The 66695-nt window shown below is 49.2% G+C and overlaps 1 protein-coding gene across 3 annotated transcripts; it reads left to right on the forward strand.

The window, feature by feature from the left end:
- The first annotated feature begins 22007 nt into the window (after positions 1-22007).
- Positions 22008-53755, forward strand: ECHDC3 (enoyl-CoA hydratase domain containing 3). Of its 3 annotated transcripts, none has more exons than XM_078450435.2 (6): positions 22008-22302; positions 26518-26639; positions 28368-28465; positions 33180-33380; positions 42848-43155; positions 53088-53755. In XM_078450435.2, the coding sequence occupies exons 1-6, from the start codon at positions 22160-22162 to the stop codon at positions 53131-53133; spliced, it is 918 nt and encodes a 305-aa protein (XP_078306561.1). In that variant the 5' UTR covers positions 22008-22159; the 3' UTR covers positions 53134-53755. The 3 variants fall into 3 exon arrangements, with proteins under 3 accessions (XP_078306561.1, XP_078306562.1, XP_060515311.2); XM_078450436.2 differs by lacking the exon at positions 53088-53755 and adding an exon at positions 49725-50139; XM_060659328.3 differs by lacking the exon at positions 53088-53755 and adding an exon at positions 49644-49756.
- Positions 53756-66695: the final 12940 nt, after the last annotated feature.

A 66695-nucleotide genomic window follows, 5' to 3' on the forward strand; every position in this document is an offset into this window, starting at 1 on the left:
TCAGAGCCTGGAGCCTGCTTCGGATTCTGTGTCTCCCTCTCTTTCTGACCCTCCCCCGTTCAGACTCTGCCTCTCTCTGTCTCAAAAATAAATAAATATTTAAAAAAAATGTTTATTTATTTTGAGATAGAGGGTGTGGGTGGGGGAGGGGCAGAGAGAGGGAGAGAGAATCCCAAGTAGGCTCCATGCCATCAGCACAGAGCCTGATGTGGGGCTTGAACCCACAAACCGTGAGATCATGACCTGAGCTGAAACCAAGAGTTGGACACTTAACCGAATGAGCCACCTAGGTGCCCCAACTGGAACGTTTTTTTATTCCTTCCCCAGCCCCCCTCAGTAAGTTCTACACCCGATGTGGGCTTGAACTCACAACCCCCAGGTCAAGAGTTGCATGCTGTATCAGCTGACCCAGCCAGGCACCCCTCCCTCATCTGGAACTTTTGTGAGAGTCACAGAATGGACTGTACATCTATCATTGGAGGTGGTGGAGAAACAATTTATGATCGCCTTTGAAAGACTTTCAGCTCTTGTTTGGAAAACCTTCCCGTTGAGGTTTAAGTGGGGGCAGCTTGGGAGGGGGAGTTTGAGAAGCAAAGAGACAGGAGTGTTGCCACAAGTGTGGCCTGTGTCCCAGCATCCGACCGATATGCACTGATGCTTTCCTCTGACGTTACAACGTGACAGCCTTCTCGGGTATCCCGGGGGGCGGCCCGTGTGCAACACGCAGCCGCAGGCCCCGAGGGGCAATGTCAGCCAAGCAGAAACCTGGGCTCTGTCCCTCGTCTCCCCGGCACATTTGCCTTAGATTTCATCGCCGACCACAGAGGTGATTACTTTGCACCACAGACGGGCCCCGGACCCAGAAGCACAGCTGAGGATGGGTGGAGTGGAAGCTGCATTTGGCCCCAAGGAAAGAACGGTGCTTTCATAGACGGAGCTGGCATGGCGGGATGTGAGAGAAGGAAGGCCCAGCTGGCGGCCGGGGAACAAGGAGGGAATGTCTGTGCTCCGGGCACCACCCACCAGAAGCCTGAAGTGCTGCCTTTGTGTTGCACCCCCCCCCCCGGGGGCCCCCAACTCCAGTCAGAGCAGGACTGACCTCGTGCCAGATGGCATAGGAGCCAAAGGGAAAAGACTGTCCAGGACCTTGACCCAACCAAACGCCCTCTTTTCGCTCTGACACAAAGATGAATCAAGTCCTCTGCCTGACGCAGCGTGTCCAATCTCACAGAGAGAAAGGAGGCCAGAAAGAATGGACAGAGAAGGGAAAATACACTGAGTCACTTTTTTTTCTCCAACTGGCGTAGAAAGAGGGTGTTTGGAAGCAATAAACGATGAGTGGAGAGGGAGGCAATGCTAATGGGTGACCACTGGCACCTGAGCCAGGGACGGACCCGCTGAGACCAAGGTGGGTCTCACTACAGAGGACACTGCAGAGGTCCCATGAGGGTGGAGAAGCCAGGCGGAGGGGTGAAGGGTCAGGTCCAGACCAGCCTGGGCAGCTGAGCTGACCCGAGCTGACCCGGGGGCCCAGCAGGGGCCTGGGGGACGAGGCCACCAGCTCAGAACAAACAGCAGGATCCAGGATGGGGCTGGGCTTCTCTCTCAGCAGCGTGCCGGTGACCCATCCCACAAAAACCAGGAAAGCACCTCTGGAGGGGGGAGAGGGAGGGGAGCAGCCTGTATCAGACACTGGAATTCACCCACCGGGCAGATTTTCCTGTTTAGGGAAAGCCACCCCGGGCCCCTGGAGTGCGCAGTGCCGATATGTGACTCCTTGCTCTCGCGAGGCTGCACAGTCACCTGAACGGGATGCTGTCCACTGAGAAGCTGACTCTAAGGTTCGGTGGCAAAAAATGTGTGTACAGAGTCATCTACGTTGTGGCAAACGGCAGGAGTTCCTTCTTTTACGGCTGAACAATATGCTAAGTGAAATAAGCCAGACACGGAAGGACGAATACGGCACCACGCCGCTTGTAGGAGGAATCTAAAATAGTCCAACGCAGAAGCAGAAGCGGAACGGAGGTTGCCAGGGGCTGGCGGGGGAGGGGATGAAAACGTAAGGCTCAAAGGTAGAAAGCTTCAGGAAGCTTCACATGCAGGAGGGACAAGTCCTGGAGAGCCGCGATCCAGCAGAGCACTGACAGCTGATGACATTGTATTGGGTACTTAAAATTTTGCTATGAGGGTAGAGATCTTATGTTAAGTGTTTTTATCACCAAAAAAAAGAAAGAAAAAAGAGGGTAGGAGAGAATTTTGGAGATAGGGCCATGTTTACAGCATTGATTGTGGTGACAGTTTCACGGGTATATACTTATCTCCAAACTCAGCACGTTCTAGGCATTAAAAACGTTTACGTGTGGGGGCACCTGGGTACCTCAGTCCGTGAAGTGTCTTGACTCTTGGTTTCGGCTCAAGTCATGATCTCACAGTTCGTGGGTTCAAGCCCCGCGTCGAGCTCTGTGCTGACAGTGTGGAGCCTGCTTGGGATTCTCTCTCCCTCTCTCTCTGCCTCCCCTTCTCTCTTTTCTCTCTCTCTCTCTCTCAAAGTAAATAAACATCTAAAAACAATGCTTACATTTGTGTGTACAACTTTTTGTATGTGAACCGTACCTTGATAAAGTGACTTTTCAAGAAATATGTATACACTTCAGGGAAAGGCTTCAAGACCCTGAGACACCGCACGTCTTTGAGAGAAATGCTCCTTTTCTCTGCCTGGATTTAGAGGATGCTTTGCAGGAACTGTTGCTTATTCTTTTGGTTTGAACGTGGGGTGTCCTGTTGTTACCATGTTCTGTGAGTTGTCCCCCTCCTCGTAGATGAGTATGATGAGTAGAGATGTAGTTGTCCCCCATCCTTCGTAGATGTCCCCCTCCTATCTGAGAAGAGGCTGTGAAAGCCACCAGATTGTCCAAGATTGAAGGATCTGGAAAGGCCTGGTTTGGACCACTGAGTCCCGGTGGAGACCGCTGGGCAAGACCACGCCCCCATGAGGGAGGGGTGGGCGTTCCCATCGTCCATCTCCCTGGAAGGGGTCCATCCTGGAGTGAGGAAACAAGGAGCAAGGAGAGGGCTGGGGTTACAGCTGTTGGTTCTGTTCTGTTGGTCCCCTGTTCTGTTCTGTTGGTCCCCTCAAGGCTGAAGTTGGGCTCAGCCTGCAAGGCTGGGATTACTTCAAGTGTAAGTTGGTTCCCGCCTCATGGAACCTCACAGGCAAGGAGTCAACACGGTATAGGCCTGCGGGCCGTGGGCGAAGTTCATTTCTTCACGGGATACCTATTCGGCACCTACCCTGGGCCCGCCACCACCGTGGTATTATTCTGTTTTGTATCCTCCTGAAAATAGAGTCTGGCCAAATTTACAACCTGACCTGAGCTGTCACACTGGGGGAGGGGAGCAAGGGAAGAGTCTGTGCCCACCTTGGGTGAAGGTGCCAGAACTAGGGGAGGTACCCCCACAGAAAGGGGAGGGAGCCACAGAAAGGGGAACGACGGTGGCTAAGATCCCCCCTGAGGGTGCTGGCCAAGGCCCCGGGAGGTGGGGGGGAAGCAACAGCCAGCGTGGGTTGCAACAGCCAGCCCACTGGCCCCCATGGGAAAGCCCCGGAAATGCTCAGGATGAGACCCTAGCAAAGAAGCTGTTCTAGGAAAGCAAGATGAAAACGCGCCCATATTGCAGGGTAGGTATGAGCATATATATATATGTAGGAGACCTCGCCCAGGGGTGATGTTTGGGGCGTACAGGTTACAACAGGAAAAGGGCAGTCTGTTTCAGAAGGAATGTGAAAGAACAGCAGCGCGCACACACACACACACACACACACACACACTCATTATGCCCTGACAAAGTTCACAAAATCTAAAACCTCCTATGAGGACGGATCACAGAGACGTCTGCTGCTCTCGAACCCGTGAAAATGGGAAAGGGTTCTTCCCCGTGAGTGACGCAGATTCTAATGTGCACTGGGTCCCTTTCTGCCAGTCACCTCTGCTGAGGAAGTGAGTCTGGGAAAGACCACGTGAAGAGAAGGAAGTGACAGCACCGTTACACTTGCAGGCAGATGGCTGAGCGCTCGGGGGCAACCCAGCAGCGGCACTATTTCGTTCTGGCAACATGTTCCCCTGTTTTCCTCTGGAGTGGGAGTCGTATGGCCACCACCTCCAGTGTGCAGGTGGGGGTTGGCTACATTTTTCTATAACATCCTTTCTGTCTCCATAGCAGAAATTAATCTAGTCACTTCCACGTCCATTCATTGATTTCCCAGTCATTCTGAGTCAGTCGGATGGGGCTTTCCTTGCCCTGTGCCTCTCCAGAGGGGAAGTCCACTGGCCAAGAGAGGTAGGAGGGGGAGGGACGGGGCCACGTCCTCTCTGCAGGCTTTGTAGAGATGTCACATGCTCTAGCAGAGGTGAAATCTCTCCACAAGGCTTGATGCCTCCTGGGGCTTTTCTAGAAAATCAAGATGCAAGTCCTTTCTTGCCCGAGAACCTTCCAAACCTATCTTTAGTTTTGTTTTACCTACTTGCCGAATTTTTTTAAATTGTCGTGAGATACAGGTAACATCAAAAAAACCATCTTAACCATTTATTTTAGTAACTTCACTCTTTTTTAAATTTGTTTTTAATGTTTTTTTTTTGTTTGTTTGTTTTTTGTTTTGAGAAAGAGAGAGAGACAGAGCACAAGTGGAGGAGGGGCAGAGAGAGAGAAACACAGAATCTGAAGCAGGCTCCAGGCTCTGAGGTGTCAGCACAGGGCCCGACATGGGGCTCGAACTCACAAACCGTGAGATCACGACCTGAGCCGAAGTCGGACGCTTCACCGACTGAGCCACCCAGGCACCCCAGAATTCTTCTCATCTTGCAAAAATGAAACTCTGTTCCCATGAAACAACAATTCTCCATTCTCTCTCCCCCCAGAGGCCCTGGCCATTCTACTCTCCACACGTATGAATTTCATTATTCTTGGTTACCGCACACAAGTGAAATCATGTGGTATTTGTCTTTTTGTGACTGGTTTATTTCACTTAGCAGAAGGTCCTCAGAATTCACCCATGGTGTAGCCGGTATCAGCATTTCCTTCCTTTTTAAGGCTGAATAATATTCCATTGTATGGATAGACCACATTTTGTTTACCCACTCATCTGCTGACGGACGCCTGGCTTATTACCACCTTTTGGCTACTGCAAATCGTGCTGCTGTGAACATGGGCACACAAATATCTTTTCAAGTCCCTGCTTGCGATTCTTTTGGGCACACACCCAGAAGGACAATTGTTGGGTTATATGGTAACTCAGTGTACAATTCATTGCTTCCTGTATGCGCTGTCCCATTTTTACAGTCCCACCCATAGCACACGGTTTCCAGTACATCCGATCCTCGCCAGCTCTGGACGGTAGCCATCCTAATGGGTATGCAGTGGTGTCTCGCTGTGGTATTGCCTTGAATTTTTAATTTTTTTTAATGTTTATTTATTTTTGAGAGAGACAGGGCACGAGCAATCAGGACAGGGGCAGAGAGAGAGGGCTCCGGGCTGTGAGCTGTCCGCCCAGGGCCTGATTCGGGACTTGAACTCGTGAACCGCAAGAGATCATGACCTGAGCCCAAGTCGGGTGCTTAACCGACTGAGCCACCCGGGGCCTCTTGAATTTTTAAATCTGCGCTTCCAATCCCCTCAAGACTCCACCAGGGGAAGTCAGGGTGTCCATATCAGAGTCACGGTCTCTTCTCCGATGTTGACACATGATTCTTGTCTCTTTCTGGGAAATTCACTCTGGCGTCATCGGGCTCCGTCCCAGCTCTCGTTTACTTGGCAGATCTGCCTGATGTCAGGCAGCAGCCAGAATGAGCGGGGGTAAGAACGCCGATCCCTTCACCCCTCAGGTGGCCGGGGCGGCTGAGGCAGTCACCCTGGGTTGTTGGCGGTGGTATTGCCAATACTAATCCAGCTTTATCGTTTTCTGTGAAGGCCACGAGATGGATGGGCGGGAGAGCTCCGCCTTACGATGTAACCTCTGTTTGTTGTTCTTTGAGCTTTGCCTCCTAGTGTTCAACGTTACACTTTTGGAACTCTAGAATCCTTTCCCTTTCAAAAAAAATCTCAGTCCTTGCAGATGAAGTGAGCCTGGGCTTCAAGTCCTGAACTACCGTGTTGAGTTGAAATGTTATTTGAAACTCAATTGACTGCTTCCTCGTCTCTGGGTTATTCTGTGAGGTCCCTTTTCAACGAAAGGCATTAGACTCTGTCAGGCGCTGTGGGTCAATAAGGGCAACCCTCCCTGACTTGCTCACCCTCCTGGGAGCCTGAGAAGGTGTGTCTTTTGACTGAGGCTCCGCCTTTCCAAGCCCAGAGGCTGCCTCCGCTGGGCCCTGCAGCCAAACTGTACTGGCTGGTTTCCCAGAAGATAAAAAGAGAGAAGCTCTCCGGGTGCCATCAAGAGATCAGAAAAGAGAAATGAGTCCCCTCACAGCAGGGTAGCGTTTAGCAAAAAGGGAACTGTTTTTAGGAAGCTCTGGTCCTTATTCACTCCCTCTGCTACACAGTGCGTGCTATTTGAGGTCAGTTGCTTATGCCTTCTGTGTTCCAGTTTCCTCTGCGGCAGAACAGGCACTAATCATACTACAGCATGTGTTGTGGAAATGGATGAATAATCAGGGCCTCCCACAGAGGATGAATGCCCTAAAATGCGAAGTCAGGAGCGGGGATGAATACTTATCCCTGCGAAGTTCGAGAGACGCGCTCAAATCCGCATCAATTTCAGCGTTGGCTATGAAAATGTGCTGAAAGGAAGGGTCTGTCCTTGAAGGGTATGCCTCTCACGAAAGGCAGACTGAGCATAGCAAGTTTCTGTAATTCATAAAAAGCCTCTGTCCCTCATGCAGAGTTCCTGAGACATCGGTTAGGAAGAAAATTAAGCCCTTAGATTGCTGTAGGCTGGCTCAAAATCCTAAAATGTGTCTGGAACTGTCTTCACACGTTTTCTGGTGTAATAGTCTTCATAGGTTGGGAAAAAAAGGTGCTTTTAAGTTTTTTAATTTATTTTTGGGAGCGTGCAAGAGGGGAAGGGGCAGAGCGAGGGGGACAGAGGACCCAAAGCAGCCTCTGCACTGACAGCAGTGAGCCTGATGCTGGGCTTGAACTCACGGACCGTGAGATCATGACCTGAGCCGAAGTCCGATGCTTAACCGACTGAGCCATCCAGGTGCCCCAGAACAAGAGGGTTCTACTGATTTAAAACAAACCAACAAATTTTGGATAGAACCCAATATATCAGGCAGATAAGAGTGCAACTGTTAGGCTGGTGGTCAGGTTGGGGCCATTCTGAGCACCACGCCCTGGCCATCTGCAGTCCTAAGTCCCCTCCTTGAACCCCCAGGGCTTCTCACGACACAGTGTGAAAACATCCTGACAAATAGTCTCTCCTCAACCCCTCTCCCACCTGTCTTTAACTTTTGGAACCTTGTGTTTGTCTCTGCATTGTCCAGTTTTAACAAGCATCCTGCTAATTTGGTTCAGCCAGCATCCCTGTCCTTCATATGTAATCCCCCTCAGTGTCAGATCAGGTTCTGCATCCTCCAGCATGCCCCAGGTGACATCTGATCACCCTGGCCTGCCTTCAGCAAGAATCCAGTTAGGCCAGTTCACCCCTGATGTCTCCTCGTAATTTTCCACCCACTGACTCTCACCCTGCTCCTTGGCTATCCCCCCCCACTTGTGCACGCTGTAGTCAGAATTGAGCACGGCCCCAAACTGAGGTCTCTCCCCCTATTGCAGTAGCCCCAAATGAAATGTGTTCTTCTTGCTTTAACAACGGTCCAGCTCTGACTATTCTTGAACAACCTCAATTAACTTACCTCTTCCATTTGATAGATGAGTAGACAAGTCTACAGAGGTTAGGTTCCTAGAACCTGGATGTCTTTTTTTTTTTTTTTTTAATTTTTAAAAAGTGCTTATTTATTTCTGAAGGAGAGTGAGACAGAATGTGAGCAGGGGAGGGGCAGAGAGAGAGGGAGACAGAATCCAAAGCAGGCTCCAGGCTCTGAGCTGTCAGCACAGAGCCTGATGTGGGGCTCAAACTCATGAACGGTGAGACCATGACCTGAGCCAAAGTCGGATGCTTAACCAACTGAGCCACCCAGGCACCCCAAGAACCTAGATGTCTTGATTTCAGGCCCAGTTCGTGTCCCTTTATGCCACGCTGAGAATGGTGGAAGCCATTGCTAATGGTGTAATGGCATTGGTGATGGCGGCCGCCAACTCATAGCAGAAAGGCAGAGGGAAGGGAGACAAAATGCAAAAGACAGATATGAGCAACATTTTTGCAACAACAGCGACAACAAAAATCAAGACAGCATATCTGATTGAAGGAGGTCAAAAGCAGTATCTTCATATGTAAAAGACAATGCCAAAAAAAAAAAAAAAAAAAAAGAAAAGAAAAGAAAAGGAAAAGAGACCGCTTGCCCATGAAGTGGGGAGAGGGGAGATGATGATGCTTTGCTGTTTGTATCTGTCCCTTGGGCAAGACCATATCTCATATGACAAAGGGGCACAAATGACAGAAACTGCCAAATGACTGAAATAAGCATTTTGCAAAACACCGTTTCTTAAATCACTGATAATCTAATCTCAAAGTTACAACATTTGAGTCTTTTCCTGGAGTTTTTGCTAATCACTCTGTGAACTGTCTGGGATGGTCAAACAATACGGCAAAGTTGTAGTGGTTCTTGATTTACCTGTTTGCCCTCTGCCCATCCCATCATCTGTCCACTAAGCCATAATTCTCTGAGTTGTTATCAATGCGGAGGAAGTCTTTAAAATACCTACAAAACTGTTCATTCTGCAAAGCCATATATACACGTCAGTGGGAGGCAAGTTGGTATTTTATCATTGTGGACCCAATTCAACCAATAGATAGGTGATTTCTAAGTCTAACCCAAGATCACACCCTTTCTTTATAAAAACACCCAAGAGAAGAAGAACAATGTTTCTGGAGAGACCATTAAATATGTTCATATCCTTTGATCCAACAAGTCAGCTTCTAGGAACTCATTCTAGAGAAATATCAGAGATGTGCAGAGAGAATATGCAAAAAAGTCTTCACTGTGGTGTTACTTATAATATTAAAAATTGGGAACAATTTAAACGCAGGTCAAGACAGATTGGTTCAATAAATTATAGTAAAACTACATGATAAAGTAGCATGGTGTTACTTTAGTCATTTCTAGGAGGATATTGTGCCACAGAAGTATTTATAATTTATTCAAGAAAAAAGTAAGTGGTAAAACACCACCCCGTTTTATGCCAAGTTTATGTTCTATGTTACAGAATATACACATTTTTTTTATTTTTTAGTATTTTAAATTCTTTTATTTTTTAAGTTTATTTTATTTATTCTGAGAGAGATAGAGACAGCATGAGCGGGGTGGGGGTGGGGTCAGAGAGAAAGAGAGAGAGAGAAGGAGAGAATCCCAAGCAGGCTCCACACTGTCAGCACAAAGCCTGCTGCCGGGCTCGAACTCATGAAGCCGTGAGATCATGACCTGAGCCGAAACCAACAGTCGGACATATATATATATTTTTTTATTTTAGAGGGGGTGGGGAACAGAGAAAAAGGGAGAGAGAGAATCCCAAGCAGGCTCCGCCCTATCAGCTCCACCCTATCAGGCTCCGCCCTATCAGACAGAGTCTGATAAGGGGGGCTCCATCTCACAAACCATGAGATCATGACCTGAGCTGAAATCAAGAGTCGGATGCTTAACCACCTGAGCCATGCAGGTGCCCCTAGAATATACACATTAAGGAAAAACGTGTAACTTAGACGTTCCACTGGGACTTCTCTACTTCTCAGGATGCAGGTATAATTGGTTTGGTGCCTCCTCGTGAATTCTGTGGATTGTGAATGTTTGAAGCCTTCCCCGAGATCCCTGCAGTTTCCAAGTAGGAGGTGAGGGAGAAGACACGTGCTCTCATGGCTACATCATGTTGACCCAGATGCGAAACTCAGCCCTATCCTTAATGTATGTACATGTACAATTCCACCCAGACACCCCCACGCACACAGATATGCACACAGTAGCATGAAGCATGTGTGTGGGTGGAGGGAGGGAGGGAGGAAGAATGAAGGACAGGAAAGGAGAGGTTTCTGTTTCGGCTTGTAAACGCTTTAAATTCCACCTGAGACTTTTTTTTTTTCTTAAGAGAACACGAGCTGGGGAGGAGCAGAGGAAGAGAGAGAGAATCGTAAGCAGGCTCCATGCCCAGCACAGAGCCTGACCTGGGGCTTGATCCCACAACCCTGGGATCATGACCTGCGCTGAAATCAAGAGTCAGACGTTCAACCGACTGAGCCACCCATGCCCCCTTGCACCTGAGACTTCTGTTCACTACATGCCTCTGAATTCTGCCAATGTTTTCAGCTTAGTCAATTCAGTTTATCTAAATAAATAAACATGTAAATTTTAAAATGTAAAGGTCTTGGGGCACCGGGATGGCTCAGTCAGTTAAGCATTCAACTTTGGCTCAGGTTATGATCTCGCGGTCCATGGGTTTGAGCCCCGCATCGGGCTCTGTGCTGACAGCTCAGAGCCTGGAGCCTGCTTCAGATTCTGTGTCTCCCTCTCTCTCTGCCCCTCCCCTGCTCGCTTTCTGTCTCTTTTAAAAATGAATAAACGTTAAAAAAAATTTTTTTTAAATAATAAAAATGTAAAGGTCTTTTTTTTTTAACATTTTTTTAACGTTTATTTATTTTTGAGACAGAGAGAGACAGAGCATGAATGGGGGAGGGTCAGAGAGAGGGAGACACAGAATCTGAAACGGGCTCCAGGCTCTGAGCTGTCAGCACAGAGCCCGACGCAGGGCTCGAACTCACGGACGATGAGATAGATCATGACCTGAGCCAAAGTCAGACGCTTAACCGACTGAGCCATTAGGTGCCCCAAAAATGTAAAGGTCTTACAGTAGAGGATAGTGATGAGAAATCGGGAAGACAATAGCTTGACACTTGTAAATCCAGGCATGACAAAGTGGCCCAGGTAGCAGTGAGGTGCTATTGAACTGACATTCCTGGATTAATTACGGTTGACCTTCCTACAGTATAGAAGTCAGGGGCACCGAGGCATTGTGCAGTCAAAAATCCACCTACTATTTTTGACTCCCCCCAAAACTTCGCTACTAATAGCCCACTGTTGACCGGAAGACTTACCAGTACCATAAATGGTTGATGGACATATTTTGTATGCTATATGTATTACCTACTGTATTCTCACAGTAAAGTAAGCTAGAGAAGAGAAAACGGTATTAAGAAAATCATAAGGAAGAGAAAATACGTTTATTTACAGTCCGGTGCTGTAAAAACTCCACACTCAAGTGGAGCCACACAATTCAAACTCGCATCGTTCAAGGGTCAACGGCATACTTAATGCTTTGCACATTTAGACCAACAGTGAGAGTGGGGAGCCAATTAGCCTGGGTGACGGAGCTCCCACCACCTATTTGCAATATAACATTCTGACATTAAGAATGAAAAAGATTACATTCAAAAATGGAAATAAAAGTCTGGTCCAAACAATCTAACAAAAGCGATCGGCCGCTGACCTACTGTTATGAAAGAAGAGAAGACTGGTCCTTCTTTATAACATGGAAAATAGTTTTCAAAGCATCACATATACAGTAAGGGAACAAAATCAGAGGCTCTGATAGGGGATTGAAAGCCTGTTGTCTGTTCCTAACAAATGTTTCAGCATTTTCTTTTTATTTCCTTTTTTTTTTTTTTAAGATTATTTATTTTGAGAGAGAGAGAGAGAGAGAGCATGAGCAGGGGAGGGGCAGAGGGAGAGTGAGAGAAAGAGAATCCCCAGCAGACTCTGTGCTGTCTGCACAGAGCCCAACATGGGGCTCGAACTAACAAACTGAGATCATGACCTGAGCTGAAATCAAGAGTCTGATGCTTCACCGACTGAACCATCCAGGTGCCCCAGGATATACACATTTTTCTAAAACTTTTTATTTTTTATTTTAGAGGGGGTGGGAACAGAGAGAAAGGGAGAGAGAATCCCAAGCAGACTCCACGATATCAGCCCATCACTAGGCTCAAACTCACAAACCATGAGATAATGACCTGAGCCGAAACCAACAGTCCAATGCTTAACACCTGAGCCACGCAGACACCGCTCAGCATTTCCTTACCTAAATACCAACCTCTTGGTTGAAAAGGTAAAGGGCATGGAAGTCAGCCCCTTCTGTACATGGCCTCTGATAAACTGCACAGGTTGTCATAACGACCCGCCCCAGACTGGATGGCTTCAACCACAGAGATACATTTCTCACGATCTGGAAGCTGGAAGTTGGAGACCAGGGTGCCAGCAGGGCCAGGCTCTTGGTAAGAGTTTCCCACCCCCCTCCAGTTTGCAGATGGCCACCTTCTCACTGTATTTATTGCACATGGCACAGACCAGGTGCTGGTCTCTCTTCTTCTTGTAAGGACACTAATTCCAACATGCCTCATCTAAACCTAGTATCTCCTGGGGCGCCTGGGGGGGTTCAGTCGGTTAAGCCTCCGACTTCAGCTCAGGTCATGATCTCGCCATTCGTGAGTTCTAGCCCTGAGTTGGGCTCTGTGCTGACAGCTCAGAGCCTGGAGCCTGCTTCGGATTCTGTGTCTCCCTCTCTCTCTGCCCCTCCCCTGTTCTTGCTCTGTCTCTGTCTCTGTCTCTCTCTCTTAAAAATAAACAAACAAACATTAAAAAAAAATTTAAACCTAGTATCTCCCAAAGTCTCCAAATACCACCACACTTTGGGGTCAGGGCTTCAACTTATCTATTTTGAGGGGACACAGCACAACCCTCAGCCATTCCTTATTTGGAGGACAACCATACAATGTTATGTCCATAGTCTGTGATCATAGGACCCTTCACTCAGAGAAAGCAGATGTGTCCTGCCTTGTCTCTCTGACCAGATGTGGTCTTTGGATTTGATTTACTAACTCTTACTTGGCCCACTAAGTTGTCCGTTACCTTTCCTTCCTGTCCTCCACAGCTGATCAATATGACCCGTGAGACAAAATTCAAAAGAAGCCCCATTATCTTTAAAATAATTTAGAAATGAATCTGTCTTGAGCAGCATATAGTTTTGCTTGGCTAGGGCACCCCCACGTGTCTCCATAAGGAACTACCTGTAGAAGAATCTACCTTAGAAAAACTACCCTAGGAAAATCATCCTCCTTTGACTCAATAATCCATAATAATTTTTTGTCTTCACTTACACTGAGCCCCTGCCACAGGCGAAGCATGACGGTGGCAGGTGCGAAAATGATTAGAACATGGACCTTGCCCTCAAGAAACTCACCGTGTAGTAGAAAATCAGACACGCAGAAAGAACCCGAAAGGAGAGGTGCAATGTGACCAATTTCTTTAATGGCCACAGAGAAAGTGCCGTGGAGGGCTGGAAGAAGGAAAACTTCATTCCAGCGGGGGGTGTCTGAAAGGCTTTACGGCAGATGTGACATTTGATACCCTTGAAGACTGGGTATGATTTGGGGCCAGTCATTCATTCGTTCACTCATGAAATATTTTAAGTGGTGGTGAAATAAAGCCCCCAAGGCAGAAACGTGCAGGACCCGTGGAAGGAATAGCAAGGAGTTTTATGTTCCTGGCATATGGACTTGTGAAGGGTAATGATGTGAATTAGGACTAAACCAACTTGGGCTTCTCTGGGTGGTGTAGTGGGAGCCAGAGAAGGTTTTTGAGCAGAGGAGAGACGCTCAGTTATTCTTTGATTTATGCGGTGGTCTCATTCAACAAATATTAGTGTGCCTATCTGTGCCAGGCACGAGGCGTTCGGTACCCGGAGGTAAAAAAAAAGCACACATGGGCTCTGCTCTCACAGAGCTTAGAGCAGACAGGTGACAAGGAGTATTCCCACAAGACACCCCTGATTCAAGATCATGATAAGGCAGATAAAGAAGAACAAGCCCTTATTAGAGAATAATGAGGGGCTGGGGACTTAACTGAGATTGGGTGTCCGAGGAGTCCTCTTTGGGACAATGACTTTAGAACTGAGACATGAAGGATGTTCAGGTGCCGGCCAGGTGAAGACTCAGGAAATGAACCTTCCAGACTCACGTAAAGGCCCTGAAGAAGTAAGGAGCCTGCTGAGCTCAGGAGACTGGGAACAGGCTGATGTGAGTGGAGGGTCACAGCATACGAGGAGGGTGGCCTCAGGTGGCAGAGGAAAATGGGCGTTAGTCTGTGCTGACCTTGTAAGTCATGGCAATGAGCCTGGATTTTAAGTGCCATGGACAGCTGAGGAGGACTCAAGCACATCTGCATTTATAAACATCACTCTGGTACAGTGCGAAGAACACACCAGAAGGGGGGTGTGGTCGGCTCTGGGACGCCAGCTGTAAGGCTTCTGCAGTTGCCCGTGTGTTGGCTGTGTCCAAGCGGCTGTCAATGGGGATGGGGAGAAGGGCTCCCGGAAGGCTGATCTGGCCCCAGGATGGATGTCGAGTGAAAGGCAAGAGGCAGGGAGGCCATCACGGTTGTCTTACTGGGGAATAGGAGTGAGGCATGAGAGGGAGGATGGTCAGTGTGTGGTTTGGGAAAACCTCACCCAAACTTCCAGGGTGAGGAAGCCCCGGCCTAGGGGGAGAGCAAGGTACGAAAGGCCTTCAAGGAGATGTGAAAGCTTTGAGTCTGCACAGGAACAAAAGGAAGAAGTGGGGTCGGATGGGGGCAGAGGATGAGTTTGACCTGGCCTCCCAGCTTGGGGGCAAGGATGACACCCAGTGGAGGTATCCAAGAAGCGGTGACAGATGAGGCAGAAGTGGTGGTTTAAAGGACTGTGATTCTCTAACTTCTGAGCCAGCTAAGTTTCCCTTGGGGACTAGGAGAGAAAATACCCGTTTGGGGGTTGGGAGGGTGCAGTGGAAGGACTGTGAGGGCATCACTGTGGGGAGCGTCAGGGGGCTCAGAGAAAGACCATGTAAAGGCACCTGCAACCGAGAGAGAGACAGAAATACTAGTGGAAGTTGCCTAAAATAATTCCCACCTATTGTGAAATTGTATTACCTTGTTACATAAAAGCAATAGCAGCTAACCATCTACTGAGTTTCCCAAGCTCATACTACATCTACATGTACGTAAACCCATGACCTATGTATCACTTCACATAAAAATAGCAAACATTTAATATAGAGCTTGCCATGTGCCTGACACCGGTCCAAACATTTTACCTGTATTCACTCCCGGGTGAGGCAGGGGGTATTGTCAGCACCGGGCTGCAGGCGGAGACACTGAGGCACAGAGGTTCAGCAAAATGCTCCAGGTCACCTAGCAAGTAGTGGCGAAGCCAGGATCTGAACCCAGGCCGTGTGGCTCCGAGTCCAGGCTCATCGACAATACTCCACACCACTTTTCATGTTGTGGGACACTCATGGCAACTTTTGGCATAAGGTGAGTTGTCCAGGGCAACACACTCAGAGCCGTCCCTGACGTCTCTCTTTCTCTCACACCCACACTGACGCATCGGCAAATCCTGTCCACTCCACCTTCAAAATACATCCAGACGCCACTGCTTACTTTCCCCACCACCGGCGCCCTGTCCAGGACCATCACTTCCTGTGTGGATTAGCGCCATTTCCTTCCAGCCTGTGGCTTTCCACCTTGCTCAGAGTGAGAAAGCCAAGGGTTCACTGCCACCTAAATCAAAGGCCACTACGACCTGGTCCCGCCAGAGGTCCCACCTCTGCCTCTGCTTCCCTCCAAGCACCCCTGCCCCTGCCCCCAGCCTCTATGCTTGTCTCCCTCTTTGACACCTGCATAACTCACTCCCTCACTTCCTTCTGGGGTCTCTGCTCCAACATCATCTTGTCAAATGCTCCCTGACACACACACCCTCTTATAATGAACTAGCACCCCCTCTCTCTGCCTTCGCCCTGCTTTATCTTGCCTCGTGGCATTCATCACCACCTGCCACGCTACCCACTAATCTGCTTATCTTCTGCTCGCCTGCACTGGAATTCAAGCCCTCTAGGAGTAAGGACTTAGATTTGTTCACTGCCCTCTCCCTGGAGCCCAGATCAATACCTGGCACACAATAGGCTCAACGAATATCCTTTGAAAAGGATGAAAATTTTGTTTCCCCCGTTTTACAGACGAGGACGCAGGCTCCGTGGTGATTTGCCAAACGTCATCCAACTAGTAATCTAGTAACTACCAAAAAGCAGAACCTGCCCCATCCCTCCCTTCCAGCAACCAGATAGGAAATCATCCCTCTTCTTCCGGCCAAGCAAACCCCCTCCTCCTCCCTGATCCCCCTCACCACCGCCCTGACTCTCTGCTGGGGCTATCTGGAGTATTCAAACCATAGATCACTCCATACAGTGCCGTGTTCCCTTTGGCTGGAGGTTACCCTGTTTAATGCCAGGATGTCCACCGCTTTTCCTTTCCCCTTAAAGAACCGAGACATAAGGGCGCCTGGGTGGTGCAGTCGGTTGAGCTTCTGACTCTTGATTTCGGCTCTCTGAGTTCTTGAGTTGGAGCCCCGAGTCAGGCTCTGCCCTGACAGTGCAGAGCCTGCTTGGGATCCTCTCTCCCCCTCTCTCTCTCTGCCCCACCCCTCTCTCTCTCAAAAATAAGTAAATAAACTTAAAAAAAAAATCCTGAAACATAATGAAATGCAGGAGGTGCAGAAGACAGGAACCAAGGGTTCTCTCTAGCGATGGTTCGGTCTCCACATGGCTGTCTTTCTCTAGCACCATTTAATGAATCCAATGTTGAACATTCCTCTCCCAAATGACCTTGTGCCCTCCAGAAAGGTGCTATTTATGTGCTACCAGGATCCTTCAACTTAGCAAGCTCATTCAAAATGTTACCTCTAGCTCGGAGGCCATGAAACATACGTGTCTCCAGCAATCCATCCCAAGCTTCCATATCCCTCACCAGAAGTTACTGAGCTCGTCTGGTTTAAGGCACGTGAGCAAACTCAAGAATTTGTGCTGAGTGGGGATAAAAGGAACTTAATTTCATCCACGCACTCCTCCTCACCTCCTATTTAGTTTCTTTTTTTTTTAATTTTTTTTAACGTTTTTTTATTTATTTTTGAGACAGAGAGAGACAGAGCATGAACGGGGGAGGGGCAGAGAGAGAGGGAGACACAGAATCGGAAGCAGGCTCCAGGCTCTGAGCCATCAGCCCAGAGCCCGATGCGGGGCTCGAACTCATGGACCGCGAGATCGTGACCTGAGCTGAAGTCGGACGCTTAACCGACTGAGCCACCCAGGCGCCCCTCCTATTTAGTTTCTAAATTAATTCTCACCCAACTTGTCTGGGTTTTTCACAAAGAAGTTTCAGGTTTGCAAAAGGCATTAGGATAATGACCGGTGGATTTTAAATGAAGTACAAAATAATAAAAAGCTGAGGCGTTTTGGAAAGCATCTGTAGCTGTGTGAAACAAGGGAAGTCTGAGACATTTCTGGTTTGTGGGGGACTGGCCCCCCTATGGCTTCTGCAGGGGTGCAGGTGTGTGGAGAATTGGTGGGGGAGGGAGTTGGGCCTGGGGAATCAGCCGGGTGCCAGAGGGACCTTCACTGAAACTCAGCCCCGCTCTCGCATCATACCTCTGAACTGTGTCATTACATGCCTGCCTTAGAAGGGCCTGAAATCAATAAAAAGAAGTTCAAAAACCACTCCATAAGCAGCAGAAAATCTGCCCTTCACTTTTCTTTCTCTGCACCCGGAGGAGTTCTAAATCTTCCTTCATTCCGACATCAAGTCTGAGACACCAGGCTCCCTAGAACTGTCTTTTATTCTGCATTATTTCTGCAGCATTCTGCCAAGCATCTGCGGACCTTTAAAGGAAATGTGAAAAGGTAGCAAAGACACATCTGTGCGGCAAAGACATGTGGCGCGGAGAAGGAGCACACAAAGCAAAGCCAGAGCTCTCTCTGCTAGCAACCTGGAAATCAAATCGTGTCAGGGAGAAGTCCCGTGTGGAAAATAGATTAGAAGGGCGCCGAACAAGAGAGAAGAAAGACAAGCAGGCCCTACCAAAATTAATGAGAGGCAGAGGAGGTCTGGAGAAACAGCCTGAGCCAAAAGACGCTCGCGCTGCTTAAGGACGGGTGAACGGTTCGGCAACCGTTCGAGTCCCACTTGGATAATGCGATGGCCGTTCATCTCCCCTTCCCTGGGAGTGCCTCGCCATTCTCAACCTGGGGCTGCAGGGCTGCGGGGCTGCAGGAAATGGGAGGGCAGGGGGAAAGACACGTGGAAAGGATGGGAGACCAGGCAGAGGAATTTAGATGAGCAGCACCACCCTTCAGGTGACCTCCAGCTTCCAGCCCCAACTTTGCAACCACTGCACTGAGTGAGAGTGCAGCCAGCGAAACCCCTCTGACCTGGGATGGTGATACCTGCCCTCACAAGTTATCCTGAGATGGTAGAAGGAGAGCAACAAGGGTAGGCATAGGCACCAAGTGGGAGGCTTCTCGAAGAGCCACTATTATTATTAAGTAAAATCTAGAAGATCGGATGTTGGCTCTGGAAACTCCCATTTGCAGCTGTGACTCGTAGGCTCTGGGTGCCTTCCCAGTTCCTTCTTTTTCTCAGAACCCTAAACTCCAGATTGCTTCCTCTATTCCAACTCCTATGTTAGGATACAGCCATCTCTTTGTCTCCCAACCAAACCTCCCATCCTGCCAGCAAAACCAACCTCAGGAAGGTGAGAAATGTCCTCCAGGGGTGGAATATGGTTTGTGGTGGTGACCATTCTGAGCTGGCTTTTTGATCCTGCGTGACCCACAGCCTCAGATAGCATTGCTCTGCCTTTTCTCCAGGACTTGGCAAGACTAAGGTGATAGGTACAAACCCCAGGGCACAAACTCAGTGTTCTAGAAATTTAACTTCACTTTATAGCAGAGCTTAATTTCTATTTCAAACCTCCATTCTGCCTTGAGGGCAGAAATCTAATCTAAGCCAATTTGAATTCTATCACGAATCCCTGAATAATAAGCATAAGTTAGGTTGTTTTTCTTAACGTTTATTAATTTTTCAGAGAGACAGAATGCAAGTGGGGGAGGGGCAGAGAGAGGGAGGCACAGAATCTGAAGCAGGCTCCAGGCTCTGAGCTGTCAGCACAGAGCCCGATGCAGGGTTCAAACTCACAAACTGCGAGATCGTGACCGGAGCTAAAGTCAGACACTTAACCAACTGAGCCACCCAGGTGCCCCATGCATAAGTTAGTTTATAACACCAAAGCTCTGTGCTTGGGCAGTCATTAGGCAGCTGGTGCTGGAGAAGATTCCAGCTCCTTTCTTTTCCCCTTAAGGGTGGCCATGTGACTTGCTTTGGCAAATGAAACACGAGAGCAAGTGTCATTTCCAGAAGGAAGTCTGAAGTGCCAGTTCATGCTTCTCTCTATACACCCCCCCCCCCCCCCGCCACCTCCCGCCACAGAAACTGGCAACTTTCCCCATAAAGACTGCTCCAGGAGATCCTGGGGTGAGGACAGTGCTGACCCAGCACCGAGCTTTCACCTGATCTTCCTTGGTCCTGTAGTGTGAGAAATGAGTCTTTGTGGTTTGAGCCACTTAGACTCGTTTTCATTGTTGCTGTTTTTATTAACCTGGGCCTACCCTAGCCTACCTGAAGGGTACAGGTAGGGCATCCATCTGAGATGTCCTCATTCCCACCTTCAACTTGGCAGTCCCGCTTCCTGAACACCCTCCATCCCCCACTCAGGGCCTCCTGGGGTCCAGACCTCTGTCAGCTGTTTCTGAGCCTTTCTCCGAGGGCAGGGACCCATCTGTTGTCACAGCATCAAACTGGGACGTGGGAAATTCCGTGAGTTGTTCAGGCCCATCTGCCCAGACATTCAGTGCCGCGTGGAATCTCAGGACTCCCCGGGGGGGGGGGGGGGGGTGTTCTACCAGGGAAATAGAGCAAGCCCACCTCTGCCCCTGCTGGGGCTTCCGGCCATTGCCACTTCTTCTCCAGGAGGCTTCCGCCCAACCCAACCCCGTCCCCAAATTCCATAAAAGTTGCTTCTTCTGGCTTTGCTTACAAGTCCTGTGATCTAATCCAGCCTCGGGCTAGGGCTAGCGGCCTTATCTTACTCACCAGCGCCACCCTCCCAAATCTATCAGGCCAATTTGGTGTTCTTTCCACCCCCCAAGTGCTGGCGTTTTATGACGCCGGAGCCAAAAATTGCTCCCTGTTTGTCTCTTGAGTTCTGCCAGGCCCCCTCTTCCTTCGAGACAATGAATGAGGAATACGCCAGCTGCCTCAGTGGATCAAGGACCAAGGAAATGGGGTGAGTGGGGGTACTGGAAATCTCAACTGATACTTCAGAATATTGTTCTGCACGTAAGAGTCCTGTGCAATTATGAGGCTGAGAGGTAAACCCAGTGTGTGACTAGTTGAAGCCACTGTACAGTCTCCAGGGCCTCATTTAAATATGCCTTCGTATAATTGTTATTCTTGCAAAACTTTCCGCTGCAAAGGGTGTGGATGGTCCCGAGCAGAGCACGGTGTCTCCCCTAGAGACTGTAAGATCCTCGAGGCTAAGACCATTTCTCTCGTGTGTCCTGCAAATCTCCAGACTTTGATCTATTGTGTGCCTGGAGCGCGGAGAACAGCACGAGACAGGCTGAAGGAGCAGGGGCCCATGTTGCAGCAGGATGCAGGGAAGCGGCATGATCAGATGTATTTTGAAAAGATGATTTGGTTGACTAAAATACTTGAACTGAACAATAATGGAAGACAGAAGGTTGTGTCCTAAGACCAGAGCAATCCCTGCAGAGGGTACCTACTGCTGAGAATGAGCATGTAGTCAATAAAAATAAAGTGTGTGAGAACATTTCTTAAAACCTCCAGACCTTGCGGGGTGCATGGGTAGCTCAGAAAGCCCTTGATTTCAGCTCAGGTCATAGCTGGCAGCGGTGGGTGGGTGGGTACAAGCCCCGCATCCCAGAGCCTGCTTGGGATTCTCTCTCTGCCCCTCCCCTGCTCTTGTAGGCATTCTCTCTCTCTCTCTCTCTCTCTCTCTCTCAAAAATAAACTTAAAAAATTAAAAAAGAAAACCCTCCAGACTTTGAGAATTTAACTAACAAATGACAGTGAGGATATTCTCATTATACTAAAGCTTTCGGCGACAGGATAAGCTGTCTCCTTTAGTGCCACTCATTTAGACCCTGAGAAGGATCTCCCTTTCCCTCCCGGGTGCATTGGAAAATCCCAAGAGACAAATGTAAGGTTTTTGAGGAGAGGACACAGAGTCCTTCAAAAGTCAGTGCCTGTGCGGAATACACCTCAGGTTGTGGCCAGAGCGGGTTTGCAGTGGGTGGGGTGAAGTAACAAAGTGGCGTCCGTAGCTCGTAGCTCGTACCACTCGCCACCTGTTGACACTCATTTTTCTAATCTAGGCAAACCAACACACTGGTGTCGGTGCAGAAGGGAACAAGCCAACCCTCTCCTTGCTTCCCCTGAACTCTTTATCTGGCCTTGCTAAAACAAACAATCCGCTGAATCCGCCTGTAGGGTTAGCGCACTACACCTCAGACACCACTGCTTGGCCCGTCGGCGGAGGGGAGGAGGGAGCGGGAAACGGTGGCGGCGGGGGCGGGGCGGCGGCGGAGGGGAGGAGCCGGTGGTGGAGGGGCGGGGCGACGGCGCAGGGGCGGGGTCGGTGGCGGCGGTGGCGGGGCTGTGGCGGGGGGCGGGGTAGGTGGTGGAGGGGCGGGGCGGTGGCGGCGGTGGCGGGGCTGCGGCGGTGGGGCGGGGCCGGTGGTGGAGGGGAGGAGCGGGGTGGGTGGTGGAGGGGAGGGGCGGGGTCGATGGTGGAGGGGCGGGGCGGGGTCGGTGGTGGAGGGGCGGGTCGGTGGTGGAGGGGCGGGGCGGGTCGGTGGTGGAGGGGCGGGGCGGGGCGGTGGTGGAGGGGCGGGGCGGGGCGGTGGTGGAGGGGCGGGGCGGGGCGGTGGTGGAGGGGCGGGGCGGGGCGGTGGTGGAGGGGCGGGGTGGGGCGGGCCTGCGAGAGGAGGCAGATCTGGGCCCAGGCCTGAGGGTCCGATCCAGTTTTGCCCGCGGCCGGGGGCGGTCGAGGCGCCGCACAGCGGCTCGCACAGCGGCTCTCAGGGCGTCCGGCCCTCCGGGGTGTATTTCTGGCTGCCATGGCCGCCCTCGGCTTGCGGGCCTTCGGGACAAAGGGGCTCTGCTGGCTCCGGCGCAACCCGTGGGCCCCGCTCTCCGCCGGCTTCTGCAGCAGGGGGCCCGGGCCGCGACCCACCAGCGCGCGGCAGCGGGAAGGCATCAGGTCAGCGGCGGGGCCACCGGGCGCCCAAGCCCTCCCGGACCGGCCCGCGGGCCGAGCGGGGCGGTTCCCAGGTGGGGGTGGGCGGCAGGGACACTGGCGTGGGCAGTCACCCACACGGAGGCCAACGAGGGCTCGGCCTGGGGTCAGCTCCGCCCGCTAGGGACCGCAGTTTCTCCGTTACGGCTACATCTGGCCGGCGGTCCCGAAGGAACCCGCGGACACGGTGTTTCCTGAAGTCCCTTGCCTGGGCACGGTAGCATTTGGGACCCTGCAGGACACCGGAGAATTTCAAGTGCGACAGCCTCCAAAGGTCCCAGCGCTCAAACTCCCTAAACCGCCATGGCCACGGAGCCCAGTCCTCGTTGGACTTAAGGCGCGGGGTGGGCCGCTCGCCAGGTGGCCTTTGAGAAAGAGGGTTTTGTGCTTCTCACAAACTTGACCTAGTTCCAAGGCCACGTTAGGCTTAGCGGAGCTGCTCCTTGGCCCTCCCCCAGAAGTGCCCGCGGCGGGGCAGGTAAATATGTAGGATGAAGGACACACTGTACTGAGCTCTGCCCTTTGGCTAAACAAACCTAAAACCGGTGCACAAACTGGAACCGGATGAAGTAGCAGCAGTAAAAGGTGAAGGGCCCCTAGCCCCATCCAGGCCTCACCCTGATGTTTGCCTGGCCAGGGCAAGGGTGCAAAGAGAGGCCTACCCAGCATGCTAAGCAGTTAGAAGTTACAAATCAAACTAACAGCTAAATGTTTTTTTTCCTACCCTGACAAGTGTTATCTTTGTAAGACCTGGAAGACCATGCTTGAATTTGTAATCCTCCGGCTCCTAGGAGTTCCCCTGAAGCAGTGGAGAGCCAGCTGGTGCTTTTTCTTTTCTTCCCACCGGGTGCTTACCCCCTCTCACCTGTCCACCCTTCCTTCCTGCTGCTCTGCCGGGAGCTTGGTGCCCAGGTCTGCAGACACCCACCCAGCATGCCTGTATTCTCTCTTTCCCCTCACCCCCTGTAAATAATTGCTCTTGGCCACCCGATGGGCTTAAGGGTGCCCACTGCAAAGCCAGAGAATTTCAGAGTCTCAGATAACTGCAGCAGGGTTTGGAAGGGGGTGGTGATTTCCAGGCTGGCACATCATACTGACTCCTTGCTCACCTGGCGGGCCACAGCTGGAAGAGGGCCAGAACAGGGTGCTCTAAAGGGCAGGGCCCAGGCAGGGGTCCTTCCTGCCCATTTTCAAGGGTGGTTCTGCTTCTGCAAATCTGGTTCCACCTGATCAGCAGCCTAACTTCTGGCATGGCAGCCAGTTGACCAAAGAAGGTCTGAGTTCCCCGGAGCCAAACATGAATCTGAAAGGGAGATAATGGGGAGAACCAATCTATCATAAAATGCCTGACATTGTTTGGTAATTAGGAACCTCCAGATCCAGCCCTAAAGCAGTAGTATGTTAAGCACTAAGTAGGTGAGATTGAACAACTCAAGTCACACTAAGCATTCCTTTTCAAAGCTGTTTCCCTCAGCAGTAGTACTGTCATGGAGTGAAACCAGCCAGGCACCGGGTATTGTGCTAGGTACTGTACGATCCTTACCCCTAATACCTAACAGCCTGTGAGGCAGATTATGTCGTCCCCACCCTACAGTGAGGACACAATTTCAGAGAGGTGGCAGCCTGTTCAAGGCCACACAGCCAGGAGGAAAGAAAGCTAAGGAGGCAGGAAAAGGTCCATGTGCCTCCAGAGTTGTTTCCACTCTGCTGTGTAGCCCAGTGTACTCGCCACTGAGGTTTAAAAGAGGTGACAAGGGGCGTCTGGGTGGCTCTGTTGGTTAAGTGTGTGACTGTTGAATTTGGCACAGGTCATGATCCCCAGGTCGTGCGAGCCTGCTTAAGAGTCTCTCTCTCTCTCTCTCTCTCTCTCTCTCTCCCCGCCCCCCTTTAAAAAAAAAAAAAAAGGTAGCCAAACACTAGGTGAGGTGAAAATATACAGGAATTTGGTGCAATTGGCTGTGAGAAATCGAAGTGCTACTTGGGGTCATTAATTCAGTGAGCAGGTACCTGTAGAGTGTCTCCTCTGTGTGTGAACATGACCATGCCTCATCTCATGGACCTTCTGTTGGTTTACAATGATGTGATGGTCTCTAGACAGTTGCCGGGGGCATCTGCAAGGCCCATCACTTGCCTTGCACACACAAATATTACACTTTTTGTCACATGCTGTGGTGGTGACCTCACTCTTAGTGATTCCCTCCCTCTTTCGAGGGGCAGCGTTGGTGAAGCCGTAGGTGCAAGGCATCACGCGTTTTGACCCAAGAGAGCCATTGGGAGAATTCAGACTGGTGAAATTTTTAGGAGGGATTATCAAGTAGGTGTGATGACCAGTTGAATAGGGAAGCAACAGCACGGCTATCAGTTTCTGGCTTGAGCAACCGAGTAGCAGCACTGAGATCAGGAAAGGAGGAGAGAGGAAGATGCCCAAGGGTACCTCAGTCCGGGGGACCCTGGACTGGATGTGCAGACCTGGAGCTCAGGAGGGAGGTCTGAGTGAGAGCAAAGATCGGGACTCCTCAGCATAGAGGTACCAGTAGAAGCCGAGGCCATGGTGAAGTGGACCCGGAAGCACATGGAACAAGGAGAGAGCAGGGGAGGGAGCCCTGAGGATCAGTTAGGGCGTAGCAGAAGGCTAGGTGCCCCTCGAAGAAGTGGAGGGCGGGCTAGGGAAGCACTAAAGAGATGTGCTTCCAGAAGGAGAGCATGAGCCAAACGGCCATTGGATTCGGTTCTGGCAATTGGGAGATTCTCGGTGAGAACGGTTTCCGGGGAGTAGCAGGAACAGAGGCCTGGTTACACCGGGTTGAGAAGTGAACTCGGCAGTTTAGAGCACCCTGACAGGGCGTGGGACGTGCCAGCCAAAGGGTTAATGGGCCACATAGGAACCGATGCTGCCACGCAGCCAGGGCATCTAGGGGCTGGCATCTCTGCACAATTTTGCCAGAGGCCTCAGAATTTAAGGCATATGTCACCTATGGGATGGCAGCGCTTAGCTTTGCTACAGAAAGCACGCTCATGATTTTACTGGAAGGTTCGTCAGCACTTGTTACCACACCCCAAAACGTGGGTGTCCTAGTCTACCAGCATTATCGGCTGCAAGTCCCTTGGTACTTCGGAGGGAATGTGTTCGTGAGAAACAGAGCGGGTGAGTGTCACAGGCACCTGCAGATGGCAGCCGAGCTGGCATGGGGTTCCAAAGAAACCGGTTCTTCTTACCGCGCTGAAATAAAGTCCGTCACCAAAGTGGTTTTCCAGAAAACAGTGGCAGCAGAAGGCTATTACAGGAGGATCCAGGCTGACACACGGCAGTAGGAATACAAGATTCCAAAAAAGGACGAGAAAGGCAGAAAACATGTAGGTGGGGACCGATGGGAAACACGTCTTACATATAGGACAAATAGTCTGGTGCTTGGCTCCCTGCCCAGTCCCTATAACAGTAAAAATGAGACATTTTCTGTGTACGGGAAGCCAGATGACAATACCACTCATTTTAATTAGCATGTGGGATGCCTGAAAATAGCGAGAAGACCTTTGCATGCCAGCTCTTTGTCGGATGACACGTCCGGAAGAGCCTTCTTGCTGCAAGCGCCTGCCCTTTTCTTCTTCACATATTGCCCATTCTCAGCATAAATTATTTTGCAGAATTACAGGATGCCACTGTAAGGAAGAAAAAACAACAGGAAAATGCTGTCCCATACGCATATTGATAGCTATAACTGCACTGCTTCCTCTACGGGGTGGACGGGAGGAGACTTGGGGCCGTATTTTCATTCTGGGCTCCTTCCCCGGCCTCATTCTTTTGAAGAAGCAACCCGAAGGTCACCACAATGTGGCAATTTCCCCTGGCGCCCACCCCTGTCTTCTCACAAACCTCACCGCCTCTCAGTATGGGCAGTGGTTTGGGAACTGTCGCAACCTGCCCTTTCTGTGGCGGCGACAGTCATGGGTCTGACAGCGAACGTGGAGAAAAAGAGAAACCAATCCAGGGAAGGAGGGAGAAAACCCGGCCCACATTTCAGCTGGTCTCCTTGTTTTGACTTAGCTGTAACTCTAGAGGGCAGAGCCTCTCAATTGCCACCCATGGTTTTAAAAATAGCTCCCAGGTTAGAAAGGGATCACGGAGGTCCTCATTTGTTTTGACTCATGCTCGACCCAATAAGTATAAAACGTTCTTCCCAGGAACATTGTCTTGAGTGATCCAAAGAAGAGGAACGCGCTGTCATTAGCGATGCTGAAATCTCTCCAAAGTGACCTTCTTCACGAAGCGGAGAGCAAAGACCTCAAAGTCATTATCATCTCAGGTATTTATCTGATATCCAACCTCAGTGCTCTGCAGTACCCAGAAGAGGTTTCTCAAAATTCTTTGGTTATCTGGGGCGTTCCCTCACTTAACGGGGTGATTGTTTTTGAAGCTCCTTTCAAGAACGTTGATTCTGGAAAACTCATGTGTAGCGGGGGCCTTGATCCTGACACTGTCAACCGTGGGAATTATAGCAAAGATTACCGCGCAGTGAGAATATGTGCCTTTTCCTTTTTGTCGGATACAAAACACCACTGCCACCATCCTTGGCTGTGCTGGTCTTCCCATCAAAGTCAGAGAACGGATTTCTTCATGGACCTGATGAGATGGGTTTAATCACCGATCCTTTCGGTAGACAACCTAGTTGGCTAGGACAGGCTGCTTGGGGCACTTGGTTGGTTTGTCTTTTGGGTTCTTAACTAAGCTTTCACCCGAGATCTGTGGTCTTCTTCGGTGGTGCCAGAAAGCATATATTTTGCTCATTTCTTTCCTTGCTCTTTTTCCAGGAAGAATTTTTGCCAGATCATCTAGTGAGGATGACAGTGGTATAAATAACAGCAATGCCAGCATTTTAGAGCAACCACAGAAAAAGAAAACACATGATGCCCTATGAGGCACTCTTTTTTAAAAATTAAAAATAGTTATTTTAATTAATTATTTATTTATTAATTTATTATTATACATATTTATTTATTATATATAAATATATATTATATATTAATATATAATATATATCTATTATTTAATTATTTATTATTTTATTATTTATTCATTTATTATTTATTTATTATATTTATTATATTATATTATATTTATATATAAATATTTATTTATTATTTAATTATTTATTATTTATTATTATTAATAATTAAATAATTATAATTATTTTATATAATTATTTAATTATTTATTACTTAATTATTATTTTTAATTAATTTTTTAAAAATTAAAAATTAAATTCGGTGTTTCTGGAGGCACTCAGAACGTTACCTCCCTGTCTGTGGTTGAATATAAATTTTCAACGTTTTATACGACGAAGGGAAATTGTCCTGCAGCCATGGGGGTGTAACCTGGATGCAGCAAGGCAGCAAACTCTGAACCACACAATTTTTTCACTTGTTTAAAGGGAATAATGTCGTCTGTCCCAGCAGCCACAGCAAAAGGAAAATATAAGAAAGCGTTAGCAGCTTATCAGTGGGATTACATGTCACCATTGTTGTTAATGACAACAGTAACAATAAAACCACGTCCTCAGATCCCTCATAAAAATAAGGGGGTTCTCCTCACACTCTGCCCTTCCTGGATTCCAACCTGTGTGGGTGGCCATTGTCTGTAGACAAAGGACAGGGACACGTGGGAGGCACGCTGGATTTGACGGGCCTATATGAGTCTATACGCTCAGGCCAGACCGAGTCCAGCAACAAAAGTGTGAATCCAGAGGGATAAATCTGGGAAGAGTACGTACACTCGCCTTGGTTCCTGAGCCTTCTCCTTGCTGGAATTACATGTGTCCGCTGGTCCCTCCAGAGACCTTTAGGAACAGATGCCTCACCTTACTCGGTTACTTTTCAAGCTAAATGGAATTATTCTTATCCAAATTGAGCCATTAACTTTCTCTGAGTGTCCACAGCATCCATACTATCGCTAGTTACCAGGTAGACAAGTAAGTCCCAGAGCTGGCCATTTACCCCCGTCTTCTTTTTCTTTTCTCAACTGGAAACATTTGTAGCAGAGGGGCCTGTATTTTCTTCTGGGCATGACTTAAAGGAGCTGACGGATGAGCAGAGCCCGGATTATCATGCCGAAGTATTTCAGACCTGTTCTGAGGTAAGCCAGGAGGACGGTCGGTCGGCATTGCAAGCCCGGAGATGTTAATTACGTGAACGATTGAATTAGGCTTCCAAGTTACAGATGAGGTTTTTATCTGTGAGACCTAATCACTGCAAACTGGTCACTGGTGAATCCTTCATCCAAGCCACCGTTTGGTTTAGATTTTTAAGAAGGGACCATGGTTTGCGATTGATCTTGTTATGTGCCAGAGAAAGTAAAATACATCCTGGCACTGGTGGGTTCCACCTCTGGGATTATGGGATATGTCCTGGTACACATGTCTTATGGAGGAGATACAGGGTGGGAATGTACATCTTTAGAGGGGAAGAACCTGAGAGGAGTATCATTTTTAAAAATTTTAAACTAAAACAACCCTGTTAATGGGAAAGAGGGAATATAGGTAAATGGAACAGCCATAACGATTTTAAAGATTATTTTCAAACCCTTCTTCCAACTAACCTTTGTGATCCACTCCTCCAAGTGGGAAAATTAGCTCCTTCACGTTGACGTCTCTTTAACCATATGAAGGAGAGGAATTGCAGACAGAGAGGAGGAAGGGGAACAGAGAGTTTGGGATGATTTGTAAATATATTAAATCGGCCCCTGGATAATAACAAATTGAATACAGAATCCAACTTTAAGTAATACATTGTTCATTTCATGGCTATTTATTGAGCACTACTGTGTGCATAAGACTTATAAGGCACTGAGGGAAATAGAAGGAAAAACAAGTTTCCTGCCAAACTGAAACTGGAAATGTAGGTGAGAAGCAAGACACAAAACCGTTTCATGACCCCATCCTAAGATTACTTAACCTAATTTTTCATGCATTCATTGACTTGTTCATTTATTTGGCCATTAATGATTCCACAAATATTTAATGATACCTTCTATACAGACAAGACAGAGGTGAGCAACAGGGAAGCAGACAGAGGTGATTGAGATACCTTCTTGACCACCATTTGTTTTCCCTGCCCTTCCAGAACGCCACAAGGAAATCCAATTATAGTTTTCTCATGTCAAGGAGGGATAAGACAGAAAAGCAATTGATTTGAGGCTTCATAGCGAGGCAGAAGTCTTGGCACTCAGACCAGAGCAAAGTCTTAGGTCTTTTGTTTCACATTAATGATGTTTATGTAACATTCGAGCTCTTGTGTTTGCCCAGGCTTGGTGCTTTAAAAGTTATTTTTTGACTAATATCCAGTAAAACAGAAAATCATCAAAGAGAACCACTAGACCCCTTCCATCCCCCCTAAAGGGCCTGCTTTTATCACTCTGCCGTGGTGTCTTCACGAACTGAGATCTAAACGGGTTGGCAAAAGGGCCACAGGGGGACCAGGGCTCCTTCAGAGGATAAAGGCCAGATTTCGTGGAAGCTTGCAACCCATGGATGCCTCAGGCTCACCTTTCAGAACACAGTGCATAGCAGGACCTTGTCCTAACATAGGGAGATACAAGTGACAGTGCACTGATTAACACTTTTTTTAAGAAAATCATAATGTCCTGGGTAAATACGAGCATCGTGAACTTGGGCAAGGTTTCAATCTCCACATGTAATCAACAGACAGATTGGGACAGAGTGAGCTAGATATTTCACTGTTTGGTTCATGCATGAGAAGACGGGGTTTTAGAGAGGAAGGCAGAGATTCCTGAACTGGCTCAGCATCTAAACTACAGCAGGTTCATTACAGAGCACAAGTACCACCCGATAGTTATTTCCAAATCAGGAATAGGAGAAATCGAGAATGAGGAGCGCTTGGCTCTGAGAGACCAAAAGTAACCCTCTGTGGAGCTGATTGGCAGATTTCACCGGACACCTATCCCTGTGTCTTTCCTGTTGAAGTTTGAAGGTGGAAACCCTAGTCCAGGAAGAGAATCTTCTCTTCCTTATCACATCCTCACACCGAAATGGCAATGGAACAAGGCCTCTCACTTTTGGGGAGTAACACAGGGCCCTTAGCAGTGCTATTGAGTGAGGCTAAGGTAGGGTCAAGTTTATGTCACATTTTGGAGCAGGCACAGCCAGGAAAAATACTTGGTTCAAGAAAGTAAACTAGGAGGGACAACCAAGTCCTGACTACCAAGGGATTTAATATCCCAGCTGATTTATTATCTAGCTTGTCTTTGTCTTTCCTGAATTTGCTCTCTAACTGTACTTAAAATACTTTTTAATGATAAAAATAATAAATGCTTATTATGGAAAAATTTGAAAATCTAGGAAAATGAGAGGAAGGAAAATAAGCGATTGATACTAGACCATAATCATACCACCCAGAGTGAATGCTAATATTTGGTATATTTCTTCTGAATCTTTTCCCATGTGATCCTATTTGTCTGAGTAATCATACATACGTGCAATTATACCGTATTATTGTATAACATGACTGTATCGTTGAATGCTTACCATGTGCCAGGTAATGTTTTGAGTACTTTAGACATAGTAATGTATGTAATTCTTGTGTTCTCTGAGATTGGTACTATTATAGGGCTCTTGGGTAGCTCAGTTGAGCATCTGACTCTTGATTTTGGCTCAGGTCATGATCTTGGAGTCATGGGATTGAGCCCCGTGTTGGGCTCCATGCTGAGCATGGAACCTGCTTGGGATTCTCTCCCTCTCTTGCTCTGCCCCTTCTCCCCCCTGCCCCCCACTCACACACACTCTAGAATACAATACAATACAATACAATACAATACAATACAATGAAATATTGGTACTATTGTTATGCCCGTTATTATCCCCAGATGTGAAGACTGAGGGATAAGCAGTGGCTAAGAGGTCAACTGGGCACCAAACCCCAGCAGCCTGCCTCCAGACCACTACACAGGGCCCAGCCCATCAGGCTAATGTGTCTTGTGGAAACTCTCATAATGAGAACACAGCATTCCTTTCAATGGACATTTAGTTTACATAGCCATTTTTCATTATTGATTGGTGTATATTTATGTTACTTATTAATTTTTTACTGTTATAAAATAATTTGTGAGCATCATTGTCCAGACAGCTTTTTACCCTATTTCAGGATTACTCCTTGGAAGTAATCCCTAGGGGCGCCTGGGTGGCTCAATCTGTTAAGCGCCAACTCTGGATTTTGGTTCAGGTCATGATCTCACAGTCTGTGAGTTTGAGCCCTGTCTCGGGCTCTGTGCTGACATTGCTCTCTCTCTCCCTCTGTCCCTCCACTGCTCACTTTCTCTCTCTCTCTCTCTCAAAATAAATAATTAACATTAAAAAAAAAAGAGGTAATCCCTAGATGAAAGGCATGAATATTTTTAATACTGTCGGTACCTACTGTAAGTATTTTCCGACCAGGCTGTAGAAAATCTTAGCACATCGTAGATGGCAGGCAGGAGACACAGACTGTTCTGTGCTAATCAGAGCCAAATAACTTTATATAAGGAACCAGTTCTTAGGTGACAGATGACACTCAGCCAAAAAAAAAAAAAAAAGTCTGTCTTTGCACAAGACATTGGAAGTTCTCACGCGTTTTTCTCCTTGCTACTGCATTTCACTGGGAATGAGTTTCATCCCCAGCCATCCTAACCCTCACCGAGAGCACACGAACTCCACCATGAGCAGTCTGGGGTGCAGATGTAGATCTGTGCATTCTTGTGAGGAGAGGATCATTAGCATTGATCAGGTTCTCAAAAGGTGGCTCCCCCCCTCAAAAAAAAGTCCAGAACGAGTACTATAGAATATATCATATACTTAAATATCCGATTGGTTATTTTATAATAAAACTGGCAAATATCAAATGTTTGTGAATGCAGAAGGCTAGGTTCCTTGGGCAGAATCTTCAAATCAATGAAGGTCATTTTTTCTGGGTTGCCGCCATGGGAAACAAGTCCAGATGTGGTCCTTCCTTCCCGCCTGCCCTCCTTCCTGCCAAGGTTCAAAGTGCGACCATTTATACATTGAAGTCACCATAGCAACGCAGTCTGTTTAGAGCAGCAAGAAAAAATGGAGAAATAAGCCAAGTTATTTTGTAAGCTGCAAAAATAAGTTAAAGTTCTGGAGATTTATGGGGGGTGGGGTGTCACATGAGCAAGTTTTCGGCTCCTCTCTGTGCCAGTGGCCCTGTTTGGGGAATTTTATTTTGATGACAGCAGGGTGTCCCCTACCACTTTAATAGAATTGAGAGAGTGTTCATAGTGGTAATTTGGGAAGTAATTACTAAGGAAATTGCCTTCCAGTTCCTTTCCACCTTAATTTTTCAAGGATGTACCAAATACCAGTTTCAGACTCAGGAGGAGGGCTCCACACAGACACGGTTCCCTCCGGAGATCAAAATCGCTCTGTTCCTCAGTGGGGCTGCCGGGAGAGCAGCGGGGACTGTGGCCTCACAGAGGCGCCCTGCCCGGGAGGGAAGACCCGGGCCTTGGGGTCCGCCAGACGCGGGTTCAGACCCCTCTGCCCCTCGTGAGCATCTCCAGTGTTGGCCGCTTGCTTCCCCCTAAGCTTTCACGTCCTGGTTGTGGAACAGGGGCTGTTCCTTCTGTGGGTCTCGGGAAGACCAAATAGTACGGTCTGGTTCACAGTCGGTATTTAATGCCAAGGTAGTTTTCGCGCCGCCTTTCACCTTTTTTCCAGAGCCTGATACAATGATGCATCCGGAAAATGCTCTGAAAATGGTGCAGTCACATAACATGATACACGCGTTCACGTTGGACCTCACTCCTGGATGGAAATGATGTGGTGTGTCTGCTCCTTCAGGTCATGATGCTGATCCAGAACCACCCGGTCCCCGTCATCGCCATGGTGAACGGCTTGGCCACCGCCGCCGGCTGTCAGCTGGTTGCCAGCTGTGACATTGCCGTGGCGAGCGACAAGTCCTCTTTTGCCACTCCAGGTGTGAACATTGGGCTCTTCTGCTCCACCCCTGCAGTTGCCTTGGGGAGAACAGTGCCGAGAAAGGTAATGTAACTCCCGGCATCCCCTCCAGCTGCGGTCCTCCTGTGCATGTGATGCGTAGTTCGAGAATTCGCTTGTTATAAATACCGTTTGAGTCACGACATTCTGCCCAGCATGTAGCTGGTTGGATGTGCCACGATGTCCCTTCTGATGCCTTGTGCAGTGAGGGAGTGTCCCTTCTAATTAGTGCCTCTTCCTCTGAAGCTTCTCACCGTGGGCTTGTCTGTGGGTCACCCCATTCCAATCTTGCCTGTCCCTCAGTACAACTAGTTAGGTTTCTTATTTGTTTTCATAAAGGCACACATTTTTGCAATCTTTTTTTTTTCAATGTTTATTTACTTTTGAGAGACAGAGAGACAGAGCATGAGCAAGGGAAGGGCAGAGAGAGAGGGAGACCCAGAATCCGAAGCAGGCTCCAGGCTCCGAGCCATCAGCACAGAGCCCGACGCGGGGCTCAGACTCATGAACCACGAGATCATGACCCGAGCAGAAGTCAGATGCTTAACCGACTGAGCCACGCAGGCGCCCCTGCATTTTTGTAATCTTATTGGCAATGCAGTTGACAGTGAGTTTTGTTGTACCATAAGGTGGCCCACGAGACGTAATGGCATGGTGACATACGCCAGTACCAAAAGGCTAGGATACTGGCATCACTGGCTTATTGTTTGCCAATAATCCGTCTTGTTCCAGAAAGGATGGAAAATCGCCGATAGATGGGGTGTGTCAGGTTTACGATGGTTACATTTCAGGAGCACGATTAGCCTGTGTTTGGTGTATTGGATCCGCCCCCGGAGGAGCCATGTTACAAGAGCGGTTTTGTTGGTGCTGACCATGGTGAAGTTCATTTTCTTCACAAAGCTTTCTTCCTTCCTATTACATGATAAACTAATAATTACTACACATCTCCCAAATGTAGACCAGTGGCTTCCTTGTTCTAGAAAAAAATACATCCTCATGCTCCACTGGAAATTGGTTTTTATTTTTTTAATTGATTATGAGAGTGAGAGTGTGCATGAGTAGGGGAGGGGCAGAGGTGGGGAGAGAGATTCCCAAACAGGCTCCACGCTGCCGGTGCAGAGCCTGACCCAGGACTTGAACCCACCAACCATAGGATCTTGACCTGAGCTGAGATCAAGAGTCAGGTGCTTAACCAACTGAACCACCCAGGCGCCCCTGGAAATCTGTTCTTAAAGAGGGAAAAGGGGGTGCGCCTGGGTGGCTCATTCAGTTGGGCATCCAACTTTGGCTCAGGTTATGATCTCACGGCTAGTGAGTTCAAGCCCCACACAGGGCTCTGTGCTGACAGCTCAGAGCCTGGAGCCTGCTTCGGATTCTGTGTCTCTCTCTCTCTCTGCCCCTCCCCTGCTCTCTCTTTCGCGCTCTCTCCCTCTCCCTGAAAAATAAATAAAATTTTTTTTTTTAATTTGGAAAAAAAAAGGGGGGAAGGGGGGCAAAGTCATATACCACAGCAGGCAGGGAACATAAATTGCTTCGATGTACACATACAGTAATTCAGCAAATACTTCTTAAGCCCCTACTCTGTGCCAGTGCGTTAAAGTGTGTTTCAAATATCTCATCAGAGCTCGTTGATAAGCTCCCTTACAGTTGTGCAAATCAAATCATGAGGCTGGTGCATAGTAAAAGGCCATTGTACTGATTACCCTACCTGCAACTTTTTATCTCTTTAACACCTCATGTTCTAGAAGGGTCCACAGTGAGGCATTTAAGCCTTTGTGTCAGCCACACTGCCAGGATAAGAATCCATTCTTTCTTAACACAAACTTCTCATTTTTTAAAAAAATTCAGTCTTTAATTTAAAGGCTGGGATTTCCCCCGACCCCCATTTTATTTATTTTAGAGAGAGAGAGCATGAACACAAGACAGGGAGAGGGAGAAAGAATCTTAAGCAGACTCCACACTCAACGCAGAGCCCGACGTGGGGTTCAGTCCCACAGCCCTGGGATCATGTCCTAAGCTGAAATCAAGAGTCTGCTGTTCAGCTGACTGAGCCACCCAGGAGCCCCCACCACAAGTAAACTTTTCAAATCAAGGCTTATACGTCAGTCCTGAAAACTTAAACATTGTATCATATTTGCTCAGTTTTAAATGTTTTTGAGAAAAGAAAAACGTGATAAGTACAGGCTTTAAGTTTCCAGGAGGCAAGAAACCAAAATAGCTTTTACCTCCCAGAGACAGTTTTGGGAAGGCCCAGGCCTGCTCAGAAGATGAGGGCAGAGTATCCGAAACTGTCCCACTCAGCTCCCTGATCTGTGCTCCTTGTGATCTGACCCCCTGAGTTTCTTCCTCGTCAGCAGTCCGAAAGTGGTTAAGAGCTGTCAGTAGACGTTCCTGCCCCATCGGGTTCATCACGACATAGAGGCCTGAAGCAGATACATGGCTTGGGGCCAACACTAATGAGCTGGAGTGACAGTACCGATAAAGGGAATTTAGTAGGAAGAAAAGTCGGTCAGACCTTAGGGCCTTTGCCAGGATTCTGGATCTGCAGGTCTCACCTGCGCTGTCCCCCTTTCGGAGGCAACTAGGAATCCATAAAAATCTAAACCTAACCAAAAACCGTCCTTCGTCCCTGTCGTCGATGCTTGAGTGCGCCCCTACGGACACATCCATACCCGGGCCGTAGGCTGTCGCGGGTGGTGGGCACACGTCCCCCCTACGTGTCCACAGGGAAACAAGCGTTTTTTGCAAACCGGCCTGGCAGGGAAGCTCTACCCTTTTCCGCACCGCGAGGGCCGCGTGTGTGGGTCACCAGTGCCCTCTGCTGGTCGCTGTGGGAAACTGCTCGGCTGTGCCCGAAAATGGAGGGCTGCGGTTTGTCCGCTGGGAGCAGAAATGATGGAACGCAGCCCTTGTGTTCGAGCCAGACCGAGGCCGGGCATGAATAATTTCCTACGTTTGTAAAACGTTTCTCTCCTCTGGCAGGAGTTAAATAATGCATCTTCATTGCACCATATAAACAACCTGCTTGGTGCAGCTGCTCCCTTCCCCAGAGCTGGCCTCGTTCAGAAAAGCGCGGCCGGTGCCTCCGGCAGTTGCTATCACAGGAGAGCAGAGGAAAGATCCGAACCCCCTCTCCCCCCGCCAGGCACTTCTCTGGTGGAAACGCTTGCGTCCTCCTATTTTTCTGGGGTAACTTGCTGTATCTGTGGAATCTGATTTCCTAATCGTCTAATTAGATCAGAGCAGAACTTCCAAGCCAGAAAGAGTGTTAATGCCTTGCTATCAGCCTGGTATGAAGACCACCAGAGGGCCTGAGAGATGCGGGGTCTCAGGCCTGCCCCAGACAGACCTCATCAGAATCTCCACTTTAACAAGGATTTGCACAGCCATCGGCCTTGGCGCCTTTGAGAAAATGTAGTTTAACCGCCACAATTTACAGGAGGGCTTGGGGGGGGCGGGGAGGGGGGGGTGGCAGGGCCTTACCTGAAATTATACTAGCCCTGTGACTCTCTGTCAGCTCCCTTCTCCTCTGAGTTCTCTCTGCATTGCCAGCCCATAATGCTGAGAGCTGCAGGCCGGTTCTTGTCACAGATGTGACTTGGGCCACCCAAAGAGCCCTCTGCTTTCAAGAGGCACCCCCTTTCAGGGCTGTGATACCTAAAAGCCAATTAGAGATTCATACAAACCTACAGTTGGGATGGGCATATTAATAGTGGTCAGTGCATTTATTAGGTGCCCGCTGAGTGCCTGGCACTGTAGCATAAGCTTTACACTTACTGTCTCTAATCTTCATAATTCCACAAGAGGATGGAAGGCTTCTTCCCATTTTCAGATGAGGAAACAGACTCAGAGGGCTTATGTTGCATCCTAAGGTCCTGTGGTTATTAAGTGGCCGATCTGGGAATGGACCTTGGGGGACCAGCTCCAGACCCAAGTCCTGCTGCTTCTGAGATTAGCTTTGGCCTCAAGTGCTTGTTGTTGTTTTTAATGCAAGTTCCCCAGGAAGAGGAGGTATTAAACCACCAGCTTGCTAGGGTGACCCAAGGTGTGCCATCCTAAAAGGCAGCTTGAATTGACAAGAGACAAGGATAACAGAATGTGTCTCCTCTCTCATCTAAAGTTCTGGGGGCCCAACAGAGTCACTTCAATCATAAGCAAAGATTGGCTGATTAGCTAGAAAATAAACAGACTTTCTTTTCCTTAGAGAATACCACTTCTGTTACCCAACCTGCCTGAGTAAAATCCCTATAAATCAATACATGCTAACAGTATTACCCCAATAGGCAGATAAGGACACTGAGGCCCAAAGGAGAGGATGGACCAGGCAGGGCTGAGTTAGGAAGCCAAGACCTCTGGCTACTGACCTCACTCCCACCGAGTGGTGTTAATCGCGTTAAGACCTTCCTGGTCTTCTGGGATGAAAGACCTTCCTGGTCTCTAGGGCAGTGGCAGCGGGAGGGAGAGTGTGCTCCTCCTGGTCCAGGGTGACGCCGGCGTGCCAGTCTCTGGGCTGACCCAGGCCAGTGGTTTGCCTCCATCACTAAGAGCCGTGGGCCTGCTCTCCACCCACACCTAGTCGGATGCGTCTGTGACTCACGGGGACAAAGCCACTCAGCCAGCCTCCTCACCGCCATCCCGGTCCTTCGCCTTTTCTCTTGACTTCTTTGCTTTTAAAAACTAGTGTTCCTGGGAGGTGACGTGTCTGTGCTGCTGCCTGGGTTTGAGAGGAGATTGAGAAGCGGAGCCCGTGTGCCACCGACTGCAAACCCGTGACCAAGCAGAGGCCACCCGAACCGCGTTCCCAAGCCTGACGAGACTCGGTGCGCCACGCCCCCTGGTGACCCCTCATTATCCCTCTTCACAGGAGAGTCGGTCACTTTATGTGTGAAGGCGGGACACGAGTAAACCTCCCACCATTTAACAATTTGGATTTTTAAAAAATCGTTAGTGAATCTGTATAAGCGATGAAAGAAGTTTGCGCCAACAGTAAGCGGTGATGAATCCAAGAGTCGCAGGGACTGGTCCGGGGGGTGTGGTCCCTTCACCTATCTGCAGGCAAGGCCCCATTTAGAGTATCCCAGAAAGAGGAGTGCCTCGTGTCTTCGAAAATATTTCCACGTGAGGTGATTTCTGAATCGGGCGGTTCTCACACCCGCTACATAGCAGGCAGGAGGAGAGGCCGGGATGGTGTGTGCCCCATTTTATTTCTGGGTGTGCCAGGAACAGAGCCCAGGACTTAGTAGCGGTCTCTTCAGATAGCTGTAAGTTCTGTCTCTCAAGGGTGTTCTGACCGTCTATCTGTGTCTTTCTCTGCTTGGCTGACTGACTCACTGACTGAAAGGGGAAATATCTTTTCTGTCCAATTAAAATGCTTCATGTTGTAGCTCAAGGTCACTTCCTCTTTGTTTATGAGTGGAGATCCTGAAATAACGTCAGGAACTGTTTGTCTACAAGGGAACGTAAGAGGTCATTTATTCTCCTGTGGGCAGAACCGCCTGTGACTGACAGGCCCCCGCCCCCATTCACACATCCCCAGGGGTGAGGACTCCGCATTCTCCCAGAGTGATTCAGTTCAGGGACTGGGTGGTTTTGGAGGTGCTCCAGAATTAAGACGTTACAAACACCCAGACTCTTCCTGGGCGTGGGTTAGTCGTCTGCGGCTGCCGTAGTGCATACCCGTGACTGAGCGGCTTAAACGACAGAAATCTATTTTCTCAGTTTTCGAGGCTGGGAGTCTCAGCTTAAGATGCCGGCAGATTTGATTCCTGGCCACCTTCCTACTACGTCCTCATACGGCAGGGAGAGACAGACACAGAGACAGAGGTCTCTAACTTCTAAGGCCACCAATCCTAGTAAATCAGGGCCCCACTCTCTGACCTCATTTAACCTTAACTGCCACCCTAAAAGCCCCATCTCCAAATACACTTACATCGAAGCTTAGGGCTTCAACACCGGCATTTTGGGGCGATGCGATTCAGTGCCTGGCACTACTCTGGGTGAATATACAAGAAAGTGAGTGAATATACAAGAAAAAGTCGTGCTCTGCTTTGGGTTCCTCCTTTGCGGAACCCGGTTACCATCCTCATTAAACACAAACTCATGCCAGGTCCCTTGAGCAAGCAAAACCCTCACAGTTAACCCCCCTGCTTTATGCCTGCATCAGATGGACCATTTCCCTGGCACCCCTGTTGCACTGGCTGTGACAGCGTGCCCTGCACTCATTGGGCAGCTGTCCGTCCTGCATCTCTGAGCCATCTGTGCCCAGGGGGTAGGGGCCGGGGATGAGAGGCGATCCGGGAGGCCGGGGTCCTCGGGAGGAGCCCCGTTCAGCAAGTGGGACAAGGCCGCTGCCCGCTCCCTGGCCTGTGCCCTGGCCTGCAGGAGCTTGGACTCTGAAGGACTCGCCTTGAGAACTTCTTGGAGCACTCGGGTCCTGTGCAGCGGCAGCTCCTGAGCCGGACGGGCGCTTTGCGGGCGTGTGATGGAAGCAGGGGAAGGAGGGCGGAGACAAGGAGGCTCAGGAAGAGAAAGAGAGAAGGACGTGAGGGCAACAGAGATGCCGAAGAAGGCGTTCCCAAGGGGACTGTCCCGCGGACAGATCATGAGCTCGGACGGCAGGTGCTGACTGCACTGGACGAGTCAATGCCGGTCTGCTGAGCCGGCCGCGGGAGCACCGGCTGCTTTGACTGTGGGATGGCCTCCTCCCGACTCTGCTGCCATTCCTAACGACTCTTGGAAAGTCACGTGAGGTCTTGACTGTTGCAAGGTGGGAAGGGAGTGATGGGCTTGTCCTCGGTGCATTTGGTTTTTAAGGTCGTTTTCGGGACTGGCCGCTTTCTGGTCTGTGGTCCGCATGGAATTCTGGAGAGCCGCCCGCACGAACGGAGGGAACGACAGGCTGGAAGGCGCCGCCTTCACCTGGCTTCTGACCTGGGTCCCCACTGACACGCGCTTCTCAGGCACAGACAGACCGGACACCGTCCCGGCCCTTTCGGGTGACTCACTGGGCGTCTTCGGCTGGGTCTTAGCGGCAGCCCTTAATCAGCAGGACCTGGTTCTCAGCTCCATGTTCAATCAGGGCTTCAAACCCACTTTGGAGCGATGACGTTGTTCCCGGCCAACCAACACATGGTCTCCGGAGCGACCCACAGGCCTCGCCTTCCTGCTGCCTCCGACGTGGAGCATTGCATTCCCCAAACTGGACAGCGCTGCGATCTAGTCCATCCCCTAAAGAGTTAGGGAAATCGGGGCCTGGCACCACTTGCCCCCGACTGCCAGTCCAGAGTGTATTCCACTTGTACCCGTAGGCAGGAGTCCTCAAAGCCAGCCTTGTGACCCCTCCTCCCTTATCAAAGTTCCATCCCTCACCGATACAATCCAGTGTCCTGATTTCCAAAACCTTCTAAATCGGTGGCTGTAAGCTGGGAGCGGTATTGGCTCCAGGGGACATTTGCTGGTGCCTGGAGACATGTTTGATTGTCACAGTTGTTGGGGTGGGACCTGTAACTACCGCACCTAGCAGACAGAGAGCGGGGATGCTCTAAACATCCCACCGTGCGCAGGACAGCCCCACATAACAACATGTTATCTGGCCCGAAATACACAATGGCACCAAGGTTGAAAAACCTAGTCAGTAGCATGATCTAAATGCTAGCGACTCCCAAATTTATATCTCAAGCTCGTCCAATTATCTATTACTGCACCGTGAACCACCCATAACTTAGTGGCTCAAAGCAACAACACTAATTTGTCGAGCTCATGAATCTGCGATCTGGACAGGGCTCAGTGAGGAAGCTTATCTCTGCTCTGCAATTTGTGTGGCCTCAGCTGGGACGAACTGACTCCAGGGGAGAGTGACAGCTGGGGGCGGTCATCCAACTGGCTGTTAGGCTGCCTTGCCGCAGGGGCCCCAGCCGGGCAGGTCACTGGAACACTTCGCATGGCCTCTCTCGTTTGTCTTAGACTTTCCCACGCCATGGCAGGCCGGCTCCGAGACTCAGCAGCCCGAGCAAAAAAGCCAGGTGGGAGCTGGGTCACCTCTGGCCAAACCTCTAAAAGAATTGGAACATCATGTCTGCTGTGCCGTCTGCCTTCATCCATCCATCCCTCAAATCACTCATCAGCAAATATTTAGTAAGCTGCCTACTAGATGCAAAGTGCCCTTTCTGGTGCTGGCAGTACAGAAATAAACAGAGCAGCTAAAAACAAAACAAAACAAAACAAAAACCTCAGGGGCACTTGGGTGGCTCAGTCTGTTGGGCGTCCGGCTCAGGTCATGATCTCACTCACAGTTTGTGAGTTTGAGCCCCGCGTCGGGCTCTGTGCTGACAGCTGGGAGCCTGGAGCTGTTTCAGATTCTGTGTCTCCCTCTCTCTCTCTGCCCCTCCCCTACTCACGCTCTGTCTCTCTCTCTCAAAAATAAACAAACATTAAAAAAAAAAACCAAAAAACTCTCACCTGGTGGAGTTTCCACACTAGGAAAGGAGATAATACAATAAACAAAACAAATGTGTCAAATGTATAGTGTGTTAGATAGCAGAAGTACAAAGGATAAAAATACAGCCGGAAAGGGGGTTGGTGCTGGGGTCTGATTTGCAGTTTCGATAGCATGGTCATGGGGGACCTGCTGGACGAGATGTCATGTGAGCAGAGGCCCGAAGGGGACGAGGGCACCAGTCGTAAGGATACGTGAGGACAGAGCACTGCAGGCCAAGGGAACCGCACCCTGAGGTGACAGCACGCCTGGCAGGTTCAAGAAATAGCAGGGCCTCGGGGGAGTGAGAGGGGGAGGGACAGAAGAGGCACCTCCCTGCCTGCGTAAAACCCTCTTTTAAATGGTCAATTTGAATTTCAAGAGGCCAGGCTTTGTCAGGCACAATAGCAGCAGGCCTCAGAAGGGAGGAAGCCACAGAGAGTAAGGAGCTTAGATCCCTTTTTCCCGGCGGGCGGCGGCTCCAGGGAGGAAGGGACGTCTTGCCAGTGCAGGGGCCTCACCTATTGGTAAAAACCGCCTCACACAAGACTCTTGCACCCCTGCCCTGGAAGGTGTCCCCTTTCCATCCCTCCTGCTGTGGTTTTGGGAGGCTGCTCTTTCAATCAGACCGAGGTGAAGGATCCCTGAACATCTTTCTCCTTCTGGAAAGCAGCCACCACGTTGGTCTGTGGGAAGCCTGGGCCTCACCGGTTCAGTAGTGTCACCTTCCTCGCATCAGATGTGGCCGCTGCCCCATGCCTGGCCCTTGAACGAGGCAGAGGGAAGCTCCTGGCTCGCCAGGGGCTGGGAGATCCAATCTAGGGAAGGAGCAAGAGAACACGGAGAGTCCCCCCCTTTCCCGGGCACCTGTATTCTCCTTGCTCCCGGAAAGATGCTGGGTGACCTGGCAGACGTCAGGTCTATGGACCACGTGTGATTTGAGGAAGCAGAAAACGGGGCTGAGGTTGTAGGGAAGTAGGGTGGGACGGAGAGGGTCACAAGCAGCGTGCCTTAATAACGCACACGTCTCCTCCCTCAGGTTGCCTTAGAAATGCTTTTTACTGGGGAGCCCATTTCCGCTCAGGAGGCCTTGCTGCACGGGCTGCTCAGCAAAGTAGTGCCAGAAGAGCAGCTGGAGGAAGAGACCATGAGAATCGCAAAGAAGATTGCCTCCTTGAGCCGTCCTGTGGTGTCTTTGGGCAAGGCCACCTTCTACAAGCAGCTGCCCCAGGACCTTAGAACAGCCTACTACCTCACCTCCCAGACCATGGTGGACAACGTGGCCCTGAGGGATGGGCAGGAGGGGATCAAGGCCTTCATCCAGAAGAGAAAACCCATCTGGTCACAGTAAGTGAAACGGAGGAGTCCTGCACCCCCCACCTTCTGAGGCCCAGACACCGCTGCTGCCTGGTGACCGTAGAAGAGACAGCCCGCTGTATCTTATAATGGTTTTGTCGCTTGTGGTCTGTGTGAAAAGCCGTGATTCCGCGGGGGAAGGGATGCGGTGGGGAATCGAATGGAGCGGAGGTTGGGACCTGTGCCGGCCAGCTCTGGCGGAAAGCTCGTACTTGACATACTCCTTCACGGGGACCACAGGTGAGGGGTCACCGGATGCGGGGGAAGGCGAGGACACGCGAGGCGTGAAAGAAGGATGCCAACCTAATTCCGCTTCCAGAAGCGTCCCCTGAGGCGGAGGCCCTTCTGTCCGCCCGAGAGCAGCGAGACATTTCAAATCTCCCCAAGATTCTCCACGCTGAAAACCTTCTTGATTCCACTGAGAAATAATCACGCCTATGGCTTTGAACTAATCTTCTATGATTTAGAAAGATTACATATTTAGAGAGACTGGTAATTTTATCTTCCCAACCAGACTGTAAGCCGTCTGAGAAAAGAAAGAAAAAAAAAATCCCTGACCTCTTTCTTTGGGTGCCCACACTCGTGGGCGTACGTCAGAGGCCTGGTGTTCCTGGAGCGCGCGTCCTGGCTATCCAACACCCTGAAACCAGGGTCCTGGGCTAGAGCTGGGGATAAAGACCCCGGGGAGACGCGGGAGGGACACGGAGCACATGGCCTGCCCACCAGACAACACCCGCTCTGGACACGTTTCCAAACCCTGCCCAGCCTCTGGTAGGCAATACAAACCAGCCCCAGGCGTTCGAGCCCCCCAGCTGAGCATTCGAATTAGGACCTAAACGTATTTCTTTTCTGGCTTCTGGTCCAACACCGCCTAAGAAACGCTCTAAGTCTCTTGTCCTCGAGCTTTTACCAAGGATCTTATCTTTTTTAAAAAGCCAACTTATCTTCCCTAGGAGTGGAAGGTGGCCATAAACGCGGTCGGTGCTGTGACAGAAATAGAGAGCCATGTGGCTCAAACCCGAGGCTCTCATTCAGGCTCGAGTGTGTTGGGAAGGATGCCCCCTCACGCTTTCACAGATTCCTACTGAGATTGACATTTTTGTTTTTGCTTTGCCTGAGTTTAGAAAGGTTAAAAAAAAAAAAAAAGCGTTTTCTTAGAAAGGAGGAACTCGTTAGTAAGATGGTCCTCATGAGCAGAGGTCCCCGCATCCTGGCCGCCTGGGAGGTGCTAAGTGCCACCCGCACACTCGTGTTCCGTCTTCGTTCGGAACCCAGTAGAGCAGGTGCTAGTTATTCCCGTCCCACAGATGTGTTGTCAAGGCCCGCTTCGTGCCAGGTCAGACAGTGGACACGGGGTAGGGTGAGGGTTCCAGACTCTGCCTGCCTGAAGCAACACCGGAGGCCCTTTCCCTCTGGCCGCGCCACCTCCTGCGGAGCGCCCGGGCTGGTGTGAGGCCGGCCAGGGAGAGGACTTCCCTGCCCCACGGCGGCTTTCCGAAGCAAGGGAACGGGCCACACACTCCCTGCTATGCAACTTGCCCGTGCACAACAGACATCAGCTGCGAATTTTGGCAGACCCCTGATGGAGTTTTCCCTACGAAGCTAATACAGAGCTGGCTGAAGTTCTGGACTAGATTGTGAAGGACCGGGCTGTCACCGTCTGCTCAGAAACAGGGCTGTCGACGGGGCCCCTCTGCTACCTTCCTGCCCAGGTGGCCTGCCGTGGAAGTCATTATTTCACAGTTACTGGATCACACAGTGTAGGGGACAGGGTGTGAGAAAGGTTCCGGGCCTCAGAGAAAGTGACAAGGCCTCCCCTCACACCCCCGTCTGGCCAATGCAAATCCAAAGTTAAGTTTCCAGGGTCTGTATGAACGTGCACCATCCTCCAAAACTGTGAGATCCCCGGGGCTCTCGGCTGGCTTCCCAGTGCACTCAGGGACCAGCTATAGATCTTAACACTCACCTGTGGAGGAAATAACCCAGAAGGAAGATCTGCCCCCACCCTCTGAAGTCATAGAATTCATCCCCAGGAAAATCTAAATCCGGGGTTAGTTTGCATCTCTGCTTCCCTCCACTGGGACGCTGAATGAGATTGTTCTGATAGCCACACACGATGTTCGCTTTTGGAAAGCCTAGTGTGTGTCGTCTTTCCCTCTGTACCGCGCACTTCTCGGGGAGCCCTGCTGGGCTCAGCCCAGCCAACCGCGTCCCTACAGTTCAGGCACGGGAACCGGTATCCACTCCAGCTCGGGGTGAGCGAGCACTCCAGAGGCCGGCTTGAGCCCCAGAGAATACAAGCACAGGAGGGACACCGTCTGCTCTACTGCAGTGAACTCGGGGTAGCTGCCGTTCGGGAACCAGTGCTGATTTCATGAGCCTCAATTCCTCAGTTCCTGCGAGCAGCCCAGTGAGGCAGTTCTTACCAGCCCCCTGGTGTGCAGGAGGCTCTGGGAAGTTCTGGCATTTGCCAAAGTCAGGCCCGTGTGTGGCTTTGGGTCCGTGGGCTTCTGAAGGCCGTGCGCCTGACCACCGCACTGTGTTCCTCCCGACATCCTGGAAAGGTTCCTGTTCCAGCCCGCACACACTGACCACCAGTCGGAAATGCCACAGCCAAGGCAACGCAGTTTCGCTTCCAGGAGGAGATACGGGAAAAGCAGGGATCTGAACGCAAACAGCATCCTGGCCCCAGGTCTGCCACGGAACTAGCCGTGTGGCAGGTGCAGGTGACAAAACTGCTTTCGCCGCTCAAGAGGGCGTGTCTGTAACAATGACACCATCGGACACTCTTGTCCTCTTCCTTGTGACATTCCGGATTCTACAATGCCGGGATTTGGGAACTTGCTACGAAATTTAAAACAGTCCGCTTTTGCTCAAAGAAAATGCTCTTTTTCAAATGGAGAAGATGGGCATTTTACCTGGAGGAGTAGTACACACTGGAAACACCTGAGCACATCTGAGACCAACAACTCCATTACAGATATTCAGAGCTGTGGGGGCCACATCCAAACCTTCTGAAGATGTGGTCAACTAGGAAGACCCGCCCGGAGGCACATCTCCCCAAAATTGGCTCTTACCCTGAATTTTGTCTGGGTGCCTTATTCAGCCAGCCCCGCCCTCCACTTTCTTCTCCTTCTGAAAACCCATGGCACTAAGAGTCGCGTTTCCAAAGTGTGGCCTGTGGATGACCTGGGTCTTCAAATGCAGATTCCCGGGCTCCTCATCAGAGCTACTGAATCACAAATGCAGACTCCCGGGGCCCAAAAATATGTATTAAAAGAAAAAAAAAGGGGGGGGGGTTTCCAAGTGATTCTGCTGCGCAGTAAAATGTATGAGCTGACTGCACGCAGGTGGAGGTGACCCATCTGTCTCCAGCTGTATCTGTATTTTAACGGTCAAAGCAGTGCAGGTGCTGTGGTGAAGTTCCGGGCAGTCACCGCTGGCTCCGAGAGGGATGTCAACAGCCTCTTCCAGGAGCCTCTCGAAACCATCCAGGCAGGCAGGTTTTCGGGCCTTTGTAGGCCCTCGGTGCTCATGCCTTTGGGAGCCCCACCCCATATCACATTAAACATCAGAAACAGGGGCGCCTGGGTGGCTCAGTTACGCATCTGAACTACGGCTCAGGTCGTGATCTCACGGTTCATGAATTCGAGCCCCGCATTGGGCTCTCTGCTGTCAGCTCAGAGCCTGCTTCGGATCCTCTGTGTCCCTCTCTCTCCACCCCTCCCCTGCTCACGTGCTTGTTCTCAAAAATAAAATAAACATTAAAAAAAAAATCTGAAATATATCCATATTCCACACTAAATATAATGCTTCTATTTAGGGAAAGGAGCTAAACGATTTGCTTTATAAATTCTTTTTAAATATTTGACTAACGATGATTATTTCTTGGCAGTCATCAAGATTCTGGAAGTTAAACATTCTTGAAGTTGACGTGTTACAGCTAATAAAATATTAAATTTCGATCTTGCAAGGGTTTCTCTTTTATATTTTGGAGCCCCAAGTTTATTTTTCAGTCCCAAAGAGAGGCCCATGGAAAGCTGGCAGGCTACCTATTCTGTGCCTACAGGGTCTCCTGGATGAGCTGGCCCAGCCCCCTCTGGTTCCCTGGTGTAGGAGAGGTGGCCCTTCCATACGGAAAGGGGGAGCGAGGGAAGGAAGGTGTGGGTTGGCAAATCCAGCGTTATGAGGTTTATACTCCCCGTGTGGCAGTCTTCTGACATCCTTAGTGATTTACAGTCCCTTCGGGTCTCCCTGTCACGACCAGGGATGTTTAAGCACAGACTCTAAAACCAATTTGCACATTTTTTTTTTCACATTTAAGACCGCTTTCTTCTTTATGTTGTTTGTTTTCAATATTCACCTAACCAAAACATGATAATTGCCAGTTTTAGAAACTTCTAGAAATTCAGAAAAAGAAAAAAAATGTATCAGCCTGAGGGGAATGCGATCTAGAACCCATCAACACTTAAATTTACGTAGTGATTGCTCTGCACCAGGCACCATCTTAAGCATTTTGCAGATGTTAGCACATGAATCCTCACAAAAATCTCTAGGAAGTAGGCCTTATGAATGCCGTTGGACAGACAAGAAACCAAAATACGAAGTTATTAAGTGACTTGCCCACTATCACCCAGCTAGGAAGGGGCAGGTTCTGGTCAAAACTTTCACTTTGTAAAACTGATTAAGGAAATGTGGTCTGAGAATTTCAAAGACCTCTCTGCATCATGTGTCCCGTACAGGGCACCTGGGTTGTGAAACGCAGCGGGTCCAGTTGTGGGGCCACGGGCTTGTGACTGCCACACCATGCGACTCTCCTGCCCCCTCTTTTACTGCCCCCACTACACTGCATCACTCAGCAGATAACTTCTGTGGGGTGGGAACCACATTAAATTATTTCTTTTTTTTTTTTAATGTTTATTTTTGAGAGCTCAAGTGCATGAGTGGGGGAGGGGCAGAGAGAGAGGGAGCCACAATCCAAGGCAGGCTCCAGGCTCTGAGCTGTCAGCACAGAGCCCCATGTGGGGCTCGAACCCACAAATTGTGAGATCGTGACCTGAGCTGAAGCTGGACACTTAACCGATTGAGCCACCCAGGCACCCCTAAATTATTTCTTGTTCATTCCTAGTCGAGTGTCCCACCCTCTCCAACCCCCCCACCTCCCTACTCCCCCCCCCCCCCCCCCCCCCGCAAAGGTGTGCATTCCTGCAGGAGCACAGTTAGTCTTTACTGGGCATTTGGATCCTCAGAGGCTAGGCACTGCTCAGCACAGAGCAGGCCTTCGGGAAGATCCGCTAGGTCCAGTTAAATGTTACCAGGGGTACAGTTCCCCCGCACAGGCTACATGATACAGACGGGCTTTTAAAAAATCCTCAGTTCACATTTTCTCCATCAGTTTTGGGAAGTGAAATAACTGAGCAGAACACGAACTAAATCACTGTTTTCTTTGTAGATCCGGCAAAGCTGGTGAGCATCTCTTTGTAAATGTAGGTCGGTACTCGGGCGTCGTGTTGCTCTGCTTCGATGCAGTCAGTCCCAGGGGTTCTGTAAAGCCTGTTTTCTTTCTTTAAAGGCATTGCTGAAGCATGTTTTAGTCTCCAAATGCTAACACTTCTGGTGATAAAACATTGCAGAGAGGCATATACCATATGTGGTTGGTTGGCAAGGGGTGAAGATATCTAATAGATGGGCACTTGATAGAATCTATCAGATTGGTTAATATGCTGATTTGAACCTTAAGCCAAAATTGTCTCATTTGTTACTGTCGTCGAAGTTTTTACTGTGATCATTTGATAATTATCCTTTAAGATAGCCAGTCTGTCCAGTTTTTACCAATGACGTTTACCCAAGGCCCCTCAGTTCCTGTATCAGCAACCCCTCCCCATTCCAATGGGGGTGGACAGTTGCCAGGCTCAATGGTTGTGCCCCTCCCCCTCCCCACACAAGGACCATCACACCCCTCCTCAGTGTGGGTGTGACCAGTCTCCCCAAGGTTACCACGTTCCCATGAAAACAGATTTAACTTCCTTTTAGTTGCATTGATTTTCTTTTTTTTCTGGATCTATTTCCAAAAGAAATAGGCAAGAGGTGATTTTTAAAACATCAATGCTTGTATTTATGAAGTGTCTACTTAATTGCAAAGCCCTATGCTAGGCACTATGGGATGGGTTTGTTTTGTTATAAGCATAAGACAATTGCGACCCTCCATGAACTTAGTCTAAATCATGAACATGTTAGCATTCAAGTACGAAACAGTTATCACGGGACAAGAATCAGAGAGCTGAGTTACCTCTGAGCTCACCCCTATCACTAGCTGTTCAACCTCTTTGAGTCTGAAGGTCTTGGTGGTTATGAGGGGTGACAGTAACACCCACCTCCTAACTGGTTAGGAGGGTTCAATTAATGTATGCGTAGCAATACTGTTGACCACTTACCCCATAACTCCATATCCCCCTGTCCCACCCCCATTACGCCTGCAGGTGCAGTGGGCAGTTTCCACAGGTAAGCGCTTCCCCCTGTCATGGACTGAATTCTGTTCCCACCAACTTCCTCCGTTGAAGGCCTGCTCCCCAACGCAACTGCATTTGGAGGAAGGGCCTCTGAAGAGTAAGGTTAAAGGAGGTCGCCAGGATGGAACCCTACTCCCATAAGACCAGTGTCCTTAGGAGAGGAGAGAGACATACCAGGGATGTGCACGCACAGAGGAAAAGCCATACGTAGATACAGCAAGAAGGCAGTCGCCCGCCAGCAGCAGATAGACACCTCCAGAGAAACCAAACCTGCCGACACCTGATTGTGGACTGTCAGCCCCCAGAACTGTAAGGAAATAAATCTCTTTCCCTAGGCCCCCCAGTCTGTGGTATTTTGTTATAGCGGCCTGAGCTAAGACACACCCTCAGGCACTTCTCTCTGCCTCTTTGGGAGTGATTTTTGGCATTCCACCAGCTGGCTCGGCCTTCAGCAGGCCAACCAGGGACACCCCTGGAGCAGCAGGAGACAGGAGCCTATGGATAAATGCCACCCCCCCCCCCCGGTTGACTGAGGAAACAACACTGAGATATGGGTCTGTGTGTTCTCAAAAGGGCCCGGCAGGGCTGAACCCCATCATCCACAGCACCGACCCGTCGGTTCACGAAGACTTTACCAGCTCTCTCCTTCCCTGCCTTCCCTTGTCCCACACCCTCACTTGGGATCCTGCCATCACTTTCCAAATAAACAACCTTCACGTAAGTCCTTGACTCGGGGTCTGCCTTTGGGAGAATACTGAACTAAGTCAAGAGGCAGATTGACACTGGCCTCTCAGTGAGCGTCCCCTTCCCCTAACAAAAAAGTGAGACCAAGATTTAGCAACAGAACACATGTTACAATGAAGCAATGGGAGAGGCTGCTGAATGAGCCCCACTGGCAACGTCGATTATAGGAATCAAGAGGAGAATCCATTTTGATAGGATCATCTGCATAAAGCTTTGACTTTTCAAGCTGGAAGGGATCTCAGTTCTCAGTTACCTCACAAGTTGTGACATCACACACACGGTGTCTACATGACTGAAGAGGAACAGACCTACCCAGTACTGGTACCAAAAGCAGGATCCTCTGACCAAGAGTGGGATGGCCTCCCTATTGACGTCCCCTCGAAACGATGAGGGTAAGCCCCCATAAATGTTCCAAGTTCTCTGGAAGTTTCTTTAGCAATGTTCAGGAAAAAGGCAGAGCAGGTGTGTTGTCCCCAAAGTCTCCTCCAGAGGTCCCTCGAGAAAGAATTTATGAGCTGCTCCTCTCCAGTCCCTTCCTTGACATTTATTGGCTTTTTGGTGAACATTAGAATAATTCTTTTGTCAACTGCTTCTCATTAAGGACCTGGTGATGTTCTTTCTGACCGTTATTTTACTCAATATCATGCCTGGTTACTGTGAGAAGAGGTTCCACTTAGAAACCATCCATCTTTGCAGCAGGAAAGAGCTCAGGTAGGCCCACCGAGATACCCCTCCTGCGTTAACAGCCGCCCCGGGGCACGTGCAGAGAACTTAGACAAATGTCCAGGCTTTAATGAATGGCTCACCCTCCAGCATCATGCTCCTCCATTTCCTTAAAGACATATTTCAGGTTTGATTCTGTTTCTTTTTAAAATAAATCATGGAGACCTTGTGGGTGAAATAATCACCAGGACTTAGTCCTTAGGGGCGACACAGTCTCACCATGAATGACAGGTCTGCCTTAGAAAAGTCTAGAACTAGCAAGTGTTGAAAGCAGGTGTCCTTGAAGGACTGTTTATTTCTCCCCTCACATGCACTGTCTTAACATGATGATGGCATAGGGAAGCACTTGGAGACGTCTGAAGTTCCCACCACTCATGTCAACAATGTCAAGGTCCACATGCCCTCCTCCACCTTCCCTACCACCAGATATGTGAATCTAACCAGGAAGGGCACTTTTTAAAAAGGTTTTTAATTATGAACAATCTCAAACACATGGAAAAGTTGAGAGAAAAGTGTCACACACTACCACGTACTCAGCTTTAACAATTATTACCCAGATTTCTAACAATTACCGGGGCACCCAGGTGGCTCAGTCAGTTAAACGTCCGACTTTGGCTCAGATCATGATCTCACAGTTTGTGGGTTTGAGCCCTGCAAGGGCCTGTGTGCTGAGAACTCAGAGCCTGGAGCCTGCTTCAGATTCTGTGTCTCCTTCTCTCTCTCTCTCAAAAATAAACATTAAAAATATCTTTATAACAATTATCAATGGATAACATATCCATGGCCAATCTTGTATGCTCTGTCCCATACTCACTACCCCCATCCGCAGACTATTTTGAAGTGAACCCCAGAGTGGCCTCATTCAAACAAAATACACTGCTATCATCCAGGAAATTCCAGGGGATTTAGGAGCTCTGTGTCAGGAACCAGGCTCTAACACCAAATATTAGAACAAAAGACGCTCCTAGTGCTGTTATCGGGAAATTACAAGGGTCTCGGGAGCTATGCGCCAGGAACAAGGGCTGAGACCAACATACGTGCTTTCTTTGATCTCACAACAACATACTTCATACCTTCCCTCCTCTGTTTCATGCCTCTACCCCTCCTCCCAGGATCACTTTCCAAAGTAAATCACCTGCTTGCCAAGCTGGGGCTTGGGCAGTGCTTTCTACAGGAAGCCCAGGCTAAGATACCAACCTAGGAGAGGGGCCAAGGGAGATCTAAGAATGACAGCAAAGGGGAGTCCCAATGTGACGGCCGGGCAGGAGGCCTGGAGAGGAACCAGCCCCAACCGAAGGAGAACAGAAGCCTCTGGAGGGATGTGTCCAAGAGATTCATTGAAACTCATATGTCTGACATCGGACATCACGGACACGTGGAAGGCTGTCCTGAGAGGCCGGAGGGCATCGGAGCAGCATGAATCTGTTTAGGTCATCACTGCTGACCAAAGGGCAGTGCAAAGGGTGCATTGATGTGCTCTTGGGGTAAGAGAAATTTAGTGCGACATGAAACTTTAGAAAATGGCCACCCCCTGTACCCTCAGGAAAGAATGAGAAATTCAGAAAAAGCTTTATGAACAACGGTGAGCCAGGGTGTTATTTATGCTGGAATAGAATCTAAGGAGCAGAACTGGCTGGAGTCCACAAGTGTGGTCATTCCAGGACCTCTGCTGGAAGGGAGAACGAAAGCTACAAAGTCTGGTGGGTGCAAAGTGGAACCCGCGTCGTCCAGGACAAGGACAGGAGTAGAAAACTGGCGTCATCGGGCTTTGATCTGTAGTTGGGCCGACAGTATACACCCCTGTTAATTTCCCAGCTGTGGTGGATGTGGTGGCGTAAGATGTGAACATGAGAGGAAGCTGCTGGAAGGAGCCCCGCGCTATCTTTGAAACTCTCAGGTAAATCTGGAATTATTTTCAAAATAAAAAGTTCTCTCTTTTTTTTACAGTGATAACGCAGCTGCATTAGGGTTCTCTGAGAACCAGAACGAGTAGGACAGTTGGACAGACAGAGATCTTTAGAAAGAGATGAATCATGAGGAACTGGCTCATGCCCTTGTGGCATCTGAGTGGGTCCCACCGTCTGCAGTGGGCAAACGGAAGAGCCGGCAGGCCTAGAGCTGGTGATGAAGTTCACGGGCGGAGAGCCACGTCCGAAGGCCTGAAGCAGGAGCTTCTCAGGGCAGGAGAAGACGGATTGTCCGGGTTCCTGCAGTCACGCAGGACGTGAGAGAACCTTCCCTGCCTCCTGCTTTTTGTTCCGCTCACGCCCTCAACTGATTGGATGAGTTCCGCCCATCTGGGGAGGGCAGTCCACTTTACTCAGTCTACCAATCCAAATGCTGAGGTCTTCCCGGAACCCTCACAGCCGCCCTCCAGAATTAATGTTTAACCAGCTACTTGGGCATCCTGTGGTCCAGCCGGGTGGACACATAAAATTAACCCTCACGGTATCTGTGTTTGTATATGTACAGCCCAGCCCTGGAAAGGTACACTCAAAACGGATAATGGTGTTTGCCTCTGGGGAGAACACCCGCGGGGAGGGGGACTGGGGTCAGGGTGAGAGAGACTCACTTTTGCACTGCATACCCTTTTGTACTGTTCACATGTGTTGCCGTTTTTAATTTTTTTTTTTTAACGTTTATTTGTTTTTAAGACAGGGAGAGACAGAGCATGAACAGGGTCAGAGAGAGGAAGACACAGAATATGAAGCAGGCTCCAGGCTCTGAGCTGTCAGCACAGAGCCCGACGCGGGGCTAGAACTCACGGACCGCGAGATCATGACCTGAGCCGAAGTCGGCCGCCTAACCGACTGAGCCACCCAGGCGCCCCGTGTTGCCGTTTTTAAACACGTGTGCATAGTACCACACTCAAAAAATTACAATAGTCACAGGCGCCCAGGATATGCTCTGTGGGAGGCAGACTGTGAGGGGAATGTCGTGTGCACCAGGTATTCAGGAAGAGCCTTCAGATGAACAGCTGTGGGAGACAAGCAGGAACAGGCAGAGGCAGAAGTCCAGGGGCAGCCGACCTCCCGGTAAGCTCCACAGCCAACACAGCCACCAGCGTTCTTCCCCCTGGGCCAAAATGGCAGGAACCATCACACCTGTCTCTGCTGGTCCCTGGGTGCAGGCTGTGGTGGGAAGGGCATGAACCGGGTCCAGGTGACTACTCATAGCCAAGGTACCCTCTGCAGGGTGGTGGCCAAAGGCAGAAGTTGGGACAGCACATCGTTCCCCAGAAACGGAATCTAGGTGACATGTCTGCATGTCCCCCACAGGAACAATATATGCTCATTATAACAGGGAAACAGTTATGATGTAGTCAGAGGGGGAAAAAGGACACACATTTGTATCTATAGCATGTAACAATTAGGCAAAGCAAACAATAAAAATAATTCTGGGGGCACCTGGGTGGCTCGGTCGGTTGAGCATCTGACTCTTCATCTTAGCTCAGGTCACAATCTCACAGTTCATGGGATCAAGTCCCGCATCAGGCTCTGTACTAACAGCGTGGAACCTGCTTGGGATTCTCGCTCTCTCCCTCTTTCTCTGTCTCTCTCAAAATAAATAAATGAACTTAAAAAAAATAACTTTTTAAAAGGTCATTATGGGGCACCTGGGTGGCTCAGTTGGTTGAACCTCCGACTTCGGCTGAGGTCATGATCTCACGGTTCATGGGTTCAAGCCCCATGTTGGGCTCTGTGCTGACAGCTCACAGCCTGGAGCCTGCTTCGGATTCTGTGTGTCCCTCTCTCACTGCCCCTCCCCCATTCACACTCTATCTCTTTCTCTCAAAAGTAAGTATTAAATTTTTTTCAAATAAATAAAATAAATAAAAGGTCATTATATTCCTAGAAACTGGAACTGGAAGAAAATATTCCAAAATGTAAAAAATTTTTTTCTGGAAGTGGGACTGCCAAAATTTTTCCTCTTCTTCTTACTTTCCTCTATTTTATTTTTTTTTCCAAATTTTCTATAATATTTAAAAAATTTTAAGAAGCACCCTGGGATCTGCTTCTGTTATTTCTATCATTAAACTCTGACACTGTTTCATGAGTGAATTCTGTGCTTATACAGAAGGATGAGGAATATTTGATCATTATCAAATAATGTCTAAACTTTTGGGTATGATATAAGAAACGAATGGATCCTATAAACCAATGTAAACCCCACCCTTTTAGGCAATCACAAGTTCAAAACAAGGTCAGTGGCCCCGGACGCTTGCTCAGTTAGAATGAGGGGCATCAGGGGCGCCTGGGTGGCTCAGTCGGTTCAATGTCCGACTTCGGCTCAGGTCATGATGTCACAGCTTGTGAGCTCGAGCCCCACGTTGGGCTCTGTGCTGACAGCTCAGAGCCTGGAGCCTGCTTTGGATTCTCTGTCTCCCTCTCTCTCTGCCCCTCCCCCTCTCACACTCTGTCTCTCACTCTCAAAAATTTTTTAAATTTAAAAAAAAAGAATAACAGGCGTCAACTCGTTCTTGTCCTGCGCACAAAGCAGCAGTTATAAACTTTTCCAGCAGAGGGCATTAGTGCTTTACCTCTGGACAGAAATCTCGGCTGCCTAACTTGCTTGGTTACTGTGAACGGAAAGTCACATTTGCTTCTTAGTCCTGAGAATAAATGGAACTTATTTAGCAGGTTATATGGTGAGCTTAGTTAGATGTTAGTTCAGGCCAGGCAGTGGAGAGGAAGAAGTTCATAAATTATTTAAAAAATAATAATCCTGATACAATTGGCTGACCTCACAGTGTGCTATAAAGATTGCTTGGGAGCTTTTATTCCCGGGCACCCCTTAGCGGAAGGGCTGTATATCAGGGTTTTTCAAGCCAGGCACTATGGATGCCCTGAGCCAGGTGATCCCTGTTTCGGGGCCCTCCTGTGCACGGAAGGACGTCTGGCAGCAGTCCAGCCTCCACGCACTGGACACCAGTGGCACCCTTCCCTGCAGTTACAACAGCAAAAATTGTCTCCAGACATTGCCAAATGTGCGGAGGAGGAGGAGGAGGAAGAGGAAGAGGAAGAGGAGGAGGAGGAGGAGGAATAAAGCCACGCCCAGCTGAGAACCACTGTCCTGATAATCATCGGTCAGTGCATCAATCCTGGGATAGACGGATGCAAATGAGGCCCGCAGGGCGCTTGGCGCCCTGCCCAGGGCTGCCCATGTGAAGAGGCAGCAGGGTGTCTGTGCGGAGTTTCAGGCACCTAAGTTGGGGCAGCTGCTTCTGCTCCAGACCCAACCCCACCTCCAAGCAGGACGCAGCACCTTCAGCTTTGCCCAAATAGATTGAACTCCCAGAAAACTTTACAGAAAAATGGAAAGATCACTGAAGACGTCCAAAGGAGAAGAGATGCCTCTTCACGGGATTCTCCCTTTGACATTTCTGCCCTTGATCTGTGGCTCCAAAATTTCTCGGTGGGGGGCACAGAGTCTGCCTTCAGCTTCCACTCACCCAGCACCCTTGCAAGACAAGGCAGTACCCTTCCAGCACATTCCATCCTAAGACACCTGAGTACCCCCAACCAAATCTCCTGCTAACAAGGAAGACTTTCCCCTTCTTGTGAAACCTGCATCCATCTCAGTTTATAGATGATGATACCATGTGATTGTCCCCAAATCTCACAGCCAGGAAGTGATGGGAGCAGGGCTCAGACCTCTGTCACATGGTCCAAGCCCGTCAGGGCATAGAGGAGCAGTGCCGAGGACCCACGACACTCTCACAGCTCACAAAAATGTTTTCATGTTCATTTCCTTTAAAATCAGAAAAAAAAATGACGCTGCAAAATAGGATTTCTAATTTTTCTTTGGAGAAAGGGTCCCATAAAGACAAATGTGCCTCGAGTCCCCTAAAGTCACCCTACACCCTCGATGTTGTGCTGGCGTTTTTAGTGAGGGTGTCACTGGCACACACCCACTGGATCTAGGCCCAGTCTTGGTCAAACATAAAGCTAAATCTCAATGCTACGGCAAAAATGTAGAAGTATAGGTCTTTTCTATAATGGGGTCAATGGTATCCTTCTCAAATGTTCATTTATTCACTCAGCAAGCATTTCCAATGGCCTGCTATAAATGAAAAAATAATGCATTTAAAAATATGAATAAACTTGGGTTCTACTCCTGAACCCAAGACTACTCTGTATATTAATTCACTTGAATTTAAATGTAAAAAATATATATTAATAAACTTTTGGTTTAAAAAATACATGAATTCCAAGTTATAAAAAACAGAAAATTTTGGGGATGCCCGGGTGTCTCAGTGGGTTAAGCATCCAACTCTTGATTTCAACTCTAGTCATGATCTCATGGTTTGTGAGTGTGAGAAATAAGCCCACTGACCCAGTCAAAGGAGGGACACAGAGACTCAGAGCACAGGAAAGCAAGGTTTTAGTCAATGATCTTGCAAGAGCGGGTGTCTAACTCGGAGCAGTTACAGCAGACAATTTATCTCCCAGCATGCAAGTCCCTCCTCTGCTTCCTCATTGGCTCCTAACACGCAAACCCCTCCCCTGGTTCCTCATTGGCTCCTAGCACACAAGTTCCTCCCCTGGCTCATTGGCTGATACTACAGAGGTTACAGCCTTACCCGGAAGTTACCTATGCCCACATTAAGCCCAAATAGTAGTCTGATTGGAACAAATGTACCTTCCCTGAGGTGACGAAGAGACTTTCAGTTCTTTGGCCCATGCTCATTGCAAAGCCTGTGAAAAATAAACCCATAAAATGGAAAGGGGAGAAGAACCAGGAAGGAAAGTGTCTAAGGGTTTGGGACTCCATGCTGGGGATGGGGTGGGGGTGGTTCCATACATATTTCCAGTAGGTTACAAACCAATGTTAATTAGACAGCACAGCTTTTATTTGGTATTTCTGAAAACGAATCATCTCACTTCTCACAGTGAGTTCGGTTCAAGCCCCATGTCTGGGTTCACATGGACAGTGCAGAACCTGATTGGGATTCTCTGTCTCTCTGCCCCTCCCCTGCTCTCTCTCTCAAAATAAGTAAACCTTAAAAAAAGAGAGAGAGAATTTAAGCTTATTTATTCTGAGACAAAGCTAGCAAGTGCAAGCAGGGAGGGGCAGAGAGAGAGGGAAAGAGAAAGAATCCCAAGCAGGCTCTGCACTGGCAGCGCAGAGCCCAACATGGGGCTCAAACTCACGAACCAAGAGATCATGACCTGAGCCGAAGCGGACGTTCAACCAACTAAGTCACCCAGGTGCCCCGAGAATTTTTGTTTTTATTCTACCCTAAATCCTTGAGTTACCACAATCTTATTAGCTACTTTTCCAACATTGGGTCCAGGGTGGGGAAGTGGGGGTGGTGAGGTCATGTTCCACTCATTTTACTGCACCCTCTCTGTGCCAACTAGAGGTAAGGTGATATCTTAGTCTGTTTGGGCTGCCAGAACACAGCATCACAGGTAGCTTAAACAACAGAAATTTAGTTTCTCACCGTTCTGAAGGCTGGAAGTCCAATTTCAAGGTGCCAGCATGATCGGATTCTAGTGACAGCGTTCTTCCTGACTTACAGGTAGCTGCCTTCTCAGGGTGTCCTCGGAGGACAGAGAGAGAGAGAGAGAGAGAGAGAGAGAGAGAGAGAGAGAGAGAGAGAGATATCTCGGCCTCTTCCTCTTCCTGTAAGGAAACCAGTTGTAACAGATTAGGGTTTCACCCTTATGAATTCATTTACTCTCAATCACCTCCTACAAGTCCCTTAAACCTCCAATATAGTCACACGAGGGGGCTGAGGTTTCAACATTTACATTTGGGAGTGAGTTTAGTCCATAGCAGGTGGGTTGGTCAAACAATTTAGAGCTGGTGTATTTTTAGTATTTTAATTGCAAGGCTGTTCTCAACAATCAAGGAGGAAATGTGTCGTTCTTTGAGCCTACTTTTTATTAATTTTGGGGGTGGGGAAGAGAGTTTGAGCAGGGGAGGGGCAGAGAAAGAGGGAGAGAGAATCCTAAGCAGACTCCGCAGTCTCAGCACAGAGCCCAACTCAGGGCTCGATCCCATGAACCGTGAGATCATGGCCGGAATCAAAAATCAAGAGTCAGACACCAAACCAACTGAGCCACCCAGGTGCCCCATCTTTTTAAAACCTCTCCTCTGCCCCTTTTGCTCCACATGGCGCAGAATATCAGGACAGCGTGTCTGATGGCCATCCCTTCTCTCATTGCTAGAGTTGTGAGAAACGGGAGTTATTTCTGTTTAGGGGAAGTGAGATGTTGGGCTTGGGTTTGGCTTCTCGGCTTGGGTCTGATTGGTTTGGTTTGCTTTCTTCTTCTCTCCTACTCGGAGAGCAAGAAGAGGGTGGTAGGATTCCCGCCCAGGAAAGGTGGCACATTTCTTGCCTCGGAAAGAAATTCTATCAGAACTGACTAGGCCACCTGGCAGTTAACATTTGTCAGTGTCTGGGTGTTTGCTGCAAAGCTGTTTTGCTCCACAGGTGACTAGAATTCTGAATAGTCCATTCCAATGGAGCTAAGAATAAGGGAGTTAAGGTGTTTCTTTTTTTAATAGTGGGGTGCATCCAACTGCACTGCTAATTAGGTTTTGTTTGGTCTGATCTTAAGTTTACACTCTCTGAGCACATAGCCCCTCTTGCCTATGTGCCCCTCCTACTACAATTAGCCTTTGTGGTTTCTCCACTGGCTCCATGTTTAACCTGAGACCCGTACCCCCCGTCCTCCAGCCACCAATCTAGAGCCACTGGGGCATGCCATCTACCATATTATTCTTAGCACCTACAACCCTGATTCTTTTTCTTTCCTTCCTCCTCCCTCTCTTTCTTGTCTATTTTCTCACACTACCACATAAGCTGCATGAGGGCAGGGACCTTGTCCGTCTTGTTCATCCCCGTATCCCTCATCACAAGGACACGCCTGGCACAAAGGAGGTGCCCAACAATTATTTGTGGAGCGAACAAATGAATGAGTGAAAGTGAATGAATGAATGAATGGGCTCTCTCTGAGGAGAAGGTTTTTTATCAGCGGCTTCTGTCTTTGCGTGGAGAGCTCTTCAAGGTCAATAAGAGGACTGCAAAAGGAATCAAGTCCAATGAGAAAGAATTTTTTTTTAGTTTATTTGAGAGAGAGAATGCCCACCCACACGCAAGCGGGGAAGAGGCAGAGAGAGGTAGAGAGAAAGAGTTCCACGCTAATGGCTCAGAGGCTCGAACCCATGAACCCCCATTAACCATGAGATCATGACCTGAGCTGAACTCAAGAGTTGGACGCTTAACCGACTGAGCCACCCAGGTGCCCTAAGAATTCTTAACACAAAAAAGAGAATAAAGAAACAGAGAAACAAGGATTCCCTTTAACAAAAATCCAGAGATTTTCTCCAGTAAGAGTTTCATCTGTTTGTGGCAAGGACTTTTATCATATTTGTACATTCACATACCTTGCACAACTGGGTGTGTAATTAAGTGTTGGGGCATACAGGCAGAATTTACAAATCCAGTAAGAGTGAAAGCAGGCTGCCACTGAGTCCAGGGCTGGGGTTTGAATGGGCGGGGTCTCCCCAGGACAGGTGCAAGGCATGCGTCTGGTAAGAGTCATTGCAATGATCAATCAGGGGTTCGGGCTGAGCACGAAAGGCAGAAAGTCCAGATTGCAAGCTAATGTGTCACAAGAAATTCGAACAACCTGGGCCCCGGCATTTTCTGTGAGGTCAAAGACCAAACGCATTAAGCCTGAGAGCCAGACTGATAAAACCGCAGGGTGTGGTTGAAGGTCTCAAAGGTGGAGAAGGGTAGGAGATCACAGGACCCCGCAGGTGGGGCAGATGTGAAGGAGGCAAGGAGGTCGGGATCATGGGGACAGTGTACTGCCAGGCTGTCTTTACAGACACTGCAGGACCTTGGGAGTAGAGGTGGACCTGGACTGTAAAGCAGGTCCCAAGGGAGAGGACAGCTGGGCAGGAGGAGGAGGAGAGTGTGACAGGACCAGGAAGCAGCAGCCTCAGGGGAGCACGAGCACACACACGAGAGGAGAGTCAGTCTGGCAGGGCCACAAAGCGTATTTATTGAATTCAGGTCTTTGCAAAAGATAGCAATGAAGAGGAGAGTTCTAATTCTTGAATGAACCACTCCGTATCCCGAAACCTCCTTATCACATACCAAAACTAGATGTTACAGAGAAAAGGGTTTTGCTTTTTCTTTAAAAAAGGACTAGGTAGGGGGCGCCTGGGTGCCTCAGTCGGTTAAGTGTCCGACTTGGACTCATGATCTCGCAGTTCAGGAGTTCAAGCCCCATATCGGGCTTTGTGCTGACAGCTCGGAGCCTGGAGCCTGCTTCAGATTCTGTGTCTCCCTCTCTCTCTTCCCCTCCCCCACTCACACTCTGTCTCTCTCAAAAATGAATAAACTTAAAAAAAAAAAAAAAAAGGACTAGGTAATGCTCTAGAAGCAGCACTGAAGAAGATGGAGAAGCCCAGTTCCCATCCCCAGACCCAGGTGGGGAAGAGAAGGCACCCTCTTCTGAGAGGACTGCCCAGGAAGCACCATCCTTGGGAAAGAATGGAATTTCCTTCCCACCAGGAAGGTGCTGAGAGGCCAAAACCAGAGTGGACATGTAGGGAGGGCTGCAGAGGGAGGTACAGAGCAGGCCGGAGGGGCGCCCGGGGGTTCAGTTGGTCAGAGGCTTCTCTGACTCCTGATTTCGGCTCAGGTCGTGATCTCACGGTTTGTGAGATGGATCCCCACGTCAGGTTCTGTGCAGACAGCACGGAACCTGCTTGGGTCTTTCTCCCTCTCTCTCTCCACACCCCCCACCCCCAGCACTCTCTCTCTCTCAAAATAAATAAACATGAAAAAAAATAATAAAAACAGGCTGGAAAGTAGGGGCTATGCAGTGTGTGTGTGTGTGTGTGTGTGTGTGTGTGTGTGTGAGAGAGAGAGAGAGAGAGAGACAGAGAGACAGAGAGACAGAGAGACACAGACCCAGCCTGTGCCCCGCACAGAGCTGCATCCACTCAGATGAAGGAGTGGCAAGTGCCAGGGCCCTGCCCACAAGCAGTCCACCTGTAACACACAAATGCCCCCACCCGCACGGGCCAGCACACGTCTTAGAGACCAAGACTGAAGGGTAGCAGAAATACGCTGCCCGAAATAGGAACAGAAGTTCAGGACGTGGCACCTCAAAACCTGCCGCCTCGGTATATTGATTATTTTAAGCCCTAGACACTTGAGAAACAGCATATGTAGGGAGAGGCTTTCTCCCAGCTCCTCTTATCTGCCTACGAACAGATTCTCCAAAAGGAACTCAGTGTCCTAGATCCCTTCCCTGGGAGTTTCATCAACCGGGACGAGTGGCTCTCATCACAGCAGGGGACACACCCAGACTTTGTCACAAACTGCCACACTCCCATCTGTTCTTCTAAAACCCCTCATCCTTTCCGATAATCACTTGCTCTCCCCTAAGGGGCCTACGTCCTCCCCAATTTCCCTATTAGGACGGTATCTGGAGAGACACCCCAGGGTGTCTCCCACATATACATGAGGTCTACATGTTAATAAACCTGTTTTTCTCGTTAACCTTTATTGTAGGGGTCTCAGCCACAAACACAGGGACAATTATTTTTTCCTCCCCTAGAAGGCCAATTATGCAGGAAACCAGAAAGAGGAGGTAGGTGCAGAGGGAAAATAGCCGCCGGACAGGAGAGCACAGAGGACGCAGGCGGAGGGGTGGGCTGGTCTGCTCTCCTTGCAGTGACGAGGTTTATTTCCAGGATGCGAGAGGCCGGAGTCCTGCTGATGTCCAGAGTGGCTGAGAAGAGCCCAGACCTGGAAAGGTAGGCTCGCCCCGGTAGACTGAGGTCTGAATAAGGCAAAGGGCTGAGGCGGGGAGCCCGACCTATGAACTATGACCTAAGAAAGGAAGTCCCCTAGAATACTCAAAAGAGTTGTGAACGAATTCAGTGGTTCTCCTGGCCTCCCCAAACCTCACATCTTCTGATGTGTAAACCTTTGACTCTTCAAGTGATTTTAAACGAGCAGAGAGAACAGAAAGCTTATTAATTTCAGAAAGAATAATCTAATGGTTGATTGGACTGCAATGTGTCTCGAGTTACCATTACCCAGCATAATATTGTACAACACTAACAACAACAGATACTTTTGCTTTTACTAGACGGACTACTTAGTCACCTGATAAAATATTTTAGAAGGAACGCAGCGTGGGAAACAAAAAGAAGGATGCGTGAGGGTCCTTGTTAATGAATTTCCAAGAGTGGACTTTAATCTCTGGACTGAGCACTTTGGTGGCTCAGATACAGTCGCTGGGGATTGTCAAAATCTCCGCCTGGGACGGTCCATTTAGAATCACCAGGAGTGTTTCACTCCAGTCCTGCTGAAGCAGAATCACTGCGTCTGGAGGAACGCAGGAATTCCCGATTTTAACAAGGCCCTCCACCGATTAATAGGCATTATGTCAACACTAAGAAAATACATATTCTATGTAACATATTTCTCCTTTTATCTCACTCTGTGTATTTCTTCATGAAGCGACCAAGTAGAACATTTTCCTGTACAGCACAGTCAAGTTCACATTCAAGAACCCTCCTCCAATTTAGTGTTTGTTTTTTTGAGTCCTAAAGTTGCTTTTCATAAGGGAGTAGTAATCCTAGCCTATTGAGCTTGTTTATTTTTTAAATGATGCTTTGATTTCACAGGCTGTGTTTATATTGCCCTTGGTGTCCTCCCAGAGCATTTTAGTGCCAATAAGAAAACGTCTCTGCTTCTCTCCTTACTTACCCTTTCCATTTTTAAATTTTTATTTTTATTAATTTTTATTTTATTCAGAGAGAGGAGGAGAGGGGAAGAGGGGGAGAGAGTCTTAAGCAGGCTCCATACTCAGCATGGAGCTGGATCCCATGACCCTGGGATCATGACCTAAGCTGAAATCAAGAGTCAGATGCTCAACCAACTGAGCCACCCAAGTGCCTACCCATTCCATTTTCTGAGCACAATGTCCTAGGATGTCCCCAACATTAAGCATCTGAAACCAAGAGCCACAGAGAGGTGCACGAGATCCTGGCTAGCCTCCAAGAGCAACAGAAGAAAGTCAAAAGGAAACATCCAGGGAAAAAGGATCTTCCCCAAGAACACTTTGAGGATGCTGGCAGGCTACAGAAGTCCATTTCGGTAACAATGAAAAACTAGCGTGATTCTTTCTAGATGTGTTGCATTAATGGCTATTCATACGAGAGGGATGGGCACCATCTCCCTGCTTAAGTTCCTGGAGGGGTAGGGATTTAAAATGAGCACCTTTGAAGAATTGGAGATGCCTTGAACAAGAGCTCTATTCTTATGAGTCGTATATAACACCCAAGATAAAATACAGGTGTAAGCCTTACTAATATCAACAGTAAGTTTAAATTCTACTTAATTCCAATAAGTTTTTTTTTTAATGTTTATTTATTTTGAGAAAGACACAGGGAGACAGAATCTCAAGCAGGCTCTGCGCTCTCAGAGCAGAGCCTAGCGTGGGACTCGAACCCCTGAACTAGGAGATCATGACCTAAGCCAAAATCAAGAGTCGGATGTTTAACCAACTGAGCCACCCAGGCGCCCCTCCAATGTTTGTTTTTTTTTTTTTTGATGTGTGTGTGTGTCAAAGGTTGTCAACCAATTGAGTCCACAGAGTGCCCAGGCTCCCCACCAGGGAAAGTCAATAGCACTAGATAGCCTGAGACCCAATGCCCTTCTGTCTGCACTACCCAGTGGGTCCGCAACTTTGCCAAGAAGCTGTACCCATCTGATTCACACTGACCTTCCACATATGATTTCAATCCATAAGAGCATCCTGCTCCTTTAAATTTTCTATTAAATGTTTGTGCCTAAAATACAGTATCTGGGACCGAGGAAAAGGAATTACCTTCCCAAGAATCAAATAGCTCACTAATGGCAAATGTAGGGTATATTCCCTTCCTGTTCTGCTGTAACAAGTTACAGCTACCCTAGTGATTAAAAAAACCCTCAGATGCATTACCTCACAATTCTAGAGGTCAGAAGTCCAAATGGGTTCCACTGCAGTAAAATCAAGGTGTTGGCAAACTGCATTTCTTCTGGAAGCTCTAGGGGAGAACCTGTTTCCTTGCCTTTTCCCACTTGTAGGGGCCACCCATGTTTTTTGGCTTGTGACTCCAGGCAGCAACCACAACCCCGCTTCAACTTCTTCCCTCTTCATATCTCCTTCCCTGGCTCTGACCCTCCTACCTCCCCGCCCCTTATAAAGACAGTTGTGATTATACTGGGCCCACCTGGGTAACCCAGGCGTCTCTTCCCATCTCACAACCCTTTATCACCTATGCAAAGACCCTTTTGCCACATGAGGTAACATTCACAGGTTTGGGGAATTGAACATCTTCGGGCGACCATTATTCTGCCTACCTCACGGGACCGGAACTCAGGTGTGTTGACTTCTGGCCCAGGGACCCCTACAGATCTCGGGTCCTCACTGCCCCAACCGTCTGCTTGGGCCCCTCAGAGTCCACGTCGTCTCTGAGACAGCAGAGACAGCAGCTGGGTTACACAGAGCAGAGGATTTCCTCTTGAAGTGGTGGTTTACCATTGCGCACACGCCATATATCCCTGGTACCACATACCCCCCACCATATTACCTAACTCCGCAGAAAGAAGGGGGGTGCCCCTTGGATCAAGATGTATCTTGGTGGTTCACTGAAAAGGGTTGGGGGGTACACTCCTCCTCCAGGACTGAAGATAGTTCTGCTTCGCTTCTGGTGTAGCTTGTGGGAGCCTGAGTACGATGGAATGAAACCCCTCGGTGTCTACAAGGCCCCGGGAGCAACCCCGGGACTAATGCAACTGTGTACTGCCCATATTGATCAGAAACCAAACAGATAAGGGAATCAGGAGGAGAGGCAGGCTGAACTGACAGCATGGGGAGGTCCATGTGAGGCCAGGACAAGAGAGGCAGTGTCCACAGGGACGGGGGAGGGCTGGCACCTATCTCACTCAGAACCCCTTAGCCAAGAAGTCTTGACTAGAGAAGAAACAGAAGGGCACTATGACCAGAAAACACACACCAGGCATCCTGCGAGCCTCAGGGGTCTTGTCCGGGGCTCCTCCCCCTTCTTCTGCAGGAGTGACAGAATCCCAGTGATGTTACAACTTTGCTCCTAGACAAGCTGCGGACCTCTGAGAGGAGGAGCCAGGCAGCAGAAGGAGACAGAAGGGCGTTAGCTATGATCAGGAATCCAAACCTCACCCCCAGCGCCCCAGCATCAAGCAAACTAAGAGTAGTAACCATGGAGCCAAAGGCCAGATTTTCCTGATAGTGTGGCGTCTTCTGAGAAATCCAGCTGAGAAAGGTTTAATGGCAACCTGAAGTGAATGATGCAGATTCTCCAAATGAAGATAGATGATCTTCTAATCTAGGAGAGGGATAATAATCAACTGAAAGGTCCTCCTCGATAATACTCAGGATCAAAAAGAATGAAATCTTGCCATTTGCAACAGCGTGGATGGAACTAGAGGGTATTATGCTGAGTGAAATAAGTCAGTCAGAGAAAGATAAATATTATGTTTTCACTCAT

Source organism: Panthera onca, chromosome B4 (assembly GCF_046562875.1).
Source record: "Panthera onca isolate mPanOnc1 chromosome B4, mPanOnc1 haplotype 2, whole genome shotgun sequence".
Classification (NCBI taxonomy): Eukaryota; Metazoa; Chordata; class Mammalia; order Carnivora; family Felidae; genus Panthera; species Panthera onca.

Excerpts from the sequence above, each read along its gene's own strand:
- ECHDC3 (XM_060659328.3), top strand. The coding sequence starts at position 22,160 with ATGGCCGCCCTCGGCTTGCGGGCCTTCGGGACAAAGGGGCTCTGCTGG. Across the intron at positions 33,381-42,847 it reads GGAGAACAGTGCCGAGAAAG|GTTGCCTTAGAAATGCTTTT; the intron begins GTAATGTAACTC and ends CTCCTCCCTCAG. Across the intron at positions 43,156-49,643 it reads AGAAAACCCATCTGGTCACA|GTGCAGTGGGCAGTTTCCAC; the intron begins GTAAGTGAAACG and ends TTACGCCTGCAG.